A 72089-nucleotide genomic window follows, 5' to 3' on the forward strand; every position below is an offset into this window, starting at 1 on the left:
CTCCCTAACAACCACTTTATATATAACTTTAAATTGGTATATCATGAGTTATATCAATGAGAAAACACTTTTTTTTTTTTTATGCTGTACTTCAGAAATTGTTACTTTACTATTTCTTGCCTTTAGACATTTCTCTAAGAAATTCTTTGTAATTATCAGATTTATGTCTTGTATTATTAGACAGTGTCAGGGTAAATATACAACAAATTATATCTTTTCAAGCTTCTAAGAATTAAATCATTATTATTTCTAACCTTGATAGCCATCTTCACTGAATGAGACAAAGCAGTGCTAATTCATATTTATTCTTTCTATGGCTATGTGTCTTGCATTCATTTGGTACCAGGATCAGCTTTAAGATTAATGATGAGAGTGACCCAATTAAACTTCCTGTTCTTTTGAGTACTTTCCTCCGGCTTTGCTTATAAAGGAAAATATTGGAAATTAGGAATCCCAGAATCACAGATTGAATGTGTAGTTGACGTGGGAATGCCTGTAGTCCAGGTCCCCCGTTAAAGCAGGTTGCTCAGGGTCCTGTGCAGTCTTGTTTTGAATATCTCCAAGGACAGGGTCCACAACCACCTGAGCAGCCTATTCCCAGGGAAGGTAAAACTCCCTCTAGCATGCTGCCAGTAGTTCTCCAAATGCATCCCAAGAGTCTGTTGGCTTTCTTTGTTGAAAGGGTACCATTCTGGCTTATGTTCAATTTACTGTCCCTTGGCACCCCCGGGGCCTTTTCTGCAAAGCTGCTTTCCAGATAATCTACCTCCATCCCATTCAGATGTATGTTTTTTTTTTCCTACTCAGCTGCAGAACTTTGTACTTTCTCTTATTACAAACCCCTGGGGTATGTGAGTAGTCACTGGGTGATCCCAGCAGTAGATCTATTTTGCAGTCTGTTTCACTGTCCACTCTGTAGGCTGGACTATGAGGCTATCATGGAAGGAAGTGTCAAGGGCCTAATTAAAGTCAGGATAAATGGTATTCGTTGCAGTCATCTCGTTCACAATGCTGATCTACTCAGTATAGATTGACTATCTGGTTCTGATGACTAGGGACCCATCTGTCCATCAGAAAAGATGAAGACAGTGATTTCTCCCCATCTCACCAACTGTCCTGCATACAAAGAAATCATTTAGAGAGAAATGTAGAATCAAATGAAAAAATATAGGGAAAGTATAAAATTAATTATAAAAACTATAATAATTATGTAGTGCACAGGTATGCAAAGGCACTCTTATGCTATATTCTTCCCTATATTCTCTTTTTGTTTAAAAACAGTATATGTACTTGAAATTGTCTGATTATACAAAATATGCAATGATTTTTATTAGTGTGTGGGTAAAATGAATGATGCTAGAAGTTGGAACAGCCTTTCTCCACTGTCAGGAGTGATATTCACTACTAAATAAAAAATATCTAGGGCAGTAAAGTGTTCATATTGCATGTATGAATTGAAGATTCATATTCCCTTACCTGCCAGGTTACTCACACAGACGATTTCTGTCTTGAAAATATAAAGGTTTTTTTTTGTAAGATTGTATGCTGTATCTTACACAAGTCTCATATGAGTTAGAGGGCTGGAGTTGTGTCCTCTCTGTATCCTCCATCTTCAGGCATATTATCAATGCTCAAGAGAAGATAGAATCATTCCTTATGTCCAGTGAATTCTTAAACTTTATTTGTCCATTTGATTTGAATTGTAAAGCAAATGTTTAAATTCCCTGTAGACAACAACAGCTCTTTTCAGCTTAAGTTAACTGTTCCACTTACTGATGTATCATTACTTTACTACTGAAAGTAGGCACCATCGTTTTCTGTGTAATATAAAAGAAGTCTTTTATCCCATAGGGAGTGTGCAGCAGCTTGATCTACTTTTCCACAGTATATTACCTTTCTTAAGATATTTCTACTCATATATTAAGTAACCATTTACCAGACTGAAGCAATACACTGTCCCTCATAGCAGAAGGAAAGGTGAAATGATAGCAGAAAATGTAGAGAAAACAATTAACTTTTTTACTGTTGGGATTTGGGGAGAATATCATTTGTACCAAAAAAATTAATGAATATGGGCTTAAGTCATTAGAAATGACAGAAAAGTCAAGGGTGAATGTTATCTTCTCAATGAGATACTGTGTTATTTTGGTGGAGGAAGAGAAGAGAGCTGTAAGGAAGAGATAATGAGCTTATTCCGAATGCTTTTCTTCTAATTTTGCAGAACCAAGTTAAAAAAAATTAAAATGATGGATGTTTACCTTCTTATCTGACCTTAAAACCATCCATCCTGCTCCTTAAGGCCTGCAATGTTTATTGTTAAGAATTATCTCTTTTCTCCTTTTTTTTTGTTGGAGTTTTTTTTTTTTTTTTTTTTTTGTACTTTTTTTTTGTATTTTTTTCATGAACATCATGCTAAGAGCAGTTGAGGTCCCTTGGTTTGTTTATCCTGGAGAAGCAGAGGATGCAGGGAAGCCTCATGGCAGCCTACAGCTCCTCACGGGGAGTGAAGGGGTAGCGTTGATCACTGTGCTCTGGTGATTGCACAGGGCCCAAGAGAATGACATGGTACTATGATAGGGGAGGTTCTCATATCTTCATAATAATCTCAAATAATTACATTATATGTTAATGGTATAGCTTTTCCTATTATTTTCCCTTATTTAAAGTCGTTGAAATCAGAATAAAATTGGACAGAAAGTTGTTTTACCAAAAACACACATCTGATATGTTAAATATCAAGTACTAACATTATATATGTCCATTTCATTGTGTTGCTAATAATACAATAATTACCATAATTCCAAATGAGATAGATCTACTTAAACCTTGTTGGAATCTAGTGATTCCAAACAAGAAAAATTAATTCTACTTGAGCTTAAATTTTGTCATTACTTTAGCACCTGATCCAAACCTTCCTGATATCTCTTATTTCGTTACCGAACCCGAAGATAAAATTTCTGTGTAATTATTCATTTGTAAGTGTGTTAGAAATAAAACAAAGAAATAAAGAAGAGAGGCACAAAAAAATATTTAATTGGGATATTATGTGAATTTTCATCGCTTTTCATTTCATCTGGTCCCTCTCGATAATTATTAGATTTCCTCTTGATTCTCTACCTTCTGCACAGATTGGTAGATGTGATGTCATCTGACATTACTGCAGTGAAAATTTTATTATATTTACTGGTATTTACATTCCATATAAATATTAAAGAGCCTTCTCTCCAGGGTGCAATATTGAGATAATCCCTAAAAAATGCATCAACTTGGATGAACTCAGAAATATTTACACTGCCACAAATCTGTGTTTGCCTTGCACATAAACCTATAATTTGAGGTTGTTGCTTAGAAGTCATTGACTATTACTAAATATTCAAGTTTTTAAAAAGTATGCTTCTTCCTTCCACTTTAGAAAGAAAAAAAAAAAGTGATTGCATTTCTTCTGACACAGCATTTGTGCTATTCTGGATTACAGTCAGGGGTGAGTGCTTGTTTCATAGCCTTATTCCACTTAGTTTACACTATTGATTAATGTCTTTTGGTGCCTTTTCCCCCAGGCTTACCAGGTCATCTGAGCTAATGGGTGATGTTATTTTTTTGTCCCATGCAGAAAGAACAGCTTTTTGATTGGTGCTGTTTAAAGAACACTCAGCTTGTGACAGATAATTATACTTGAGGTAGCGTGAATTTTCATTAAATAGAGGTAGTGATCAGCACATCTGCACATTCAGCGTACAAGGCTTTTCTTCTCCCTACAGCAGAGAGTGATCTCTAGGAATTGCTGCTCAATTAATGCAGTTCTGTCCTCTTCTCATCTATGGAAGCTGAAGGGGATTTCCAGTGCAGGCCAGCTAATCAGTCAGTCAAGTGGAGCTTTCTCAGCAGGCATCAGTCCCTGGTCTTACATCAGTAATATGTTACAGTGAAACTCATCTTGCATGTGATATAAAATGTCCTGCATGAGGGTCCTCAACGTACTGCACGACAGCATGAGGATGCACAGTCATGTATTGCCTATTTCTGTCTACCAAAATGCATGAGGTCAGTAAAGTGTAACAAAAAGAAATATGCATCATGGATCTTAAATAAACTTACAGTGGTTCCTGAAGGCTGTCCTGGCCTGTATAATATAAGGAGGCTGTATCAATTCAGAATGGACTGCGCAGATTTCCACAACTGTGTCCACAAACTATGAGGAAAAGTGTTTGTCTACCTTTCTCATATAAAAGGAAAGAACTAATCAGTCTGAAAGGGTAAATTCACTCCCTCTGTATAGAGTGAATCCTTCCAGAGCACCACTGTGAACAACAAACTTAAATGACTTATTTATCAGCTTTGGTTTTTATATTTTCCTCACAGGAAATGTGAACATTAATTCAATTGCAATCTAGTCTCAGTAAGATTTTTGGCTTCTAATTAGAAGAGAGATTTAAATGGGGTTTGATAGTTACTGTTTTGCTTCATGAGTATTAATTGATCTTTTGTTGTATGTGTGACCACAAGACACACAAATATGAAGACTGTGAAAATTGCACTTGAATATATTAAGTTCTTTCAGAAGCAAATCCTGTTTGTAAACAGGGGGGTGGAAAGAAGCAGTAGCTTACTATTGTAAACTCTATTATTTTTGTGATGTAATATAGCGTCATTATTAATATCTCCATATTAGAAAATATTGACTCCATTCAAGTAACACTTAATCTCTGTTACCTGGAGGTTAAAAGTCAAAAAGCAGTCATCCATGTCAGTGATTCCTGCAGCAAACTGTTACTGAACCATGTAAGCTTGTTTAGTGGGGAAATTTTGCTTCCAGCAGCTTTATATGTCAGAGATATTCAGAGAGTGCAGCTCTACTCCAGCTCTTCCCCGCCGTAAAACGATGATGACTCTATGGGCTTTGTTTAGAAGGATGTCCTGTGGAAAGAAAAGAACTGCATACCTTGGACAGACATTTCTGAAAGTAGCAAATGTGACAAAGAATATTTTCCTGACTACCAAACAAGTGTGGATGAAAGACAATCAATTGCCATTATAACAACTAAAATACTGGGAAGACACATCCTGTATTTTTGTAGTCAAGACACATTTTAAATAATTGTTGGTTTATGCGTATAGATTGAAAACTTTCTTTGGTGACCGCCTGGGAGATCAGGAAAGTTTGGGAAAGCATCAGAAATGGGCCATTGACCTAGACATATTGGTAACTTCTGTATTAGTTTAATTTGAATGTTATCAGTAGTGATATGGGCGCAATTCAATTTACTTCTTGAAACACATATAAGTGTAATTCATTTTATCTTTTGAAATACAGAAGGTTTAAAAGCTATAATCCATCCAGGCAGTGAAGGATCTGTTTGTGTTGTTGAGAAGAGTACAGCAGAAAACTTGAAAAAGAAAAAAAAGGAAGAGAAGTCCAAGCTCCTGAAGTAGCTGTGGCCATGTTACAGAAAGACAGCTGTAGTGTAAGAAAAGTGGCTGGAAGGAGCCAGAAAGGCTGAAGTACATAATGAAAGGGAGAAAACTCCTGGTGTGTGTGTACAATATGTTATAATATTGTCCTTACTACAAGTACCATAAAAGAAAGCTGAACTGATCTGATTATCCTGCTTGCATCTCCTCTTCCACCAAATCAAAAGCCAAGTCAAATGAAACATTGTGAGAAGATTTTTTTTTTCTGCTATCTTATTTCGTGTGTGATTTCATTTACTTATTTATTGTAAGTGCTTTAGAAATAAAAAGTCGCTTTTACCTCTCTGTTCCCAATGGGCAAAAAGCATCAATTCCAGTTGCTTTCCTTTTTATTTGGAAGACTGAAGAAATCAAGGTAAGTGGAACTTCCCAATCATTCTTATGAAGTAATTGCTTGCTTTTTGTGTTTCCTGAGACCGTGTCCATAGAAAAAAATCTGAAGAAGTTACAGACAGTTCACATTCTCACCTTCCTGTTTTGGTTGTTTACTTCAAGCTGGGAGTGTAAAGGATAATTTGTCAAAGTCACAGGTTAGGGAAGCAATTGAACTGTTTCATGAACGAGACAAATTCTTCTTTTTTAAAAATCTGCATATAATTCCAGAACAGCGCAAAGGGTAAAAAGTTATTCTCTACACAATGCAGTCAGAAACTTCATCACCCATTACTCATACACCCAATGAATGTATTTTTTAAAAAATAATTATCAGAAAGGACCAAATTATAATTACTCTCATAAGTGTTGAAAGATACTTCCTCTTTAGTGGAATGCAACCAACATTCCTTATGAGGCAGTTCTTCATGTCATCCAAAAATTTACTCATCCAAAGCACACACAATTATTTGTCAAATACACAGTCACTGCCTACCTTGAATACCTACCATTTCATCATCATCATAGCAACAATAATGGCAGACTAACAATTTGTATTCAAAGTAGTATCCTCACACAGATATTTTGCAAATGGAAGAATGTGTCAAAATTACGTAATGCAAAATTATAGAAGACTTGAATCTTGAAGGCCAGAGAAGAAGATAAGATCATACAGTTTCTTTTAATGCCTAGTCTTGAATTTCAGCCAGATACATTTGTGCATAATAGAATTTACAACCTTCAAGAACTTTATATTGAAAATTTCTAGAATATCTCAAAATTCAGAAGATTCCTTTTTCAGTAGGTAACTATCTTCAATAGTTAATGACCTTAGTAGTTGGCAATGTTCTTCTAGATAGAAGAATCAAGCCCACAGGAATTCATATGAGCTCTTCTATTAAAAGTCAACTTTTGAAGTAGATCTAAAAACACTTTTTGTTGTTGTTGTTGTTTTGCTCCACAAAGCTAAATTTCTTATATTTGACAAACAATATCCTGTGCTTTATATGGCATAGAGTTTCACTGACATTGAGGAGATGCAGATGAATATTTAGTCTTTGTTTCAAGATATGTTCTATGTAGAAAAACACATTGTATTCTGTTATAGCACTCTGTCACTGAAGCGGTCAAAACGAGTGAAACACAGAAAATGATGGCATGAAAATAAAAAGCCAGATATTCAAAGATAAATAACAATTAAGATGATTGCCCTGTGACTTTTTAAAATTCCTCTACATCCTTTATGAATCTGATTATCTGGGAAATGTGAAGTTTGTTGATCTAGATCATAGTGTTAGAGTTCTTTATATGAAATGCGCAACATATTAATTTTTACAAGCTTTTGTCTTTCAGTGTGCTCATTTCACAAAGAGATTCATGATCATAACAGTCTTTTAATATTTCTCTAAAATTATTTTCGCCATACATTAACACTGAGGATTTGAGTTTTGAGAGGAACAGTTTGGACTAGGTTGGTCTTTTTGTCTTTTTTCTATACTTCCTTTTTTTTTTTTTTTTTTTTTCCTAGCCTCCCACACCCCCAGAACAATAACATGGCATGTTAGGAAGAAATGAATGATCTTCCACATTCCCAGCAGTTTCTCAAGATGCAACTAGTATGATGTGTACTTGCTATCAGAGAATCAGAGTAGATTTCCATCACTGATCATTACATCATCTCAATGACGTGCTATATGACAAAGAGTGTAAGACAGCAATAGTATTTTGTGTTGAATTACCATTTTCCTTCCCCCCATATTGTCAAAACATTTTTTAGACACTGCTTCTCAGTCACTTTCTCAAGAAAATGTAGGAATATCTTATTTCCCTCTACCTCTTCCCTGATAAACACTTTATCTCTTCTTCCTCCACCTTTCTGCTTTGCATCTCCAGTTGTAATTCAAAGAGCAGGGCAAAATAGGACTAACCTCAATTTCCTGTATTGAATATGTAGCTACTTGATTGACGGCATTATGAATTATTAATGATAGTACCTCATGTTCATACTCATGGAAGTGTCTCTTTATTAATTCATAACGCAGCTGATGCAAAGGCAGAGAGTGGAGGATTCGGTCTCCTTCCGTCGTGTAAAGACATAAACAATGTTTCTTCCTCAGATTCTCTCCAGATCCTACTCCTTCGCCAGTGTGCCTTCTATTATGCAATAACATCAACCATTTCTTTCCTAGTTTTATTCCAGTGTTTTGTGCACTGTTTTTGTGCTAGCTTTAAAAATGATGAACCAGTAGGGTTGGCATCAAATTCTCTAGTAACATTTCTTATGAAAAATAAGCTTTAATGAGAGTAACAAATCTTTACATATCATTTCAATTATTTTTATTTGTTCTCAGGTGCTGCAACACATGCTTCATTTAATTCTACAATGAATACTTTACACAACATGGTAGTGTTTGTCACTGGAGACTAAAAAGATGCAGAAACATCCCAGAGGAAACAATGAAAAACAACAAAGTTGTTACCTGTACAGCTATATTTTCCAGGAATATGAAAAAGAAAACCCAAGAGACTTAGAGCAAACTTAGAGCTCTCAATGAGACAGTTTTCTACAAAAAAATACCAAAAGAACAAAAGCTCTGTGAATTTGCTGGGATTGGGAAGAACACAGGGCTGTGATTCAGTGTGAGTAGTTACCTTTTTCTCTCCAGAATGGTTTTGGATATTTCATAGCATGATCTGACCTTTGGTAGGATTTGTCTTGATATAAAAATGAAATTGAAACAAAAAAAAAAACACTTTGCATTGAATAACTCAGTCACTGAATTCAGCATTCTGAATGGGGGAAGGCGATGAAGAAGGAGTAATTTCTAGTATATTGAAAAAAAAGAAGAGTTCTTCGAAGTTTCATATGGTTCCTATCAATGCATAAGTGGTTTTCAACAAATCGCTTAAATAAACAGCTTCAGTTTCTAGTTGAAGGCAGAGTACAACTGAGTAATGAGAAAGTTTGCATGCCTGAACATAAAGTCCAAAAGGGGAAGGAAAAAGGAAGATATAAAAACACAGCATGGCCACGCTTGAGAATCTCTTCTCAGAGGGATAAAGGGGATGCTGATGGTTGCTACTGTTAAGAATGAAATAAGAGTTTTTGAGTAGACACGGGCCTAGAACCTGTTAACATTTTGCACATTGAATTTTATACACACAGAGAAATGGTCCCATTGCAGTCTAGTTTAGATTCCTGTTCCAAGAATTTAAAGCCAGAGGAGACTATTAGATCATCTCTTCTGACCTTCTGAGTAGTACAGTCATAAAATATCATGCAGACAATGTTGCACTGAGCCCAATAACCTGTGCAGAGTCGTAAGTCATAGGAGTTTCACTGTCAGGTTTTGTCTTCAATATTTCATCTTAAAAACAAGATATACTGTTGAAAGAGATCTGGCTTCAGATAAATAGAAATCCTTACCTCATTTTCTGTAGTACTGCTCCCACTTGTTTCAGCAAAAATTAAGGAACATGATTATTTGAAATAATACAATTCAGTGTAGAGCTCTGTGTTAAGTTCATCTAGTAGAGCTTCAGTTTGCTGATATTAACACAACTGTTAACAGGTAGGGTTACTAAATACTATATAAGGAACAATTAAGACACAGGTTGGGGCAGTAACAACATCCTAACATTCAAGTAGAACTACGAGCTATCATAGATGCTTCAGGGGTGATTGTGTCTGTCAGTCCCAGCTTCCCATCTGGACATCACAGCACTGACAATCAGATGCTGTAGAGTGTAAAGGCACCCTGTTTTCTCCTCAAATTTTTATATTATCTGTATTTTCTTTTTCATGTTCAGTTGCAAGTTTTACCCATCTTAGTGCTTATTATTAAGGACATAATCAGGTGGCTGTAGAACAGCAGGTTCAATGTTAGTATGCTTATTTAAAGCATAAAAAGCTCTTTCCTCAAAGAAAGCTTGTTCCTTCTTCAGACCCTGCAGAAATCTGCCAAAGTTATTAGCCAGTTGTGCAAATTACTTTCTCATCTCTCCCCATGAAGCATGCAAACATTTCTTCAGATCTGGGAGGAACTATTCTGAGTAGGAAACCCCTGCAGGCTGGAAGTGAATGTGTGTATCAGTTTTTATCACCTGTATCTGCTTCTGATAGAGAAAGAGAAATATAGGTCAGTGTCAATTCATTCCACAAAATAAAAGAGGGAGGTTCAGCTGCATAGTGGAAATGAGAAAATTTAATGTGGGCTTCAAAAGATTATCATTTTTTTTCCCCTGAAGTACCCATGTAAGTGAATGCTTTCAATAAAATTTCCATCCTCCTAACACACTTACCAAAAGCTTTCATTCGATACTGTTACTTGGTACCCTCCAGGACTTTAAAAGCCTCTGACAGAGTCAAGACTCATGCTGTTTGTACAGAAGAGGTTAAGTTCCTTTTGGAGAAGCTTTTTTTTAAAAAAAATTATGGTGCTGTTTTTTTGTTTTGTTTTGTTTTGTTTTTCTGTTTGTTTTTGTGTGGGTTTTTTTTTTTCTTTTTTTTTTTTCTTTTTTTTTTTTGTGGATTGATGACTCTAGGTAGATCAGATATAGAGGAGAGACTCTGATCCAAAATTCCCTATGTGTGACTTATTTTAGATAAAATGTTTTAAATATAATGATGAATCTGAATACATTAGAGAATGTTGGATCCGAACACAGTAGAGCAAAAGTGATCTGCACATGGGATTTTTATATACTGTGGGATGATACACTGGGTAATTAAAAATAAGAAAGTTACCTCTATGTGAATAAACTCATAGAAAATAAGCACTGATTCAGTCATTCATTAAAATTTGATTAGAATTCAAATTTTCAGTCTGAAAGTGGTTGGGAGTTTACATTTCCTAGTTATTCATCCTTTCCAGATACATAAATCAAATTAGTACAGAATATTGTTCTGTACAATCTCAGGCTGAGAGAGCAGACTTAGGCATAGAGGTACACAGAGGAATGAAAAAGGGGCACTCATGAAAGAAACAGATAAAAACAGGTTTAAAATTCCTAATAAAATATCCAAATTGCTATTGTCATACAGATATTTGAAGACAGGTGAAGAAACGTATTCTTCTTTTACATCTACCTTCATATACAATGAATGATTTCAGACAACACAATCCTAAAGTGCAACAATATAAATGAGAAGAGAGCTTTGTAATTTTAGTTATCTGTTTCTTGTCATAAAGTGAAGTAATGAAGTGTCATATCGCTGAGAAAGAAAAGTAATAGCTTGAACCCAGTTTTTCATATTTCCTTTTCATTGTTTAATAATTAGTGGATGAGAAGGATAACTGTACTTTTTCAGTTGGCTTTGAAACTAGAACATGTCAGGTATCAAGTTCAAGTAAAAACAACAGCAATGAAAAAAAAGGAATACTAAGGTGACAATTATATTTCTTGATTCAAATAAAAAATATTCCTACTGGAAACTAGTGTGTTTTTTTTTCTGTTGTAAATAGTAACATAATATTCCATCTGAGCAATTAGTTATACTTATGAATAATTGCAAGCAAGTTCAATTCTAAGTGAATAAGAGTAAGGAAAAAGGTATTTGCTGCATTCCTCAGGGGTGCAGGAGTAAAATAATTGTTTTGTAGAATATTTTTCTACCCCATTCAGAATTTAAGAATTTTCTTTGATTGTACCTAATTTATAATCAATATTTTGGGAAACTGCAGAAGACTTGGTATTTCAGCCTGATAGAGCAGTGTGTATTCATATAGTTATTAAATGTACAAGCTTGACTTTTCCCAATTAGATTTTTTCTGCCTGCTGTATTTTAGTTTTGTGGTCTTTGCAAAGAGAAAACATGTTCAGTGTAAAAATGGTGCTTCTGAACTAGTGAATCTGCTGATGAAAAAGTCAGTTCTATTGGCTCAAAAAAGGAGACTTGTAGCTGCATGATCTGTAACTAACATTTTGAGAATAGGACAGCAAGACCCAGTGAATGGAAGCAACAACAGCAAAGAGGAGACACATGAAGAGAACTGCAAATTTCTAATCTGAAATCTCAAACTCCCCATTAATTATAGTTAAAGCGAGATTAGACAATAAAGTAGTATTGATTTAAAGCATAATCCTCAGAAGAAATGGCAGGCTTAGTGCTTCCAAAATATGAATGACCAGAGAACTGTTGAGGTAGAAAAGCAATCTGTCTGGATCACATATTGAATCGCTTATTTCCCCACTCTTTCTGCCATTGTGCACCCCACTTACTCCATCTTCTGCTCAAGAACACCAGCTGGTGGATGCTATTGCCCTCTCCTGGCTAGAAACTGTGCAGTGCAGCTGTGCAATAACTGCATGCTCTGCATGCAGGTTGAGCAGAATCACCTAGCAAGATCTCAGTTCAGGACAAGTATGTGCTGTGGTTTAACATTAAGATTCTAGAAAACCTCAGTGCATTGCAGAATACAGCTGAACAATAACTGTTTCAGAGAGAAAGATAACAAAATTATATACTGTCGAAAGAGAGGTTAAATATAATTTATTTAGGAAAAAAAAAATTACAAAAATTCATCCAAAGAAGTTACTCCTGGTTCTCTCATCACTCAAAAAATCCATGTGGGAGACAGGTCCAGTCAGGTGTGGCACATCTACACAGACTCATGGATATCCATCCTCCTTTAGTTATACCCACTTAAAGAAGCAAAGAAACAGCTGACAGTGGAATCACATTTGTTGCTAGTCCAGGTTTGTTCTTTACTCTGCTTCCTGCAGTGGGACCCTCCTGATCTCTCTGCTGTGGCAGCAGCTTTAAGGATTTAACAACACATTGCCTTTTGATCTCATTTCGGCAGCTGTGATTAAATAGACACACACCACTTGCTGTGCCACTATGTGAGCAGCTCATGGTTCACCTTCACTGAATTAGTACCCGCTGAGCACCACAAATATTTGAAATGTCAATCCATTTGATAATGTCAAAGACGGCTGCAAATACCACAGAATGGCACCAAGGAAACGTTCAACACATGCCGTGGCATATATAATATCTTTCTTCAGGACAAAAATCATGGTTAAATAGAAATAGGAAACCATCATAAGAAGATGTTAAGGTCAATGGATCTAGGAACCTGAAGAGGGACATGCTTTTGCAACTTATCACCTAAAATTTTCAAGCAGTCCTCATACCCTCTCAAGTAATTCAATTCAGCCACATTCCCTCATTCCAGAAAATTGTTTTCTATTAGTAAAAATTTGAATGTTCACAGCATAACTGCCCATGTGTTTTACATGCAGATTCTGTTGCACAAATCAGGATGGAAAATAGAGCCTTGTTATTACCTTTACTGTGTTTTCCCACTCAAGGATCCTAAAGCAGAGAGAAATGTGTTACCTGAAAAGAATACAATAATGAGGCTATATTTTCGGTCACAGAAGCTTGGATCAGCAAAGAAATACGCAAAAGGAGAGGAGATAAGCTGACTAGTAGGTTGCACTTTGCCCTGCAGGAAGATTTACCTTTACAAAAGACAGCAAGAAATAAAACATTAGACTTGTTGCCGGGATTTGAAGGAGAAAGTTAAAAACCCAAAGTGCAACAAAGAACTGAAATCTGGCAATTGTACTGAAGGAATGGTTTTTTGGTGTTTCAATAAGTAGCATGAGTTACAGCTTTGCTTTTCTTTTCTTTTTTTTTCTTTTCTTTTTTTTTTTTTTTTTTGTTCCTTAGACTTTTCTTTACACATTGCAGGTTTTTAACCAATTCCCAGAATTTTAGCAACTAGTACACAAGAAATTAGTGATGCAGAATAAGCTTCCCTTTTCATTAAAAAAGAAAAAAGTAAAGTTCATGTTACTGACTGGCACAGCAGGCAAATACCACATGCCTTATTTGTGACAGAGGAGAATCAAGAGATGCTTTTTTCTCTTTGTATGCTGATGAAGACCAACACTGCACTGAGCACAAATACATCTGCTTGTAATTAGCAGTGCTACCTTAGCAATAGAAAGCTATAGCAAGTCTTATAGTTTGTTTTATACCACTGTCCAATTATCCCGATAGAGATACTTTTCTGCATCTCACAAGCATTTATCCAGTTAAACTAAAGAGCTATCTTTTAAATAAGATGACTAAAATGGCGAACTGCATTATATTCATCAAGAACAATGTTCATTAGCCTAAGAACCCCAATAATGCCCCTTTTGAAGGCTATGAGTTACTTTCAAATTTATCTATCACTTCAATACCTTCATTGGCAGATGTTTTTTTTTTCCCTGATTACTGAGAAAAAAGATTTACATTATCATTTTGCCTGTTACTCTCATTTACCCCACCAATTTTAAAGCCTACTGGTCTACTTCTCTGTCAAATTTAGGTAAGGGTCCACATACAATTAATCTCTTCCAAACTCTGTATCTGTCTGTGAGAACTTGCTTAATATTACCAGCATATCCATCTGTTTTCCTATTCACATACATTTAAAACTACTTTTTAAAGAAGTTGCAGCATGTCTAAGACCATTTAGCTAACATGAGTAAAATACAGGCAGTAAGATTTATTAACAGTAAAAGTGATTGATCAATCTAAGAATCAATGTGAATGGAAACAAGTGAACTCCAATAAATCTCTCAGAAATACTAGCTTCTAACGGAAGTTTGTGAACTTTACTTGCTGCTGTGCCTTGTGTCTTTGTTAATAACAAGAAGCATGCCACTGTAAATGCCTCAAGCAGGAGAAGTTATTACTCATTCTCCTACCTCCTGTTCTGAGGAATTTCAAGATACAGTTCCCCTTACTGCCATTTAAGTTAAGAAACTACAATTGTAATTATATTTCTATGAATATGTTGGATGTTAGCTATATTTCAAAATATGCAGATACAAATATACAAACTATTACACTGACTTCAATAGGATTTAGATAGAAGTACGGCCAAAAATTCTTTCACTGATCTTTCCATTTTACATATGTTTAATTAAATGTGAACTGTTGATCACTGCTAAACATGTGCTTCAAAAACAGGCTGATCAATTACTGCTCTTCCACCTGCTTTTCATCTGAGAGCAGGAGGGCAGAAGACTGCAGTCAAAAGAAGGCAGGCTCTACAAAGCCTTTGAGTTTTGCTCACCTCAGCTAATACTTTCTTTAATCATATTACTAGACAACAATTTCAGATATTCCTTTTCATCTGTGTTGTTTACCTCAGATCTGTGCCTTCTTATCCACTAATCAGGAGGGGACTAAAATTCTAATCAACGTCTCTGTTATAGAGGTGTTCATCAGAGTAATTCTTTCCTTTCCCTTCAATCACCTTTGAAGTGATTCAGTTGTACAACTAAAGCACAAAATATGAATATATTTTAACAACATAGTAGTTTCAGTACATATCTCATCTGACTTTGGGACATGCTTTATCCTGAGGCAGAGGTTAAATATCTTCAGATGCTCTTCCCGAGTGACATGAAGAAAACACCCTTTCAGATGTTTGTTTCCCAGATTAAAGCACAGCAACTTTCTTAGTGAGTCCCTGATTAGCTCATTCCCCTTTTATTTTTTTCTTTTATTTCCGAAACGTCCATTAGCCTTTCTCTGGCATCAACAAAGCTGTTACATGAACTGAAAATGGAAGAAAACCTGATTAGAGGAATAGGCCCCTGGCTGATAATTAAAATGTGCACCTTGATCCTTGTACAGGGTTCCGGCTTTGAAGAGTATCAGCTTATTTATCCTCTTGAAAGAAATAAATCTAGGTCTCCCTTTCCATGGTGAGACCTACCGTAATTTTGTGCTTCTTTACTGTTCCTTATTCTATTCATAGCAACACTCATGCTGCAGTTGCTCAACTTGAATGTTTTCCATGTAATTATACCTACTCTTCAACTCTAACTTACCAAACATTTACACTTGCACATGCAACCTATACATGTTACTTTTCAGTTTTTTTTTCCCCGAGGTTCACAAGGACAAGGAGACAGGCTTTCATTGGCATTCATAGGAACACAATTTTATTGTGCTATTTTACTCAAACTAGTAATATTAAGAAGACTACCCGTTGCTTCAAAGCAAAAGATAGACACTAGTCTCACGGAATCAGCAGAAACCCAAGGAATAACAGGAATATGTCTGTTCAGAAAAAAAGAAATATAGCCCAGAAGCTGAAATAACACTATCGATCATGCCTGCACTGTTCTTTCTCTCTCCCTGACAGGAGAGTTCCTGTTTTATTCCCCTTGATTAAAAAAGGAAGGCTTGTGAGAACTCAGCTGACCTTTATTTTTAATCAGGAGAAACAAACGAACAAGGAAACAAACAAAGAAATAAACAATGCTTCACATCCCGGCAGCACGGGTTCTCCTAGACTTGAGTAGTATAACTGGTCAGACTCGGGTACAAACCCAGCAGAGCTCAGGAGCAGCTAACCTGAATAAAAGGAGGCAGTAGATCCCAGAGAAAGTTAGTTAGCCCTTTCACAAAGGCTATTAGTGCAGTGTAACTGAATCCCAGGACACAGCTTGAGACAGGGTGAAAAGTTACAAGAATGAACAGAATACTTCACTGTCTATTCAATATAAGTAGCATAAAATAATATGAAATTATACAGATAAACTATCAGTTTCAGACCATTAATCTGCTAGAAGACGATATACTGAAGAAAAAGACTTCAGTAAAAGAATAAACGAATCTAGATTTACCAGTGCAATGAATTACTGGGTTTGCTCTGAAAGATAACTGAGAGGAACAAGAATTTCTGGTAACATCTCTAAGCTGAATCTGATCTTGTAGGTACCTCTCATCCATTTGGGAACAAAAATCTAACAAGTGAGCACGAAGACTTTCATACTTCAGATTTATTGGCCACACTCTCTCCTGAATTAAACAGTCACAACAGCACACTGAATCCTATCTAAGGGACTGCGCTTTGCAGCTGTGCAGGCTCAAGCATGTGTTCAGCTTTCTGGTAAGAGCCCTTTTCCCCCCACCCTGCTCTGCTCTGCTCCATGTTTTTCAAGCTTCAAAGCACACCAGAGTTCACATATAAATATAACAAGGTCTTAAATACCTGCATGGACATTCTCTTGGAGCACAGATAAACTTGAATGCTAATAAAACAGAGGTGCTATGAATGAATGAATAGAGGAGTAATCGGAGGCTACACAGATGCATCAGGAGAGATGAGAGCCCTTCTGAGACTGAAGATATTCAAGAAGCTTGCCTGTCACAGACCAGGGCACTGGGAGGTGCTGTCACATCAGAGTGCTAAGTATCACATGGTACAGCTGTGTCTTGCTGTTGGTCCATAATGGCAATGCTTGCAGAAGCTCCTACAGGTGAGGATATTGTTCAAATTGGGAGTTACTGGTGGATATCTGCACATGCTGTGGCACAAGTTGGGAGTTATGCCTTAATAAAGGCAATTACTTAGGCAGTTGATTACATCATAGCCTTGATATTGTGCAGGTATCTAGCTGCCCTGTGCAAGAAACAGGAGCTGCTAAGTGATAGTGAATAGTTGAATTCCCGGAGACAAGGCAGGCACCATCATGCAAAGGAATGTGTTATCTAGTTCCTGCCTATTATTTTACATCATCCAAGTTTGCAGACATTGAAGGTTATACAGCCACATCAGATTCAAAAACAAACAGCAGCTGATTCACCACTGTGCTTGTATCCATTGCGCAATAAAGGCATCGAAACTCTATTATGTGTTTCTTTTGTAATCAAATGACTGGAATCCATACAGCTGTGAGGACCCACAATATCAAAGATGATAATCCTATATGTAGCCTTTAGGTAAGCTTCTTACACCACATCTCTATAATATTAATTTATGAGTGGTAAATTATAATGGCAATCTACTGTTAATTTCTACTGTTTTAATAATCTTAGGAACTAAATTAATATTTGAATGGATATGGAAATTAAGGTAAAGAGTGAAATTAAAGAAGTCACATTGTTATAATTGTATCTGTCACACTTCTGGCCCAGTTGGGTCTAGTTCTGTGACTAATGGAACAGAGGGACACAGGGACCCATGCACTGGGAAAGGGGGAAGGGGGAAAGGAAAGGCAGGGAGATGGGACTGAAAAAAAACCCAGCAGCAATGAGCTAAAGAAGAAAACTAAATTTAAAATTATATTAAACTAATGTAAACTAATTTACTAAATATGATAACAGAATGTGAGATAACACAATTAATACAATTGAGACTGAAGCTAATAAACCAAATAAATAAGAAAGAGTGTATTTGAAAACTGAATGCTGAAGGCGAGATGATCAGTGAGTGTCCAGAGCCAAGGCATACAAGAGACATATCATGACTCCCAGTCAGTTTTATCTTTCTCTCTGAACAGAAAACAGAAACAGAATAATGAAGTATTCTGGGAGTTGTAGTTTATTCTGTCGCTTCTGAGGCAGGTACTCAGAACTATCAACAGCTCAGTTTGTTCCCTTAAGTTACTCCACACTGCCGCCAAAATATTCTGCTTGTGTTACATTCAAAGAATGGAAGGGAAGAATTGACTGTATACTTGAACTCGATCCTATAAAGAGTAGCAGCCCACAAGTTATAAGAATTACAGCTGCAGCCAAGAGTGAACACCAGGAAAGAATAGAGGCGGCTTGGCAGCCTTGCTGTTTTAGCTAAATGCTTCTAGCTGGAAGGTTATCAACCAAAAAAAAATCTGGTATATATTTTATTGATAAAAAGAGAGATGCAGATGGCACTCTGGGAAGCAGTTAAATTACTAAATGTGTAACACTCTCATTAGTTATAATCATCTAATTCCACTTATTTTAACAAGAAGATCTGTACACAAACATATGCACATTTTGCAATCACTCATCATAGAACTGTAGCAACATTATTTATTGATTATTAATATTTTTTCTGAGGAAAGCACACACATAGAAAAAAGGACAAATAGAAAGAGCATTTTGATCTGCTAAGGCTGCATGACAAAATGCCCAGGCATTCTGATCAGCTAGTAGCAGGCCTTTGTCTCAGATTCTTTTCCACTCTGCCAATTTTTTAAAGGAGAAAAAAAAAAAAAAAAATACAAAAAAAAAAAAAAAAAAGAAAAGAAAAGAAAAAAGAAGTTAGATGAGTATAAAATGCAAAGAGAAAGTAATAAATGTAATGGATGATACATCAGGTTATGGTGCCCAATTCAAGAAGTATTTCAACAGTACTCTCAGACATAAGATTTGATTTTTGGGTGCTGCTGTGTGGAGCCAGGAGTTGAACTAGGTGATTCTTGTATGTCCCTTGCAATTCAGGATATTCCATAATTTGTTATAGCATTTACTGCAACATATACCCTGAGTTCCAAGTCTAGAGGAGAAGTTTTGAAGTGGTGCAAATCAAGAATTCTGCTGCGGAAAATTAATCGCTCATTCTGAATAACTTTTGTGTATAAAATCCATTCTGTACAGCTGTAATGACTGCATAAGTGAGACTATTTCTTGTTTCATTTTGTTAGGAGGCAAAGTATCAGAATTGCTTAGTATAAGTCAGTAGCTTTAACAAAATACAATTTTTTCCCTAGGGTATGAAAGTAGACTGATCATCGGTATAGCAGCTCATTTATTGAGAATGATAACAAAAAATGTGACTCATAGCAGAGGTTAAACAATTATTCAACCTCTATTCCAACAAATGAGTAAAATGGATATTTGCCAATATCAATTTTATAGCATGAGGAAGTAGGAAGTCTACAGAGTAAAGCAGGAATGATCATTCAAAATGCTAGAAGCAGCTAATTGATGAGGACCCCACAACATACTTCCAAGCAGGATGAAGTGTTGTAAAAAAGCTATACAAGCTTCCACTGATTCAATGAGATCTACAAGGACTAGAAAACAGCAAGAATAAATCTATTATTTAATAAAGGGAATGAAGGGGATTTCTTTTCTTTTCTTTTTTTTTTTTTTTCCAAGTTGCAGTTTACCAAAGGTTGTACAAATAGTTCAAAGTGTTTGAAAGAATATGCCCATTTGCTCATCATTTTTAATAAAGAAAATTGATTGCTTTTTTGAATCTGTGAACTCATCTTTTAGGTGACAGTGAAACACCAGTTTCCAGACAACTACACAGTACTGCTGATCTACCCAAAAATAACAAAGGCATGGAGTTCAACAAAATAAAATCATTAGTATTACAAGCATATTACATAGAAATATCTTCCCAATATATATTTTTTTGAAGTTATGCTCCTAAAAGGCTGACATAAATGTTGAAGTCTGACATTAAAATATTCACATTACTAATACAGTGAACTGTTTGTAATGTGAGGTCATAATCAAGGACAGAGGTTGCCAAGGGAGGTGGTCTTGTGGGAGCAATCTGTCTCAACTGCCTACAGCATTTATTTTAGAATGGAATGAATCACTTTCTGGAGAAGTATGTAAGACAAGTGAATACAGATGCAGAGAGGACCTCACATGACTAATCTAGATTATTTGCCTAATTTTTAAGCAATTGTAGCTAGATGAAGTAAATCTCACATTCAAAGTACAAAGTCATCACTAGACATCTACCCAAATATGTATTATAACTCAAAAAAATTGTTTTGTTTTGCAGAAATGAGATGGCAGTGCACTTTGCCATTTCTTTACAGGAAGTCATCTTAGTTACTGCAAAACTTTTGTATTTCTAGAACTCTGTAATGGTGGTTCTGTAGTTGTCCAGTGCATAATACTGATCAATATACTTTTACCAAAGAGCAGGTAATAAACGTCTGAGATGAATGGGGGAAATAAGAGGTAGTACACCTAAAAAAAGCCACACATGAAATATGACATAATAGTTAAAAGGGATTTGATCTTCTATTTTAATAAGTATCATTTACATGTTTTCAAAGATAAAAGAAGACAAATGTGTAAGTTAATAATATGTTATATAGAACAAACCAAGCATTTGGGCATGCACTTCCTGTGGGGGAAGATGTAACTGTGAGAAAGTCACCAAAGAGCTTATCAGACTCTTTGGAAGACTTTATCGCTATGAAACCTTGGGAGACTGTAGTGTAAGACAGAGAGCAAACGGCATCTGTGTCTAAGGGTAAACAGGAGGTTCTTCTGTGTGCGTTGTTAATCTTGTCACAGGTCTCCAAGGTGCCTCTGGCATGTTGGACCAATGTAGGTAAGGGAAGTTGGCAAGCCAGATCCGTAATTTCGGGATAAGGTTTGGCTTTCATCCTTTATCACTGTTGTTTGGGAGAAGCTAGGGCCAATTAACTGATTAGAGGAACTGTTAGAGGGACAGGAACTTCTTGTTTGTAAGTGAATGGTGTATAACATATATGTTGAACACAATAAAGTAGAACTATTCTGATGCTTCAAGACACTGTGAGAGCTCCCTAACTTGACTGAGCACTGACAACTTTCTAGGTCTGAAGCAGAAGAAGCAGACTTGAAAGTCCGGACGCTATCTCCAAGCAATTGGAAGACAAGGAGGTTATCAGGAGTAGTCAAAGTAGATTCACCGAGGGGAAATCATGCTTGACCAACCTGGTAGCCTTCTATGATGTCATCAGTGGCTGGGTAGATGGGGGGAAAGCAGTAGATGTTGTGTACCTTGACTTCAGCAAGACATTTTAGACTGTCTCCTACAACATCCTTGTTATGAAACTCACATTTTCTAAGATAGGTAAGTGGATGGTGAGATGGATTGAGAATTGGATGACTGACAAAGTTCAGAAGGTTGTCATTAGTAGTACAGAGTCTGGCTGGAGGCCACTAGCAGTGTTCCCCATGGGTTGGTGCTGGGTCTGATCTTGTTCAACATCTTCATCAATGACCTGGATGAAGGCATAGAGTCGACCCTCAGCAAGTTTGTTGATGATACATAGCTGAGAAGAGTGGCTGACACACCTGAAGGCTGTGCAACCATTCAGTGAGACCTGGACAGGCTGGAGAGTTGGGCAGAGAGGAACCTGATGAGGTTTAACAAGAGCAAGAGTCTTGCACCTGGAGAGGAATAGCAGCATGCATCAGTACAGGTTAGGGGATGACCTACTGGAGAAAAGCTCTACCGAGAAAGACCTGGGGATCCCGGTAAACAACAGGTTGTCCATGAGCCAGCAGTGTGACTTTGTGGCCAAGAAAGCCACTGGTATCCTGGGATGCATTAAGAAGAGCATGGCCAGCAGGTCAAGGGAGGTTATCCTGCCCCCTCTACTCTGCCCGGGTGAGTCCACATTTGGACTATTGCATTCAATTCTGGACAGAATTCTGGACAGTTCAAAAAAGACTCCTAGAAGGTGGGCCACGAATATAATTAAGGGCCAGAGCATCTTCCATATGAGAAAAGGCTGAATAACCTGTGTCTGTCCAGCCTTGGGAAAAGAAGACTGAGAGGGGATCTGATAAATGTTTATACACATTTGAAGAGGGGTGGGAAGAAAATGGATGAAGCCAGGCACTTCTTGCTGGTGTGTAGTGATAGAACAAGGAGTAATGGCCTAAAACTTGAACAGAGGAAGCTGCATGCTAACTTGCAGAAGAACTTCTTTACAGTAAGGGTAATGGACTATTGGAACAGGTTGCCCAGAGAGGTTGTGGGATCTCCTTCTATGGAGATATTCAAGACTTCTCTGAACACCTGCCTGTGTGACCTACTGTAGAGTACCTGCTTTAGCAGGAGGGTTAGACTTGATGATTGTAGAATCATAGAATCATGATCTCTTGAGATCCAACAACTTCCAACATCTGTAATTCTGTGATTCTGTGATTCCATGATACCAAGTCTACATGATGATCTACTAATAAATTTATGAGTCCTAACCTAAAATCTAACCATCACCAAACCTCAGAATATCCAGATATTCTAGATTCTGCACTGAAATTATAATGGTATTTTTTAAAAACTATTATAGTTCGTACAATTATTTCATAAATTTCATAAAATTAATAAATACTCAGACACAAAATTAAATTCTCTGTATCTTGTTCATACAGTTCAATTTGGTGGTGAATGGAGTTAAATCCATCTGGCTATTTAACTATGGAGTTAAATCCAATGCTGTTCTCTAGGGGTTGATACTGGTGCCTGTCTAGTTCAATGTCTTTATTGATGACCTGGATGAGGGGATTGAGTGCATTCTCAGTAAGTTTGCAGATGACACCATGATGGGAGGAAGTGTCAATCTGCCTGGAGATAGGAAGGCCCTAAAGAGGGATCTGGACAAGCTGGATAGATGGGCTGAGGCCAATGAGATGAAGTTCAACAAGACCAAAGTCCTGTACTTTGGCCACAGCATCTCCAAGTAACACTACAGGCTGAGCGGCTGGAAGACTGTGTGGAAGAAACATACATGCGAGCTGTTGCTTGACATTGATCTCAAGCAAAGCCAGCACTGTGTCCTGATGGCCAAGAAGGCCAATGGCATCTTGGCTTGTATCAGAAATAGTGTTGCCATCAGGAGCAGGGAGGTGGTTGTCCCCCTGTACTCAGCTCTGGTGAGGCTGTGCATCAACTATTGTGTTCAGTTTTGGGCTAAAGAGACACTGAGGCCCTGGAGTGTGTCCAGAGAAGGGCAACAAAGTTGTTAAGGGATCTGGAACACAAGTCTTATGAGGAATGGCTGAGGGAATTGGGAGAACTGAAGACTCAGGGGAGATCTTATCGCTCTCCAGAACTACCTGAAAGGAGGTTGTGGTGAGGTTGGGGAAATATTGGTCGTGGGTGGGTGGTTAGACTGGATTATCTTGGAGGTCTTTTCCAACCTTGGCAATTCTACAATTCTGTAATTCTAATTCAGGCTGTTTTTTTTACTGGGCTTTGTACTAAAAAAAACCTAATCCTTAAATTTCTTTCTTCCATGTGACTTATTTTAAAACCACTTGTAACTGTTTTCATTTCGTATTATCATGCCTAAACTAAACTTGCTAATCATCTCAGTGATGCTTCATGAATGGACACAGATGCAATACATGCTTTAATTTATGAGTCCGAGAGATACTGAGATTCTTATACTATTGTGTGATTAGGCAATCCAAGCAGCTGCTCCATCCTGCAAATATGTATGCTGTCAGAATCTTCTGTCAGAATTGCTGGGAGATAGCACAGTTTAGCTGAGTTGAATGTTTGGAGCTGTCTTGGAAATGCTGAAGCACTGTTTGGATCACCTTTCTGCCTTCTTTTTATTATTATTATTTTTTTTCATTTCAAATTTTCCTCTGCCTCAAATGTGGTTGTTTAACTGCTACAGTATTTCCTTTTCTCTCACAGTCTCTACCACTATTTTTTTTTTTCCTGCAGCATACTCTATCTCTGTATCTGTGCTCTGTCATATCTGTAGTGGTCACTCTCACTTCACCTCCTTCTTTTTCCCTCCTCTGTTAGGCCTCTCAGTACTAAGTGTGATTCTTCTCCTTGGACCACATGCCAATCCTAACATAAATTTTGAATAGTGGAGAACCAGGATGTGAAGGCACCCCTCATGCTTAGCCCCTGCTTTCCCACATACTGTGAAAAGCAGCAGATCAGAGCATTATATTCTATATGACTCCTGATTCTCCTTTCATCATCCGGGAAAGATCATCTCCTGCAACTGGTGGAAAGTACTAGAATATTTTGATATCCAAAGGGTTTGGGATGGAAAAGTTCTGACAAAAGTCAGTTATCTCATATCCTATAAATAGCAATTCTAAGTGAGACCCTTTGAGCTCTTCTGGATCATAGTGGCCTTTGACAATCATCTCTTCTATGTTACTGATCTCTTTGTAGGTGTTGTAGTTTCCACAGAAATAAATAGGAGACATTATTTTCAGAGTGACCTTTGTGAATATCTTGCATCTTGACCGAGGGCATATGCAATGGTAGTTAACCACTTTATAGAACACTGATCACAAGCCTCTTTATTCTAAACAGTGAAGTTAGGCTCAGTCATTCCCTTCTTTTTCTTACTGCATGGCACAGAAGTAGATTTCAAAAGAAAAGAACTATCTTCAAGCAAACAAAAGATAATAATAATTCAGAATAATTATAAGCTCTATTTTAGAACTTTATTAAACCAAATACTGATTTTCTTAACTTGCTTTGAGTAGATATTTTTAGAAGGTGGAGGAGTATAATCTTCATTTATCTTTGAAGTCATTTTACAGTGCTTAAGTTTCTCTCTGCAGCTATGAAGACTGTGTCTTGACAGTGACATATCACTTTGTTTGTAAAATCAATCAACAATGTAGATGATGTTTAGAGATTATATCTAACTACTGCCCCAAATTCATAATGGAAAATAAGATAAGAAGCTTAAAAAATGGCAGTAGTATTTCAAATTTCAATATAAATAGTCCAAGAAACAGCATTTACCCCTTCTTGACAAGATATCATCAACACAAATCTTATTTCAGATTTCTTCTCCTGTGTAATCAATACACATTGCAGAACAATTATACTAGCTTACCCTCCAGAAAATCTTCATAAATATTCTTCAAACGCCTCTTGCACAAATTGCCCCATCTGTAGCGTGCATCTATTTGCTTCAATTTAATTTACTTATGTTGGTTGCTTACTGTTTCTTAGCAGAATTTATGGTCACCAGAACTCAGTAGCTATGTTTCCTCCACTCGTTGTGCTCAGGTTCTTTTGTGTTGTTGTTTTTTCAGGGTTCATGAAATCCTTTTGTTTTTTCCATGTTCCACCATAAAATCTGCTGTCAAGGTTGCAAGCCTAGCACTGCAACTTCTGCTTACACTAGTTCAACTTCTCCTTTCATTCCTAGCAACATAACAACTCTTCCATGGACCTAGGATTTGTTACTTCTCTACTTCAAAGAATTTTAGAGGCTGGAAATGACCTCTAGAGATTATCTACTCCAACCCCCCTGCAAAGCAGGCTCCCTAAACCAGGATGCAAAGGTAGGCGTCCAGGTAGGTCTTGAACCTATCCAGAGAAGGAGGCTCCTCAGTCTCTCTTGGCAGCCTGTTTCAGTGCTCCATCACCCTTACTGTGAAGAAGTTTTTATGCACATTTGTGTGGAAATTCCTAGGCTTCATTTTATGGCTGTTTCCCCCTCACTGCACACCTCTGAAAAGAATCTGGCCTTGTCCCTTTGCCTCCCACACCATAGATATTTATAGATATCGATCAGATCCCCTCTAAATCTTCTTTTCTCAAGGCTGAACCAAACCAGATCACTCAGCCTTTCCTCATCATAGAGGTGCTCCAAGCCCTTTATTATCTTTTTGTCCCTCTGCTACATTCTTGGAGATTCCGGTCTTTTTTTGTACCAGGGAGCCCAAAAATTGACACAATATACCAAGTGAGGCCTCATCAGGGCAAAGTAGAGGGGGAGGATCACCTCCCTTGACCTGCTGGCCATGCTTTTTTTAGTGCACCCCAGAATGCCATTGGCCTTGGCCACAAGGGCACACTGCTGGCTCATGGCTGAACTGCTGTCCACCAGGACACCCAGGTCCCTCTTTGCAGAGCTCCTCTCCAGTAGGTCATCCCCCAACTTTTACTGGCGCATGCAGTTATTCCTCCCTAGGAAGGGGAGATTCTACACTTGCATTTGTTGAACCTCATCTGGTTCCTCTCTGCCCAACTCTCAACCCTGTTCAGGTCTCACTGAATGGCAGCACAGCCTTCTGGTGCGTCAGCCATTCCTCCCAGCTTTGTATCATCAGCAAACTTGCTGAGAGTGGAAATCTGAAAGTATTCAAATCCCATTCTTCTCTGGAGATAAAACATTGCAGCTGGCTTGTATGACATGGGCAATGTGCTTTTACATCCCATGTGATTATTTTCCTCTCAAATAGAGCAGTGCTTTAGAGCAACACACAATTCCTCTTAATAGCTCTTTTTAAAAGGACTGAGAGAACAGCAATATGATTCCTCTCTTAAACCACAGGGCTAAAATCACACCGCCCAAATATTTTAATTTGGGAGTGGAAAGAGGACAAAACAATTTGGTTGCACATAATAGTTCAGTAGGACTGAGAGCAAAGATATACATGAGTTGATGATGTAACAAGTTATTGAGGTTGGTCATTTCATAAATGATGATCTACGTGTATCACAGCAATATTTGGCCATGGTGAGGATGACAATATGTGGCACTCAGATATATTAGCTATCCTCAAGGAGAGTCAAGAGCATGGCACTTTAGTTATTTTTAAATGAAGAAACATGCTACGACACTAGGGTAGACTGTAAGTTATTTCTAATCATCAGGTTATCAATTTTCCTAGTTTTTGTGTTCAGCCTGCTAGTTTTATGTTTTCATTGCCTTCCTTTTTTTTTTTTTTTTTTTTTTTTATGTATTAATGAAAAATATATTTAAAAAGGTTTTGTTATTTATATACATTAACTATATTATATATTATATGCATCCCAAGACAATTTCTGTTCACTCAGTGTGGCCCAGGCAATCCTGCAATACTGACTAGCTTAAAGTCATAAGTGATGCATTAAGTGTATCCAAAGGCAGGAGAAAATAGCTGCCTTTTTTCTTTTCTGGTCAGTTCCCTGTGACAAGTATCTTAAAAGTTTTGGCAGGTTAAAACAAGTAATAGTGAGACCCAATTTGAATGACAGAGATCCTCAAGTAGTTCATGTATCACGACTGATATCTTGGCACATATTTGTGCATGTAGGGGTGATAAATTAAAGAAATTAAAAATATATCATTAAAATAAAATATTAAAATATTAAATATATAATAAAATAAATAATTTCTTTTTTTTTTATGTTCCAAAATTTTTTTATCTAATCATTTTATATCACCTCTGTGAGAAGTCACACACAGACAAAATTCTGAGTGTAAATTATAAACCTCTTCAAAACAATGTTTAGCAAATAATGGCCAACTAAATATTTACTGATGAGTAAAACAGGTAAAAAAATAATATGTTAAAACAGCTCTTCAATATTAGATTATGAAGTGATTACAAGTGTTTCAAATCTATAGTTGATGACAATTTTTTTCCAATGGAAAATGTTTTATAAATATGTTACTGTAAAATTTCAGACTGATGTGATTAACTATTCATTTTCCAGCAATCAAATAATATATGTTATTTTGATGTAATAAAGGATCTCACGATTCTAATATAATGTAAAGCTTTAACAAGATGAATATTTTTATATTGAAACCTAAATAATTTTGAGTTTTCTAAATCAGACAGATTTTGATCCAAATTCCAAGTGATTATTAATTAGAAATCATATTTGTTATTTTTTTTTTTCTAGCAAATGGAGAGGATTTATCCACATGGTCTATAATCTTGCAAAGAACATCTGTGTCATAACTTTGAAATGCCTTTTGTGCTATAATAACTTTGTCTCCTGAAGTCTGAATTATTTCCAAAGACTGTGAAGAAAACTTGCTATGAAAATAAATATCAATCAGATAGGAAAAATTCTTGTACTTCCATGCTGAATGCATATATGAAAGAAAAATATAAGTGCATCAAAATGAATCTTTTTGAATATTGTAACAAAGCTTCTGTTTTTCAACCTGTCTAAGGAGAAAATATTTTAGCACAAATCTTCCTGGGCTGTTCTTACATTGAGAGGAACACTGCCAGGAAATTGAAGATGATCCTTGTCCTCTTCTAAACACTGGTGAAACAAATATACAGTGGCCAATCCAGTTCTATTTCCATTTACACAGGAAAGACATGGACATATTCAAGCACGTCCAGTGAAGGGTCATGAAGATGATTAAGGTTCTGGGACATCTGGCATATAAACTGAGACTGAGAGAGCCTGAACTATTTAGCCTCAAGGTGAAAAAGTTGTGAGGTATTGATAGAATCATATTCATATACATAAGTATCTGATAGAAGGGAGTGAAGAAGACAAAGCCAGACTTCTGAGTGAAGTGTGTACAAACTGAAAAGCAGAGAATTTCCTTTAAAGACAGGGACAGGCTTTTTAACTGTAAGGGTAATCAAGTACTCCAATTGGTTCTCCAGAGAGGTTGTAGAGTCTTTGGAGTTTTTCATAGATTACCCAGTTCTAAGCAGAGGGGTTGAATTAGTCTCCAGAGATGCATTTCAGCCTCAGCTACTCCTTGACTCTGTGGGGTTTTAAATTGAAAATAATACAGAAAACTTGTTTTCAAGCTATTTTGGTATAGACGCTTTTTAGTTCATCTCTTGTGATGGATTATGAGTATTTTTATTACTAATACTCTTTGAAGCACACAGTTTTATGTGTACACTTTGACAGAACATGGTACAGAGCTTTGGCAGAGGGATGGTTAAAAGAAAGAAAGAAAAAGAATTGCAGCCATTATCATAAGGCATAAATCATACTGAGGAAAAGATGAGGGAGAAATACATTCCAGAGAATATAGTTCAGTACCCATATGTTATTCACGTAAACATATTTGTGTATTGAGATATTGGGAATCAAGTATGGCAGAAAAAAAGCCCTGAGTACATGCTATAAAAAAAAAAATATTCAAAGAAAAGTGGTTTCATACTGGATCAGACGAATAAAGTAGAAAAAAGAGCAAACATTCGGTGGCATTCTGAGGTTTTTAAAGACATGATTTAAAAACAACATAAAATGATTCAAGTGATTTAATACAAGAAGCAGAGTTGACATTACATTTGCTTATACTATGGCCTAATTTGTGATATAACTTCATAGAATCATAGAACACTTGGAGTTGAGAGGGACCTTTAAAGGTCATATAGTTCAACTCACCTGCAATGAACAGGGTCATGCACAGCTATAACTGGTTGCCCAGGGCCTTATCTAGCCTTGCCTTGAAAGCCTCCAGGGACAGGCCTTCCAACACCTCTTGGCAACCTGTTCCAGTGCTTCACTACCGTCACTGCAAAGGACTTTTTCCTTATATCTAACCCAAATCTACCCTCTTTAAGATCGAAGCCATTTCCCCTTGTTCTATCACCACATCCCTGATAAAAAGTCTGTCTCCTTCTTTCCTGTAACTCCTCTTTCGATACTGAAAGGCTGCTGTCAGGTGACCTTGCAGCCTTCTCTTCTCCAGGCTGAACACCTGAGCTCTCTCATCCTGTCCTCATTGCAGAGGTGTTTCATCCCTTGGATCATTTTTGTGGCCCTCCTCTGGATGCACACCATCAGGTCTATGTCTCTCCTGTACTGAACAGTCCACATCTGGACGTAGTACCCCAGGTGAGGCCTCACCAGAGCAGAGCAGGCAGGATCACCTCCCTCAACCTGCTGGCCATGCTTCTTTTGATGCAGCCCAGGATACAGTTGGCTTTCTGGGCCAGGAACACACACTGCTGGCTCACATACAGCTTCCCATCCACCAGTACTCCCAAGTCTTTTTCAGCAGGGCTGCACTGAATCCTTTCATTTCCCAGCTTGTATTGGTAGTGAGAGTTGCCTTGACCCAGATGCAGGAATTTGCATTTGGATTTGTTGAATCTCATGAGGTTCTCCTAGGCCGACTGCTCAGGCCTGTCAAGGTCCCTCTGGATGGCATCCCATCCCTCTAGTATGTCAACTACATTGCACAGCTTGGCGTCATCAGCAAACTTGCTTGACTCCCACACTGACCCCACTGTCAATTGATTAAGTTATTAAAGAGTATTGGTCCCAGCCCTGACCCCTGTGGGTGACTGCTTGTCACTGATGTCTATCCAGACATTGAGCCATTGACCACCACTCAGTGGACTCAATCCTGCAGCCAGTTCTTCATCCACTGAACAGTCTACCCATCAAATCCATATCTTTCCTATCTGAAGAGAAGGATGTAGTGGGGTACCCTGTCAAATGCTTTACTGAAGTCAAGATAGATGACATCAGTGACTCTTCCCTTGTCCATTGATGCAGTGACACCATCATAAAATGCCACTGGGTATGTCAAGCAGGATTTGCCCTTGGCAAAGCCATACTGGCTCTATTGTATCACCTCCCTGTCTTCCATGTGCCAAGATGATCTGCTCCATGATCTTTCCCAACACAGAGGTGAGGCCAATAGCTCAGTAGTTCCTGGGGTCATCCTTTTCACACTTCTTCAAAATGGTTGTGATGTTGCCTTTTTTCTAGTCACCAGGGACTTTACCTGATTGCCACAGCTTTTCAAGTATTATTGAGAGTGGCTTACCAACCACATCAGCTAATTCCCTCAGGACTCTGGGATACATCTCATCAGAATCCATAGACTAGTGGATATGAGGTTTCATGGGTGGTCACAAACTTCATCAGCACTTGTAGTGGGAGGGATGTTCCTTCCCCAGTCCCCTCCCAACCAAACCAAACATTTGAGGTCTGTGGAAGGAATATTTGTCTGAGAAGATCGAGGCAAAAATCTTGTGGAGTACTTCAGCCTTTTCCTTATCTATTGTTACCAGCTTGCCTGTGTCACTCACTAGGGAGGAGTTTGCCCCCTAGGATTTTCCTTTTCTAGTTGAGGGACCTATAGAAACCTTTCTTGTTCTTGGCATCCCCTGCCAAGCTTAGTTCAAGCTGGGCCTTGGCTTTCCTGACCCCATCCCTACACAGCCCAGCAGTCTTCATAATCCTTTAATTTTCCAATATTCCTTGAAAGATCATGTGGAAGTTGCAGTTATCTTAAAGTCGGGTCTTCTTGATGTTAGTATTTGTTCTTCAAGGCACATTTCAATGTCAAGTCTACCGATACATCTCACGTGGGCAAATATTCATGCATATTTTCTGTTCCTTCCTACCAAAACTGTGGTAGGTTTTAAAGCCAGAGTAAGGGAGAAGTGAACAATAGTGTGAATACAATATATTCAACATATTTCTAGGAATAATATTTACAGTACACACAGTTCATAAATTCTGTATTTAGTAATTGTAAACATGTTTTCCACTTCCACATCTAAGGTTTGCATGTATTTATTTATGATAGAACAAAATTTATGATTTCATTTCCACTCCATAGAGTATGAAATGAAAAGTTGAGACTCAGAATGGCTCTAGAAATCATTTAAAAAAGTTAAGATTGTTTTCAGTAGTTATGAAAAATCCTGTTCAATAATAAATGCATAAGCACGTGCATCCATTATTGTGCATACAAGTAACCACTAGACAACTGAGAAAAAAAAAAAAAAAGAGAGAGAAATTTTAGGTAAGTTCTTGCTACTTAATTGCCTTTTTTAAAACTGTATGAAAATTGAACATAGTCTAAGAATAAACGTCTCCATATTCCATATTCTAAATATTCCATATTCTAAATATCATGTTTGTGATCAACAATATTCTTTTAGCTAACAAGTGTGATCACATTAATTTTAAAAAGACATTTATTCTCAGAGGACCTGACAAAAAATAATAAATGCCTCTTGAAATTCTAACCATTTAGTGATTATACAGAGAACTAACTGCTGTTGAAAAAGAGGAAAAATGAAGAAGAGGATATATTATAACTTTGGCATTTCTATGGTCACTTTATTTCCATGCCCTAATTTAAAACATTTAAATCTGTCTGGTTAGAAGTCTTGGACAAGCAATAGTATTGAAAAGTTTGTTAGGATTTCCTTTCAAGCTACTCAAGGGAGCTTGATAAAATAATACAAATGTATTTAGAAGTCCACTATGAGAATTCACAAACTTCATAGCAAGGTTTGTATTCTGGAAACCTTTTGGAAAAGTCTGGAAATCTATTTTCTGAAATATATTCTCAGAGTAGACAGGATGAATACAAGTACACAGGTAGGGGCAGAACTGACTATCCATAAAATTATTTCAGGAAAGTTTAGAGGAATAGTAAGATTGAATATGCAATACTTTTGGTCATAGACATTATCACTGTCAAAAATATGAGACAACTCAGGAACAACTCTCTTGCAACCTTATAACTGCAGCTGTATCTACGGTAGAATCTAGGATTGCCTCCTGAGAGCCTTTCTTATCTAGTAGGTCTTTGTCAGCAAAACAGGATTGAGGGGAAAGAAGCGACAGATGCTTTAACAGGCATAGCACAACTTCAGCACTTGGAAATTCTTGAAAATTGTGGAATGGAATGAAAATAAAATGTTTGAGATTGCAATCAGAATTAATACCAGGATAAATTAATGGGCAGTACTAATGAGCAGACAGTCCAGAACAGTAAAAGAAAAGCTGAATTCACTAACAGTAGTACTGAAGCAAAAACTGGGAACTCAGAAACTTGTTTCTGATGGAGGAATAACAAAGGTTCTTGGTATCTCTGAGATGGTCAGGAAAGTACCAAGATGAAACTACGTGACTCCACTACCTGACAAGGAGGCAGCAGTCAAGAACACCTCTTTCTTTGCGCAGTCAGCAGTCTCCTGAATTGTCTACTCACACAGTTCAACTCATGAGATAAATTATGTCATTTACCACTGTGAGATTCTTTTCTCAGAGTTCGTAAACTAGATGATTTAAAGCTCTTACAGCGTTTATGATTTTATGGAAACAGAAAAGAATTCTTTCTACAGCTTGTAAGAGGAAGTCTAAAGTGCACAAAGGTTCAAGCTCTGAGGACTTAAGCAGAGATGAAGATATCAGTAAAACTCTTCAGGAGACATCCCTTCAAGGTCCTTTTGAGCATGATCTGCTATTCCCATTGCTGCACTCTATTATAACAGCAATGAGCCAAGTAGGCATAGTGATCTCACAGAAGGAAAAAATCTTGTAATCAAGAGACATTTACATTTTCACCTGTGGCTAAAAACTTAGTTTCAAACAGGTAAAAGGCCATATGGCAACCCTCCCTCTCTCAAAATTTAAATTTATCTGAGTCCATTTATTTGTTTGTTTATCACAGTGTAATATTACAGAATGAAAGACAATAATTGGCAGTGCTGAAAATAAATGTCTGTGGGTTGCTACGGATGTTAGCTGAGAGCACTGATAAGGAACTGAAGAGGAGTTACGAAAGCTTTGTTGTCTAAATATTCAGCTGACAAAGAGACTTGAGACAAACATTCATGTCCTAAATTCTTCCACTGGGGGATAAGAGTTCTGTTTATAACAAATGCAGCAGAAGTCAAGATAGTGCATTTTAACTGTATTTAGCTGCAAAAGTTTGATAAAGTATTTTAACTTTGTAAAAAGTAGGAAAACCTGAGAACATTATATTTTTATTATCCATGTCCTTGTGTAACTTCAATCTCTACTAATGTGTCCATGTCTGGATGATGAACTGGAAAGCTAGCAATCAACTATCACAAAGGGAGTAATAATTATGCATAAATCTAAGAACTCATTAAAAAATGCTGCTACATATTTTCCAAAAAAAGTAGTTTTAACAAAAGAAAAACAAACTTAAAAGAAATCCAAACATGGAAACAAAAAAGTACTAACATTGCAGTCCTCAACAGATGAAAAGCTGAAGATGCTGTATATAAATATTTATGTTTACACAGAAAAAAATATAGCAATTCTTGTTTATGAAAAAATGTCTTGGTTTTGATTTTTATCTTATACTCAAAACCCAAGTTTACTAATTATTGAGATAGATTCTTCGACATGTAAAAATTTTTTAAGATCCTTTTGTACTTTTCTAGATGAAATCCTAGGTGTTTCAGAGATGGATTATTATTTCTTGTTCCTTAGATTTCATTAATTTCTTACTCTTTTAAGAAGGTCTCAATACAAGGATCTGTTCTTTATTTTCTTCTTTTTTTTTTTTTTTTTTTTTTTTCCCCCCAGGAACCAGGTAGAACTCCGGCTCCATTAGCACAAACAATAACAAGGTTTCCTTACTGTCCTGATATGAACATTATAAACATTTATATTTTGCTAATGTGTGTATATACACAAACAAGTTTATGGTAAAGAACTGTGTAATTTGAGATTGTTTCAATTAAAGTTCAGAGCTCATTGGTATATGTGATTTCGCAAAGTGATCATTTAAACTAGTAAATTATCACTCTGTTCCTCACTGAAAGTGATACTTATGACCACATAATAAAATGCTTTATGGCCTGTTGTTCAGAGCCATAATCCCCCTTTGCTCTTGTAGGAGGAAACCACAAGTCTTTCCACTTAGCTGCCATTAGGATATAGATTGCATTTTCAGTCTTTATGCTGCGATTAAAAAACCTGACAGCCTCTCATCCACAGATGGCAGAAGCCTCTAAAGCTGTTGAACTGGCACTCTCTCAGTTGGCTTTTGATCTGGTTGTTCAGACATAAGAGTCTTTTTAAGCAGAAAACAAAATAGGCTGTTCATGTTCAGTTAGTATAAAACTCTTTTTTGATAGGACTTCGTGGCTTTATATATTTCTTCAGCTGCTTTTAATTAATGCTCTGAAGATACCGTGTATTTTGTATTTAAGGGCTAAAATAACTTTTAAACTCAACTCCATATTAAACGTCTTGATTGCAAGCAAAAGCCATATTTTTTCCCAGTTGACTTGCCACACATTAATTTATTAATAAATTTCTTGAAATAGATACAGATTTTCTCATTTAGCAAGGAATAGAATTCCAATCTATTCACAATTGTATGGAGAGCCATTTTAAAGCAGACTAAATGTATAAATAAATATAAAGCTTTTTTCGTGGGATTGTATTGAGGAACCATAAAACTTAAGGAGATATGGGAAAGCACAGCAACACAAAGCCTATAATTTGCAGAGAACTTTGTCATTCAGGATGAATCCCTGTGTAGTAAATATTTGCATTACTATTTTTATATCAGTTATTCAATGCGTGGAGAGCAAAGCAGCAGTTAACACAGTGGTCTTCAGCGGTGAGGCAAATGAGCTCCCTGACTAGGGAAAATATGTAAACAGGATAAAAGAACTCCTGCCTAGCACACACAAAGAGCACACACTTCTTACTTCTCAAAAAGAAAGTGCTAAATGAAATGGAGAGCGCATCCAACAGCAAGACATGCAGGTATAAATAATAAATGTGCACAGTAAGCAGGCTAAGGCAGCAGTGATGCTGCCATATTGCCTGCTTTGCTGATTACTGTAGTATTTTTGGTTCAAATAAGATAAAAGGAGACACACAAAGGAGTTACATTCAAAATATAGAAAGGTGAAATCACCAGAGAAAGTAGTAGTTTCTAGGGAGTAGGAGGGCATCTAGAGCATGGGGGCAGTAGGGATACCTAGGACAGGGTCCAGCAGCAAGGGCCTGTCCCACCACCCCTTCCACGAGAGGCCAGGGCCATTGATGCAGCCCCAGCCCAGGCACCTCCTTGGGAAAAAGGGCTGAGGCTGGGACAGAAAGCCACAGGAAGGGGTAATGCAGAACAGTGGGGAGATACCCAGCCCTGGTGTGGCCTCATTGGAGCAGAGAAAGACAGGTGGTATGGATTGCTAAAGCCTGAATAAAGTTGGTAGCTCCAAGGGGACAGGCAGGGACAGACATACCTAGGAGTACTACCTGACCTTAAAACAAATACTTGGTCTTTGCTACTTGGCAAAGGTGTTGATATAAGGGAGCTGTTATATCATGGCCTGATGATAGAGAACCTGGTGAACAGGATGGCTGGCCCAGGAAGCAAAGGTACGAGCAGTTCACCTGTTCTTCCCATGTAACCAGAAGAGGTGGATCCAGGGGTGGACCCTGGCTCATTTAAAGGCTAGAGAACCTATCACCAGCTGAGTGTGTCAACTTTTTCCTATTTATGATTATTGGTATTCCTAATGATATTTTGCCTGGCATTTCAAAGAATTTACAGGCAATTTCACTTCCTCTGAGAACCAAGAGCTGGTTTCAGGATTATTTTGTATTAGTGGCAAGAGTTTCTTCCCATTTTTATTGACAACAGAAGTTACAGAAAAAAGTATACCTGCTATTCACTTTGCTGGGAAGTGAGACCTTAAGGGGACATGCCTCAAGATGAATATGAGGGTCTTCAGGACAGTAAGTAGCACACGTAATCAAGAGAGGAGTCTGAACTTCTGTACCTTGAAAAATCTCCTCCAAAGGAATATAGCTTGAAAACAACTTTGCAATCATCATACAGAAATGAACAGTGAACAACAAAATAAAGTAGCTGAGAGGAAACTGTTAAAGGCTGAAAGACGTATTCCTTCCCACTGCATATCCAAAATTAGCATTTAATGAAAAAAATAATGGAATAAGTATCGTTGAGTAGTGCACTATCATGTCCTTGAATGAAGCACTCAACTATGAAAGAAGTATGTAGCCAACAGAGAGTAAACTTAGAAAAAGAAATAATTTGGAGACTAATCAAATAATTAACTTTTTTAAAAAAGAAATTTTGTGCAAAGATCATTTCATTGTGGGAAAATGCATTAATACCTGGCTTAATAAACATCCAATATATGCAAGCAGATATCTTGCTGTTATGATTGCAATCCAAAAATTTTAAATAATCTCTGAGTTGTTTAAAAATTTGATAAAGTATTTATAAAGACCAGTTAGGAGAATTGAAATGGCTAGCAATTACCAAAACTTGCCGTAGCATAAATATTTGGAAATGTTTTTTAGTTTAAATTACCTAGAAGATATTTACCTTTCATATGAAATCTTATCTCAAGCTGCTTTTCAAATGTGATACCCTCCTAAAGATAACAGATGTTTTAGTATTCTGATCGCAAAGCAGTTTTGGAGTCATACAGAGGCTGACAAGTCCATGCTGTACTTCATTGTGCTGCAGTAGAATAGAATGGATTCACAAAGAACCGAGAGGACTGATGTATGCACAGAGCTGGTAGCCTGCTGAGAAATGAATGAGGGTAGAAGCAGAAAAGAGCTATCTGGTGGATGAGCTAAGTACCTTTTCCCCCATCTTCCCCTAAGGGCTTATATATATTTGGAGACTTTGTTTACAAATTTATTACCTAATCTTAATAACATGGCTGCTTCTGACAAGTATATGCTCACAGTGCTCACCTTATCATACATTCATAGAATCATAGAATTACTTGAGTTGGAAAAGACCTTAAAGATCATCGAGTTCAACCGCAACCTAACCATACTACCCTAACTCTAACAACCCACCGCTAAATCATGTCCCTGAGCACCACATCCAAACAGTTTTTAAACACATCCAGGGATGGTGGTTCAACCACCTCTCTGGGGAGCCTATTCCAGTGCTTAAAAATCCCAGTAAAGAAGTTTTTCCCGATGTCCAGCCTAAACCTACCCTGGTGCAACTTAAGGCTGTTTCCCCTCACCTGTCACTTTTCACCAGTGAGAAGAGACCAACCCTGCTCTCGCTGGAAGCACCTTTCAGATATTGGAAGAGAGCAGTAAAGTCTCCTCTCAGACTCCTTTTCCACAGACTAAACAGCCCCAGTTCCTTCAGTTGCTCCTCATATGGCATATTCTCCAAGCCCTTCCCCAGCCTTGTTGCCCTTCTCTGGACCTGCTCCAGCATCTCAATGTCCTTTCTGTACTGAAGTGCCCAAAACTGAACACAGTACTCGAGGTGGGGCCTCACCAGTGCTGAACACAGGGGCTTCTCTAGTTCTGCTTACCATACCATTCTTGATATGAGCCAGGATGCCATTCGCCTTCTTGGCCACCTGGACACACTGCTGGCTCATATTCAGCCAACTGTCTATCAGTACACCAAGGTCCCTTTCTGTCAGGCAGCTTTCCAGTCACTCCTCCCCAAGCCTGTAGGGTTGCCTGAAGTTGTGACCAAAATGCAGGACCTGACACTTGGCCCTACTGAATTTCAGACAGTTAACTTTGGCCCATTGATACAGTCTATCCAGGTCCCTCTGTAGTGCCTTTGTCCCCTCAGGCAAACCTCTCTCCCAACTTGGTGTCATCTGCAAACAACATACTGAGGGTGCACTCAATTCCCTTGTCAAGATAGTTAATAAAGATGTTAAATAGAAGTGGTCTGAGGGACACCACTCGTGACCAGCTGCCAACTTCTTCGACCACAACTCTTTGGGCCCTGCCATCCAGCCAGTGTTTCACCCAGTGGAGCATTCACCCATCCAAAACTGTGGGCAGCCAGCTTCTCCACGAGGATGTTGTGGGGAACATGTGTCCTTTCAACCTGCACTGGACTTTTGCATTGTGAAGATTCTGATTTTGTTAGCATTTTCCTATCAAATTTCAGCAACTTGTAAAGCAAACAAAGAAAAATGGAACTGACTTTGAATGAGGTTGAACTTGAGAAAATGACATTTCTGAGGAGACAATCACCAACAAATGCAAATTAGGTCACTGTATTTCTCATATTTAGCCTAGCCTTAGTTTTCAGAAAGGAATAACCTGGAAGCTGTGCTTTGCCATTCTCTCTCATACCAATCAGATATATTGGTATTTGCCTTCTATTTAAAATTCTATTGCCTGTTAGTATGCTGACTGTTGTTGCTGATCTTACAGAAATGCTTTAAAAGCCACGGTTAAACTTTTTTCCCCTTTGCTGTCCATAGTAGGACTTGTTTTTCAGCAATTACATTGCTGTGAAACCAAGAAAAACAGTTTATAGCTTTAGCAGGTCTGGTTCTGCAAATTTATATTTTAAAAATACTGCTTTCCTATACTCTGTCCTTAGAATTTTTTTTATTTCCCTCCAACTTACAGAATCACACAGAATCACAGAATGACCTGGGTTGGAGGGGACCTCAAGGATCATGTAGTTCCAACCCCCCTGCCTAGCAGGGCCACCAAACATACACCTTTACTAGATCAGGTTGCCCAGAGCCTCGTCCAACCTGGTCTTGAACACCTCCAAGGACGGGGCATCCACAACATCCCTGGGCAGCCTGTTCCAGGACCTAACCACCCTCCTAGTAAAAAACTTCCCCCTAACATCCAACCTAAATCTTCCCTCTTTTAACTTAAAACCATTTCCCCGTGTCCTGCTATTATCAGCCCTTATGAAGAGTTTACTCCCCCTGAAGTGATTCCAGTAAAATGGAATTCTGTGGTTGTTTTCAAAGCTTATCTCCTACGTTGTTGTCTTTTATCTAATGTTTTTAATTCATAAGAATGGCTTGAGATGGAAGGGACATCGAGTATCATCAAGTTGCAATTCCCCTGCCACTGTCAGCATTGCCATCTACTAGATCAAGTATACGAGATTGCATTGCTCAGGGCCCCATACAGTCTGACTTTAAATATCTCACTTATGGGGCATCCACAACCTCTCTTGGCAGCCTGTGCCAGTACCTCCCCCTGACGTCCAATCTAATCTAAATCTCCCTTCCTTTAGCTTAAAACCATTCTTGCTTGTCCTATCACCATATACCCATGTAAAAAGTTGATTTCCCTCATGTTTACAAACTTCCTTTAAATACTGGAATGCTGCAATGATGTCTCCCTGGAGTCTTCTCTTTTCCAGGCTGAACAACCCAGCTCCCTCGGCTTGTCTTCATGGAATAAGTGCTCCAGCCCTGGGATAATCTTTGTGGCACCCCTCTGGACCCTCTCCAAAAGCCTTCTCCATCCTTCCTGTATTGGTGGCTCCAGACTTGGACACGGTACGGGCAGAGGGCAGAGAAGAGGAGGATAATCGCTTCCCTGTCCCTGTTGACCACCCTGCTTCTGGTGGAACCCAGGATACAAGAAAGACGGGGAGCTATTGGAGAGGGTCCAGAGGAGGGCCACAAAGATGATCAGAGGGCTGGAGCACCTTCTATAGGAAGACAGGCTGAGGGAGCTGGGCTTGTTCAGTCTGGAGAAGAGAAGACTGCGGGGTCACCTCATTGCAACCTAAAAACAGGAGGGGAGTCAACTCTTTACAAGGCTAGATAATGGCAGAAGAAGGGGAAATGGTTTTAAGTTGAGGGAGGGAAGATTTGGTTGGATTTCAGGGAAACATTCTTCACCAAGAGAGTGGTGAGATGCTGGAACAGGCTGCCCAGAGAGGTTGTGGATGCCCCATCCCTGGAGGCGTTCAAGGCCACATTGAATGGGGCCTTGGGCAGCATGGCCTAGTATTGGATATGGAGGTTGGTGGCCCTGCACCGGGGGGTTGGAACTTCATGTTCCTTGAAGTCCTTTCCAACCCAAGCCATTCTATGACTGTGATTCAATGATTCTATGATATGGTTGGCCTTCTGGGCTGCAAATGCACACTGATGTCTCATGTTCAGTTGTTCATCAGCCAGGACCTCTGAGTCCTCCTCAGCTTACTCTCAAGGATTTCTTCTCCCAGTCTGTGTACATATCTAGGATTAATTTGACTCAAGTGCAAAACCTTGCACTTTGCTATGTTGAACTTCATTATGTTCACAATTCTCAATTAGGATTTTTTATTGATTTTTTCGGGGTGATTTTGGGTTTTTTGGTGTTTTCTTTGGTGCGTTTTCTTTTGAGAGAGAGAGAAACAAGGAAGGGGATGCAATAGAAAAATAATGCTGGCAATTTTCAGACATTTTCATTTTTTATATTTTTCTTTTACTACTCTGTAAGTATTTCTTAGAGAAATGAACATAGCAGGAGGGATATGAAAAACAGTTATAATGAAACCCCAAACGACTTGTAAAGCCAGACTTCTGTTCAGAATGTTGCTTATGCAGAATATACATTGGGAAAAGGTTTAGTAGCTTTTGGAACAAGTGACATAATTCACTCATTGCTTGATCTGATCAAAGGAGTAAAAATCAAAACAAATTTAAAAAAAACCCTGAGCTATCCAAATTTTTTAAGGGGAAATATGTTAGCCTGATATACCAGAGCTTTTATTTCCCAATATACACAAAACTAATTAATGTTAATAAGTAACTGTAACTGATTTAATTATTTAGGATGTAGAGTTATTAAGGGATGACTGCCATTTCAATAATGCATCATTGTTTTCTCTGATTTCATCATGGTTGTCAGCTCAGAGCATCACAACTTGCCAAAATAATTGCAGATCCTTTTAGAAATCTCTTGTCCTCAAGAAGGGAATTTTCTGAATTTACTTACAGAACAAAACATCTTTGAAATTAAATTGTATCCATAAATGTTATTAATAATTATCAGCATGCCTCGCATGTTACACTGAGAATTTTCAGAATATTCTGCTGTGTGGAATGTTGGAATGTTAATAGTGATATTACAATTTTCAGTAAATCCTATAACAATTTAACAACAACATACAAAGACTCCATAATACCGCTTTCTGAGTGAGAGGAAAGGATACTGAATTCCAATAGTAATCCATCAGTAATATGGAAAAGAACATGCAGGCATATTACCTGGAAATTCTGAGAGATTATCTTGGTCTGTTTCAAGGAACTGTTTTCTGTTACAGGTGATCTTCATACACGAATACAGCCTTTCCTCAAATTTTTTATACGTGCCATCAAGTGCTTCATGAAGCATTACTCAAACATGAAAATAATCAACTAAAAGATAAATAAAATGGGTAGATCTTAAGCAAATATTTCAAATGGCTGTGAGTGTGAGCTCTGAAGCAGTCAGCATGTGTTTTGAGGGTAAGACTAGCAAGATGGATTAGGAAGTATTATATATGAACACTTTTCTTTCTAAAATGTAGTTAGATTTTGAAGCAGAAGAACTGAACAGTGAAACATTCCAGAGACCCCTCAATTGGACTAGAGCAACAGAAAGGAGGAAAAAAAAAAAAAGGCAGAAAAGTAACTTACTACCTTTTGGAGGTACATGGAGCATAAAGCATTTCAGTAATAGCCTTGCCTTGATAGTTGGTAAATACGTGTCTAACAAAGGATATTAAAAAAAAACACTTCTGTTCAAAGAAAATGTGAGCATATGCCCCATTATTTCATAAAATGAATAGCAAGTGTGAGCCCTATTTGGGAGTTTTATTAGCTTTGGCGCATTGCACGTGGCACTGCAATATGTGTTTTGTGTTCTATTGAGATTCATTTTGAAAATAGCAAAAGCAAAACTAATCAAACAGTCTTTATTTCCTAGTTCCTATAAGCAGCTGATTGCAAGTGGACAACAGTGTGGGAACACTGTTGGGCAATGGGGCACAGAATGTGAAATTTTGATTTAATTATACTCTTTTCATTTGTTTAAAGATTAAAAAATAGCTCCAGATTTTTTAGCCCTGGGGGACAGGCCACACTATTTGTATTCATGCAAGCTTTGGGGGGACTAGAAAATTCTGAACTAAACTGAAAGAGTGGCATTGTTTTACATAGATACACTAAACAGAGCTACACTCATTACTGTTTCAGTTGATGTTGGTAATGATTTCTACTACCGGTATGCCAAACTGTCAAGCTGAAATACATATAGCATCACAGGCTGTCCAATATACGGTAAATTGCACAGGGTTATTTGCCATTTTCAGAATATGCTACGAAAAAATGAGACAACAAAGAAATTATGCTTGTTCTCATCCAATCACCAACATATACATATATGAAAATATATAGTATAGTTTCATATTCTCTGCAGGCGATCTATACATACATATATTTCTTATTATCTTATAACATATAACATATAATAAATCTGCAGTATATATGTTGCATATATATATACTGGTGTAGATATATGGGTACATATATAGACACCTATAACTTCTATCTGTTTTGCCTAGCAATTCTAGGAATGTTCTGTGTCTCATAGAAAAATATGTGTTCCCAGAATGTTATGTACAGGAATGAATTTCCAAATACTGCTCTGTTTGAATACAAGTTTTCATTGTGTCTCTCTCACTACTGAGAAATTAAATGAAGCTGAAAATTCAACAAACTGGGAAAGAGAGAAAGGATGTTATTTAAACTATAAATACTAATCTGACACACTGTAATGGAAAGTTTTTGTTCTCATTTTTTTGACCTTGAAATAGTCACTGCTCTCATCTGTAGTTCAATTCTTCATCTGGCAAAAACAATGCCTCTGCCATGAGCAGGTTTACCACCCACGAGTCAGGTTGCCCATGGCCTCATCCAACCTGGCCTTGAATATGACCTTGACCTTGGGAAACCTTATTTAGTGAGAGATGTTGGTATCTATGGTGGAGGTTAGAAGTATGTGATCTTTAAGGTCCCTACCAACCCAACTCATTCTGTCATTCTATTTTTAGACTAAATATTTTCATTATGCCATTATTCCTAAAGCTCTTTAAATATATTTGGGGTATACAACAAAGAATGTCATCACAACTCTGACCTGTTGATCTGAAGAGTACTGTTCTGCAGCATCTCCTTAAATTCACTTACATAAACATCAGGGGGTCTGGAAATCATGGTTATTTTATCTGCTTGTGTTTTTCACATTTATTTGATTTTGTTATTTTTTCCTTTTTCATCCACTGAAGAGGAAGACTGAGGTAGTTTCTGCTATGAATCAGCAATTTAAATTCTAAATAAAGCATCCAAATCAGAAGATTGGGATTTGAGCAACCAATCAATTTTGATATATGTACTTTGTCACACAGCAGCTGCTGAAAAGTTATATGTTTGTTGCCATGCTTCACACCTGGGCAAATAATTCCTAGGAGAAAACTTTAGTACATATTATGCAACTATTGTGAAAGAATAATAACAATTATGCAGGATAGTTTGAACGCCTTGAGTGTGCAGAAGACATAAAAATAGCAAGGAGGTAGGATGCTTCTATTTTTGTTTGTTTGATTATTTTTTCAGAAATTGCACTGCAGACTAAATGGAAGAGGAAGTTTCTCATACATATATCATTCTGATATATATATTGATATGTTGTAGACATTTGGTATGGATATAACTCTCATTTATTTATTCACTTCAGTGTTAAGCACTTAAATAAGTAAAACAAGTGAGATATCTCAGTGCTATCAATTTAGCCACTGACAAATACTTAATATATATGTATTTTTTTAAAATGGTAATCAGACACTTTGAGAGATATGAATTTGTTTCACTTAATGCTTTTCTTAAATCTTGTACTAAATGAAACTATCCTTGTTTACCTCATTATAAAAGAAACCATCTTTAATCCGGTACAGTCTATTATAAATAAAAAGAAAATATTAGAATCTCTACTGACTCATTGACAGAAGTAAATTCAGTTGAAAACTTGCATAAATGGAAGGTAAGATAGCAGTAAGACAGTAATGAATTCCACCCTCAGACTATAGTGTCTTTACAGGGATTGAGTGGGAAGGTAATATAATTTTGAATGCTGAAACATTATATATGTAAAACGAAGATTAATATTTGGATAAGGCAAGTTTCCCAAAGGGAATGAACAGATAATGTAATTAGAACTGATTGTGATAGGCATACTGCAAACCACAGCTGCAACAACACCATAACTGCTACCAGGTTACTGGCAAAACAAAATTACTTTTATTTAATTTTGGTATTATAAAAATGTTTTGAGTCTTCCTCAGCTATGCCCTCATTCAGTGGAAAGCTATCATGTCATTTCCCCTCTGTTGCCCTACAGTGGTAAAATCACTGCAGTTAGTATTCAGGGTAAGAAGATGATTTAGGGAAACTCATGTGGAAAGAGCTGTCTTGCAACTTGCAAATCGGGTTTGTCAGCAAGTAGAAGGCAAGAACCTATTATTAGCTCTTACAGCACGGAGGATATAAATGCCTTTTCTTTCCTTTTTCTTTTTTTTTTTTTCTTTTTTTTTTTTTCTCTCTGAAAGGTGAAATGAAACTTTTCAGTTTCACTAGAGAAGATTTCTGTCACAGTTTGAAACAGTGCTATATGTGGAAGCTACTGCTCTACCAACTGTCATAGCAAGTGATATTTTTGGGCCACATTGTAACCCAGCTGATGAATAACTCACAACCTTGACCAAAATACTTTCTGTGAATTACGTAAGCACTTGGAGCCTGAATTCATCTTATTCAGTAGAGGGAAGAGCACCTCTGGAAGATCTCTAAGGTGTTTAAGAAAGACAAACATAGAGCAGATTGTATGTGTGATATTTGCATAGGAATTAAATCGGGAAGTTAAGCCTGAGCACACTTCTAACCTTTGAGTTCTGATGCGAGACAGGAGCATACAGCTAACATTCTTGCAATGCAAGGTAATCAGCTGGACAAAATATTTTGTCCAGTGTTCTCAGCTCATCTTACAGAAAGAGATGCTGTCATTTCTCCTGCTGTATGCTGTTAAACTTATTCAACCCTTCAGAGCTGGAATTCCCAAATTCTGACGCTAATTCTTCATTGAGAAGCCATCTTTGATGTTTTTGGCAGATGATACCTTGAAAATATGAACACTTTGGAGATTATTGTTCTGAATTATGCTTAGATTATATGTATGATTTTCCCAAACGCATCAGTGCTACAAGTGTGTGTGATGTATTTTTGACTTCCTGCGTTACTAGGGGAAGGTGAAGGATACAGCAGCCTATCCTTACCACAGCCTGTGGAAACAGTTTGCTGCAGTTTAAAAGGCATCACACAAAAGTTGATGAAAGCCTACATCTGAGGCAAAGCACAGAAAGTTGGCAACACAGACTAGGGAAAAAAGGAGTTCTTTTTGCCTGTACTATGTGCATTGGATATGTAATAACTGCAAAGAGATTACTTTGTGATACACTCTTCTACTGTGTCTTTTTTCACATTTAAATAAATAACACTTTTCTGAAAGCTAGCTGATCACAGATACAAAAGAAAAAAAAAAATCTTTAAGAGTCATAGAACAAATGCTAGCATCATATTAGATCTCCAAAAGTCTAGGAGGAGGATAAGGGGTCAGTGGCCCTAAATTCAGAGCTGGAAGCAGGGAGGAGTGTGCTTCCTTACCTGAGAGAAACTCAATTATCCAGCACCTGAGCAAAATACTTTAGAGGACCTTGTGAAGGACAAAGCAGTAGTAAATGAACTTCACAGGAAACATGAAATTTGCAAAAATCATTACAAAATGTATTCTCTTTATAAAATAATCTAATTACCATTAATTTTTTGAAAAAGTCCTCCAGATTTCACAATTGCCACACCAGAGTCCTTTTGCATACTATACATAATACTGTTTTAGGAGTGCACAACAGCAAACAAATATATTGAATGTGAAGTTATATTCTTCAGAGCTTACATATCAAAGTATATTTTCACCTTCCTTAAGCTTATTTCATGGTTATTTCAACTGCACAGCTGAAAATAACTCTCAATCTTGGAGCTATAATATCACCTTAGCAAAATGCAGTACTTTACCTGTGTAAGAGTAACAGAAGAAAACACAAACACTTATTCATAATTTTAAGATCTGCTGTTGCCTAGCAACTCTACTGAGGATGGTGGGATTTCTCTCACACAGGCCTGTAGGCAACTGGCTGGTGCTGGGCACAAGGATCTCCCTATGCTTCCATGGGACCATTACAGCAGATCCCCAACTATATGAGCACCTTTCAGAGGTCCAGTGGGGCATTCTTCACTGTATTCTTTCTAAATTACTCCTTCTTCTTTCCTGAGTTATGAGGAATTTGGCCTTCTCTGCCATTCTTGTGGCTGCAGAACATGCCTATAAGTTCATTTAAATGGTATTTATTCTGTATGAGTTTTTTCTTTCAGTTTCCAATTCTGTGGTGCTGAAGTGCAGTTATTGGAAACAAATCTAAACTCCTCTCTAAAGTACAGCCACAGAAAAAAAAAATAAAAAATTGACTGTAGTCAAATGAGCTCAACATTCAGGCATTCTTGCTTCTAACATTGGATTAAACCCCAGCCTCCAAAATCATCACACTACCACAGCTGTTCACCCACTATTCCACTTCTCCGGAATCTAGATAGAGCTTCTCTGCAAGTGCAGCGTACGAAACCCCTTTGCTAGTTAGAAATCACAGCATTTTATATATATTGTCACTGTTTTGCAGCATCTTACCAGTAAATTCTCTCCCCAGTAATATACCATTTCTCTAATAAAATTTGTGACTACCCATTAGGGAAAAACGGAGGAATGGTGTCTCCTTGTTGGCTTTTTTTTCTGTTTGAAAAGTACTCAAATTTAACTAGACTACTTCTTCATGGGAGTGAGGAGGAGGATTTGACAAGTCCGTATTCTCCTTTTTTTTTTTTTTTTTTTTTTTTACCAAGGTAATATAGAAATAGATAAGAAGAAGATGATTAATCTTTTGTCTAAGAAAAAAAGAAGCAAACGTACAGAATCCTTTCTCCTCTCAGTCAATTCAGAAAAAGCTCTGGATCCGAGACCACAGCACATACTTGGAGTTTTGTTTTATATACTCCAAAGTTCAGTTTCAGTTTGAAACTTACCTAAGTTTATCTGAAACCTCAAACAATGCTGTTTGAAAATCTTGGAAAATCTGGAACAAGTTTCAGGTCTTTCTATGACAAATTTTAATGCATGATTCTGTAGAAACCATTACACCTAAGCAGTACACAACATAGGAGTTAGTATAGCAGTATTTCAATACTTCATTTCACATACACAAGCCATTATGGGCATGATTATTTATATTTTCAGACTTCCTCTCTTCTTCCACTCTTTACTGGTCTGTGATTAAGGGATAATCTGTCAGATAAGGGATAAGCTGTCAGATTGTTACAAGCGAGAGAGCAGCTTTTGAGCTGATAGATACAGGTATCCTTATATAGATAAAAAGTATTAATATATATCAATATTGAAATTCTTAGTTTTGTATAAATATTAGTTTGTTTATTGTCAACTCAGAAACTTTATCAGTATAGAACAAGAAGACAATAAAATAAAATAAAAAATTGTTATCTATTTTTAAATTTTTTAAGTTAATTTTGTAAAATTACTTGGATTTTGCAATAAACAAAAGAATGCTATTTTTACATCAAAATATTATAATATATATTAAAATATATATTAATAGCACAGTAGACAGGATTTTATTTCCTTTCATGTATTTTACCCTGCACAAATATCAGTTATGTTAATTAAAAAATAAAGATGGACAGCAGATCTTTAGAAGATTTACCATGAAAAGCAAACATCTAATAGGAAGAAAGAAAATTATTTTTCTTTTTGTGATGCTTAAAACTTGAGAATTCCAGGCTGATTTCTTGCCTTATAACAGCAAGTTAACAGTGCAGTGCTGAGCTCATGTCTCCAACATTACTGATCAGAGACTGACACAACTGATCAGAGAATTACAGAATCTTAGAATGATTGTAGTTGGAAGGAATTGGAAGGAACCTCTGGATGTTACCTGGTCAACCTGGGCAACATTGATTCTCTTGCCCAGCATCAAGTCCAGGTGGCTTTCGAATAGCCTGATGTCTGAACCAGCTGCTTAGTTGTTTAGATGGTAATGCCCTGAATATTTCAGTGGGTTACTAAATTGAGCACTGTAAGGATACTTCTGGCTCACTTTTTCACCTTTCCTTTCTTGAGTTTCCGATACACACTTGTACATACACAGAGCACCTTACAACAGTATAGTCCATATGCTTCCTGAAGACAGTGCTGCAAGAGTATCAACTCACTGTACTTTTTTTTCCAGATTTCTGAGTCAGCTTCATTTGCAGTAATTGTTAAATTTTTGACTCAGTGCAGATATTTAACAGTATTTAGCAAACAGGTGTCAGGATTCCACTGAAACCAATTTAAGTACATTTTCATTGCAACAATGTAATCCAAACTACACTGCCAGTTTATGACAGTCAAATTATCTGTAGTTTGAAGGAAAGCCAAATTTCACTGATAGGAACAAGACCAAAGTATAATCAGATGCTCTAGAGTCTTCTCTGTACTAACCTGTAATATTAGTCATTCTCATATTTCATTTTCTAGCAGCAGTACAACTGCCCCTCATATAGGCTTATGTTACCCGTAGATGTGCTGATGCTCTAATTACACAAGTGCATTTCTAATAAAGAATTTTCTCTCTACTGAACTGCTGAGCTATCACTCTTTAGGTAGAAAACAAAACCAGTGCTCACATTGTGAATGGAAGACATTGAAGCCCCTTATTATTTTTTTGTTGTTGTTGTTCCTCATCTCACCAGGTAAAGTCCCTCTCCTCAGAGATATTTTTCTTGTCTCAGTTTGAATTTGGGCCACATTTGCTCTTTTCCATTTCTAGTTCATTGAACTTAATGCCTTAGTCGTTCCAGTTCAACCACTTCCTAAGTATTTGTGTTGTCCTTTCCTACAAATTTGTGCTCAGTTTTACTCGTAACTACTTTCTGGTCCATCTCATATCATTTAATTTTGTTTCATTTTGCTACTTTTTCACTTCCAATTTTTTTCTCAGATTGCTTGTATTCTGATCCCAGTTGGATGTAGTTTTTTTTTTTTTTTTTTTTTTTTCTAGTTTTGTCTCAGCTACATGAGAGTAAACTACAATTCATAAGATTTGAAATTGCAAAGGAATGCATTATTCATTATCAATGAAGTAGAGTGGGAGCAGAACTATTAAAGCATACATTTTAGTAGATAGCAAAGAGAAAGAAATGCATGGGAATGTAAGAAAAATTAAACTAAATTACAAAAAATGAAATCGAGAAAGTAAAAGAAAGGAAGTGTACAGAGTAATAAGTTAGTAAGAAAGAAAAAAATACAAAACCTAAAGATAAAGTGGAACATGAAAAGAGAGAATAAACTAGGCTTCATGAGAATCATTTGGAAAACACCGAGGAAAAGATTGAAGATTCATTTGAATGAGAAGTCCAAGTATAAATTCATGCAAGATTAATAGAAAGATAATGACATGAAAACAGTTATAGGGTCTAGTTCTGCTTATGTAATCATGATGGAACTTGTCCAAAAAGAAACAAAACTGTAGTATTTGTACAGGTATGTTGATCTGTGTGCTGAAACAATGTATAGTGCTTTTTCAGGCACTGTTGTGAAGCTTAGAGCACAACACTTAATTACCTGGTTGATTCTGCAACAGTGACTGTCAAAGAGGTTTACTTTTATATTTGTCTAGGAGACTGTCCCTTTTTTCTGTGAATCTAAAGTCTGTGGTTCCCTATGCCTTCATTACCTCGAGTGGAGATTATTGCAGTTTTATCTACATGGATCACACCTTCAAACTTAAAATTTGTAAGTAGGGTAGAACATGCCAGATCACTTATTAGCATTTTATGCAGAGCAGTTTGTTTTAACATTTTAAACCATGTTTAAAATAATTTATCAGGTATCAGCTAAGCTAAAAATATCGCCTCGTTTTCTGTCTCCTACATAGCTGAGGTCACCTGGAGTACTTCAGTTAAAAGCACTCTTTGTGGTAATAAACAAACAGAAGGAGACTGATGGCAAAGTTTCCATTTTGTGAAGTCCTTGACTTTGAGCCAAGCGTATTGCTGAGGTCTCTAAAAAACTAGTTCTGATCATATAAAATATTAAATACCCAGCGAAATAAAAGTGGATAAGACAGATCAGTTTGGCAATGAACTGGTAGGACACAACTTCTTGTCTGAGGGGGAAGAAAGAAGGAAAAAAAGACAAGGGTGCAGGGATGGAAGATGAGGCAGAATTAGTTGGTATTAGAATGTGAAAGGTGTGTTCACTGCTGGGTTCTGTTGCAGACTGACTGATCATAGAAGAATTCCTTGAACATATACTAGAGGGGAGGAGCTATCTTGTCTATGGTGAATTTGACATTGTCAGTTTATATTTTTCAATTTTAGTAGGGCAAAGTTTTGTGCAATGTTGTATAGGAACTCTATGTTCACTAAAAACCATTGTCTCTCTCCTGGAAATAACAAATAGGATGCACTGGGTCATATATAAATAAGTAACATAATATATTATTGTTTCTTCTACATTATCTTTCTAAACTTTATATTTCCTTCTTGTCAAGAGCTAGAAATCATGTCAGAGTTTGCTTCTGAGACATTGGCTATTGCTCAGTTATTTATTTTTTCCCAGTGTCTGTGAAGCGGATGGACTGACTGAAGGTTTGCATTGTTCAGTTAGACCTTTATACATGAGAAGAGCAAGATTCTGCATGCATGATGATAACATGTCAAGCAGTGGCTGTCAATGGAAGGAAGAAGTAAAGGCAGCCCAAGCTTAGGTGATCACCCCTATGACAGTGGAGTACACAGAGAGGGATCAAACATCTTCTTGATGTCCCTGTGGAATAAAGGCAGAGAAATGTTCTTGACAGTGGCAACCATGGGATTTTTCTCTTTGTCAGTGAAAGGAAAGTGCAGCTGACAGTCTCAGCCTGGACTACAGCAGCATGAATGGAAATAGCACCACAGGGTAAATGAACCATAGGAAGAAGTGCAGCCCACAGTGTGGAAAGATAATGTTTAGAGCTTTAATTTCAAATGAAATAGTACTAGTTAGTGTTCTTCCCCAAAGAAAATTAACAAACAACAAAAGTAAATAATAATAAAAATAAACAAATGAAAATTAAATGATGTCTTTCCACTGTAACTTAGGGGAAAGTTGTATATGATGCCACATGCCCCAAAACTCAATTTTCAGGTAACTGGAATGAAAGATAAATCTTTTCAATTGCATTTGATTTATTGAACTTTGGTCAGACTGTTTTGGTAAAATTTACTCGTTCTGCAAATCTACTGCAGAAGTCATTGTGAAACATCTTTTACTGCTTATTTGTACATTTATTTACAATTGCTTGGTGCCAGCTCCAGCTGCAACATCAATATTTCACATACTGTAAGATATTAGCTGCTGTGACAATCACACTTCTAGCGGGATTCAAATTATTTCCTTTCTTCAGTTGAAGAAGTAACATAATTTAAATAATGAAGGATCATGTTAAAATAGAAAAATTATGTTTTTAATTTATTAGAATAAGTATCAGAAAATTCTCAGGTTAAAAAATAACAATTTGCAATTATTAGCATAATAGCATTAGCTTTAGCTCCTCTGACAAATCACAATTTTAGAAATTAAGCTGATTCAAAAAGTGTTTATAAATTCTTTGCTACCTTGAAATACCTTTTATCCTTCAAGATGAACAGATTAAGATGGTCATTAGGGTGAGGAAAAGCTGTCTTTTCATTCCCTCTGCTGTTTGTCAATCACATCTCAGTCCTTGGGTCCATTTGCTTAATGGTAAGGATGCAAGGATCATAGCCTCTTAATTCTTAGTTTCAAAATATACAGAATGAGAAATGATTCTCTTCTATTGCAACTGGAGCCATGTAAGCACCTGGGAAGTTAATACAATCCAAAGCCATTCTATTTTTATTAACTTTTCATCTTTTCAGTTAAATTGATGAGGTTTCACGGATAATTGAATATATTAAAATACACAGTAAGTCTTCTTGCCACCAGGTTCTGCTTAGGACTTTATCATCTTTCATGAATTATGCCAGAATATTTAGTTGTTCTTTTGAGTCAGATTTTTTGTCATTCTTGTCATTCTGAGGCAATTTGTCTATCAGAAAAGCCTGAAAGAGGAGAAACAGCAGAGAGCACATTTTTACTTGTCCAGCAAAGGCAGCACTATCAAAACTTAAACTGCTGTTGTTACTAATATTGCACAAAACCAATTTTTTCTTATTCAATGAAAGTGCATTCTGTAGGCCAAGAAAGTATAAAAGGATAATACGTGTTGCAAACCATAAACTAAAATTTCAAGGTAATTACTAAATACAGTTTGCACTTCCAGCCTTGATTCAGTAAGACTTTATAACTTCATGACTATGTGCTCTTTTTAGTTCTAGCGGGCTTGATTTATTTTTTTCCTCAATTACCTGACCCTGTGTTTCTGCCAGTGGGACGTCTTACTGTTTTCCACCGTTATATTTTTATGATTGCTTTGTGGTTTAAAATGTGATCTGATCTTATGTTTTATTTACTGACTATAGTTGCAGCTCTGCTTCAACTACAGTGTTTCCTTGTGGGCTTTTCTTTAACACTCACCACTAAAATTGCTTCACAGTTGTTAAATAATTTCTGCAACACCTCTGTGACACGAAGGAAGCCTGTTAGACATGCTTATTAAGACAAATCATTTTTTAAAAAATGTTATAAATATGTAGAGAAATTTTTTAGAAGCTGACTTTTTTTTTAATTGTCTGTAACAAGAATTAGAAATGCATCAGAAAACAAGGGCAAGGAGAAAACAAGATGAAAAAGGAGAGAAACATTAATAATCAACAAATATTTTGGCTTTTTTTCTCAACTTGTTGTTTTCTTTTCCTGTAGGGCTGGTGTATTAGAAATGAATATATTACAGTCACTGATGCAAACCTCCCTACTGCTTCAGGGAGCTATGTCATGATGACTGAATGATGAAGTTCAAAGAATGAAAGAATGCTTACACTGTGCTCAAGCTGTGGACAAGGTTCATTTCATCTTTTTTTTTTTCCTTCTTTTTTTTTTTAGTCTGGTTCTTAAATCTCCCTACTTTGTTGCTGGTAGTTTCTATGACAAGAAATCCTAGTACTCCTGCTGAAATAATGAACATATGCTTTATATAACATGATGGTATGTTGGAATGTGACAATGCATGCCTATCTCCAAGATTCTTTGATTCCTTTTTTGTCCCTAGTCTCCAAAACTGCACAAATAACCTTAAATCACAAACCACGTTTCTCTCTTTTAGCTCTCAATTTTATAAATGTTAGTAGACAAACCTGAAAGTTTCACTACGCTGTCCTGAAAATGGTTCGGAGCATTTTCTGTATTGATGATAGATCACATTCTTGCTCTTGTCTTAAATCATTGTAGCACTTTTTTTCTCATAGTCTGTCTTCATTTACTAAATATTTTCCTTCCAATCTGAGGCCTAAGGAACTCTAGAAAAGATGTACACTTCAGTCTATATTGCACACAATGGTAGGTCTGAAGTAACCAGTTAGAGCAAATAAAAACTTCATTTAGTTGCCTAAAAACTGCAGTAATTGTTTTGTTGTTATTACTAGGGAAGAGATTCAAAACTTAACAATGCGCTTGTATATACATCACAGTGTATAAGTACAGGAAGGAAGAGCATAGAAATAAAAGTTTGTTAAAACAAACATCTATGAAATTCTACTTCTGTACTATGGAGTATTTTCTGCTGAAGGAAACTGCCATCAAACACCACAGACAAATAAAGAAATAGTATTTCATCAGCGCAAAGCTATTTGAATGCACACTTGAAGAGAACAAGAGTGTGGATTAAATTTTTTTAATTACATTTTCCAGTTGGTATCACTTTGCACCAATATTAACTTTTCCTGAATGCATTTCTGAGTGCACTGTTATCCAAAATCCGGGAAGAAAACTCTCTGACTCCAATGTGGTGTTACAAAGTGGCATTCCTTTATTCCTCATGATGTGCATCAGGCAACTTGACAAGCAACCCATGCTCTCAGAGTACAGGTTCTACATATATATAGTTAAGACATACATATGCAGTATTTTGCATACATATCCACTTTTCTTCCAGATCTCATAGATATGTGCTAATGTCTCTTTGGGCATGCTCAGCGGTATTTAGGGTGGTTAAGTGCTCACTTACAACTTCCCTTTTTTTCACCATCAGCTTCATCACTGAACCCTTTGACTCACTTTCATTCACTTTTCCCCAGTTTGGAAGATTTCCATTGCTTATTAGGCCATAGTGAATCACTTTTTAAAACAACGTATGTGGAACCCAAGGAAAACGTCCTTGCACTTCTTGAGATAAAAGATAAAAGCATTCTACTGTGACTCCAGTACTTCTCATGAGGCAAAATCATTGAGGCAGAAGATAAAAGCATTCTAATATGTTCCCAATGCAAAATTACTGAGGAAAAACAAGACTGTTCACCCACTAAAGCTGAAATGGAAAGTTTTAGAACTATCACTTATGAATTCCTTTTGCTAAACTAATGTATTTTTTCTTAAACTCATATACTAATTCCTATTGCTAAGCAAACCAACCTGTATCAGTTAATGTTTCCATGATCCATTTGAAGTGCATTCAAATATTATTGTTTCCAAGCACAATACCCCAGGTATTTCTAAATTTTCATACTATGTTAAAAAAAAAGAAAAAAGAAAAAAGAGAGCCCTCTAAAAAATATTCTTTCTTTGTGACTGTTGCCTTAGTCAGTTATATTCTCTAAATTTGTATGATGTGGATTGCTGGCAAATAAGATTGTAGAACAAAAAGCTAAAACATATATATACACACATACATATTCTTTCTTTACTTATTGTGGTAAACTATCGCCTATATCTCCTTCTTCCCCTTCAGCATTCATTCAATCAGATGAACTGATCTACCTGAAGCAAGGCTAAGCTCCAACCTGAAATTTACTGCAGTGGTACATTAGGCCACCAAAAACAAGAGTAGTCTCAAAGGTGAAAAGCTGAAATATCTGTTGTTGCTGTATAACACTAAGCAGTAGATAGAAAGAGCAAGAATGTAAGGTGTAAGAAAGAGCAACAAAGGTAAAAAATTCCACTTGCAAACATCTTCATACACTCCTTCAACAGCACATTCTGGTATCCTTCCTGGTTCATAATCACAGAATCACAGAATGGCCCGGGTTGGTAGGGACCTCAAGGATCATGAACCTCCAACTCCCCTGCCATATGCAGGGCCACCAACCTCCCCATTTAATAGTAGATCAGGTTGCCCAGGACCCCATCCAACCTGGCCTTGAACACCTCCAGGGATGGGGCATCCACAGCCTCTCTGGGCTGTTCCAGCACCTCACCACTCTCACAGTAAATAACTTCCCCCTGACATCCAACCTAAATCTTCCCTCCCTCAGCTTCAAACCATTTCCCCTTGTCCTGTCATTATCTACCCTTTCAAAGAGTTGACTCCCCTCCTGTTTATAGACTACCTTTAGGTACTGAAAGGCTACTATTAGGGCACACCACAGCCTTCTTTTCTCCAGGCTGAACAAGCTCAGTTCCTCAGCTTGTCTTCATAGGGGAGGAGCTCCAGCCCCCCTGATCATCTTCGTGGCTCTCCTCTGGATCCTCTCCAGCAGCTCTCTGTCTTTCTTGTACTGGGGTCTCCAGACCTGGATACAATACTCCAGATGGGGCCTCACAAGAGCAGAGTAGAGAGGGACAATCATGTTCCTGTCCCTCCTGGCCACCCCTCTTCTGATAGAGCCCAGGATACCATTTGTTTTCTGAGCCACAAGGGCACACTGTTGGCTCATGTTAAATTTTTCATCCATCAGGACCCCCAGGTCCAGTTGATTTAAAGAAATTGAATCGATGAGTAGAAACATAAAAGCGAAGTTTTGTTACTGTTAAACAAGGTATACTTTATTGGAAACTCTAGGGGAGCATCGAGATAACTTTCCATGAATGCTTTTCCAGATAATCATCCATGAACAGGTTGTATTTTCACATATATTACACATTCATTACATTCCTAAATTCATTATACTATTCACCCCCAATGATTGCCCAAAAGATGCTGCCTTATTTGGCAATCTTCAATGTCATACAGCCTTTGAGCGCTGTGATGGTCCATAGTCGGTCCATCCTTAGTCCTTGGGGTGGTCGTTTACTTCCTCCCAACACTCCTTTTGTGCCAAAGATTGTGGAATGCACACACAGATAAAGAATACAAAGGAGAACATCTTGATGTTGTCTGTCACATTCTAGACATTCCGTCATATTTTCTTTTGCCTTGATAAAGCAGACCAACCTTACAACACGTTTTCTCATCTCTAGTACTGCATCACAATTATCACCCACAATATCTAAAAACTACTGTGATGTTGCAAGCAAATATTAACAGAACATTTTCTGTAGTTCTTCAAATCACAGCAAAAACAGATCAATATAATTCCCACCAATGCCCTGGACAGCCACCCGGCTCTAGAGTTAAAGAATGTCAGCTGAAATGTTGAATAGCTTCTCTCTGCCTTCAAAAATGCAATACTTGCTCAAAATTTTCAGTGCCTTCTAAAAAGTTGCATTTAACATTTAAGTTACAAAATGAAAGATGGAATATGTGGGATGCCATGCTGTATTTTCTAAGAAGAAAGAGCAAAACTGCTCAAAGGTAAAAATATTTGAGCTTACTGCAAGCTGATATTCTGTTTTTGTTCATAGATTTATGTGCCTATATTTTACTTTTTATTGTTGTGCTCCTGGAGTATTGCAGAGTGAAGTCAAAGCTTCTGCAATGCCGCAGTACTCAGTGAGATTCCCTGACTCTACACATAGTAAAGTCTGAAGATGTGCTGCATTTTTTTTTTTTTATCATTCCCTGTATATGAGAAAGAAGAGGTACTTCATTTTATGATTGCTTGGTAAAGAAGAAAAATTGGATTTTTAGAAACAAAAAGGTGAAAAGATGACTATCCAATGAAAAGCTATCTTTTTTCTCTATTACACTGAAATGCCCAAGGGTTAAGAACAGATAGTCCTTTGCAGAGCTTAGCAGATGTGTTTTGCTGACTGACTTCACATTTCGTTTAATGCATCAGTTACCCATCATTACTTACTCTGAATTTCAGGAGCATGTCCTCTACAGCAGAGTGAATGTTTTTCATTGTTGTTGATTTTTTTTTTTTTTTTTTTTGTCTGTTTTGTGTGCAGGGTGGAAGTTTCTCAGTGTTATTTTATTTTCTAACATTCCTTGTTCTGTATAAACCATGCTAGACCATGCAGACAGTGGAAAGAAAAAACAGTTACTGCAGCTGCTTTGATGTTAAGTACAGGTTGAGTCAAAACGAATAAGTGGATTTAATCATTTTGAAAGTGTACCATGAGTGCTGTTGTCTCTAGTATGTCAGAAAAGTGGACAAAGCCCTAAACTCTACACTCTGTGGTCCTAAAATTAGGCACTGAAAACTCAGTTAACATTTAAGGTAAGTGGATATAGAAGAACACAGTAAGCCTCTGTCTGTTATGTACAGTAAAATAAGTGGCAAACAGGATTGGAAAGAATTGAGGCAAACAGGAAATGACAACTGGAGAAAAAAGTGCATTTTTCCTTTTATGGGAAAGGAAAACTCAATGATCTTACCAAGAATATCTTTTTAATCTCAGCTGCTAGCAATAAGATACTTCAGGTCAGAAAGTTGATGAGATTCTGATTTTAAATTTTGCATCTTTCCAATCTAAATGAACACAAGATACTTTAACACAGCTTCTTAAGGACTTAGAACGCACCAAGCTTTCACTTGACTTTATTTTGACTGAAAGCTTTGTCATTACCACCTCCTTCACCGGAAGCTGTTTGTGCACCATCTCATCTAATAGCTATTTGTTAACAAAATTCTACTCTGTTTCCTACTTGTTAGTATAAATCCAGGAGCGAACTCCAAGGAAATGCCACTGAACAACAAATATACTTTGAAATCAAGCCATGCTACATGACTCTGTGGTTCAGTGAGAACTCTTGAAAAGAATTAAACAAGGTAAAACCACAGAGACTTGTGAATGCATCAGAACTCAACATGAATTTGTTTCTGCCTGGTAACACAACAGCAATAAAAAACAATTATGTTTCATTCATCCCACTTTTTTGGTGACCATCAGCTTTCTACTACTGACTTCATTATACTATGTGTAACCTGATAATTAATCATTATAAGAGATTTTCCTTTCTTTTTAAACATCCTCAGGCAAAATCATATTTATACTGATATCCAGAAGACCTTGCTCCAATGAAAGGATCTCATTTTACAAAAGCTTGTTCTTCAGATATTAATTACAATAAATATAATATTTTTCAATATAAGCAGTCTTTTACCTGTGACAGTGTAAGCAGTGTTCAAACAAATAAGTATAGAGGTCACTCCTAGTGATACCAAAAAATGTCAAAATATTTCCTATAAAAATCACTGAAATCTCAGAACATACAGGTAGAGAAAGATGGAGGGAAAGGTGATACATTTTTCCCAGAGAATTTAATTATGTTTCTTGAGGATTCAAATCCTTAAATCTCATTGAGAGACCAATTTCCAAGGTGCTTCTACAAAGCCTCAACCTTGCTTTCAGCTCAATTATCTGCTTATGTGACAAAACAGCAAATATTTTAAAAAGCCTATTACTCCTCACTTAATGCTCACAGTCTGATATACTTGTACAGTGTAAAAAGACTATCTTCAAAACTGTGGAGAGCAACACACAAAATGAAAACCTGTACATTGTGCACACTGGTGGCATTTCCATGCTTGTAGAAATATTCAGTAGAGTGCAGTTTTACATTTATTTCCTTATTTGTGTTCCCATGAATACATATATCACATATTTTTAAAATATATACTTCAGTGCTAGGATTTAGGATGCATTTTTTCATATATTAAACATGACTTTTTTTTAATGTCTTTATGTAAGACTTTTAGAGAGCAAACCTTTTGTTTCACAAATAAAATTGTATTCTATCTTGACACAGTCCAGAGATGACATGAACAGTGCTGCACGAGGATATCTCTGTAATAAGGTTAACCTGTAATTCTCATTGCTCTGGGATATCTCCTTCAGAGCCGTGATGGACACACTGAGTGTTTACTTCAGATGTGACTGAAGCAACTGTTGTGTTAGCTAGTGGCCACTCAAGTGAAAAAATATACAGTACAAAAATTCCTATATACATGAACTCAATCTGTAACATAGGTAAATACCCTGTTTTGAGCTATGTTTTGGCTCTTAAAGAACATCACCTGCTGCTTGCCACCTCTAGGAGGAAAGATATGACCTTAAGTGCTCTCTAGCTATCTGCCCTCAGGAGAGAGCATAATTACTTGTGTGGAAAAAAACAGTCAGTAAGACTAAATTTTCATTTCTTCTTTTCACTAAATGAAGGCATGAGTAGGAATAAAACAAACAAACAAACAAAAAAAAATGTAATGTTCAATCTTACAGAAAATATCTTCTTCCTCTCCCTGTTTCACTGCATATATTAATTTTTATCCCACGTACTTTTTGTAGGAGAATAGCACTTGTTGGGAACTGGATAACTTGTTTTAATCTTTCTTTTCCCCCTTTTTACTGTATGTCGCTAATGCCTTAAAAAGACCAAACTTATAGACAATCTAATTTTCTTCTTCCATATTTCTTTCCTAAATTGTTTTCTGTTTTTTTTTTTCTGCTACTCTTGAACTTGCAAATGAGAGGATGTGGTCTCAAATTATCACTGAAAGGCATAGTGTTTACAGATATGGTGATGTACAGCCTTAATTCTATCCATCAGAGTGTAAACTAATGCTAAAGCAAATGGATACTGAAAAAACAGCCAAAACTAGATAATGAACATTCCTGTGAGTAGCTTGAGAACCAACATAAATCTTTGTTTTCTGTCTAAAATAATCCATCTGCATTGATCCTTTGAGCTAATTATCTCTGACTATGATTCAATTTCCAAACTAGCAAAGCACAACTTTCTTTGATATTATTAGGTCTCATTCAGTCCCTCACAGAATCAAGATATTTAGCTTACTCCCAATGCATATATACTTTAACTCTCTAGACTTGTCAACACTGATTGCAATCTAAACACTAGGCAAACTGAATGAGATCTGTTTTGCTGTGTATTGTGCATAGATCAGATTTGGAGATGGCAGAGAAAATTAAACAATGATTATGCTGCTCCCCCATCCTGGGTACTTCTATATTGCCATCAGGAAAAGGAATGGTCCTTTGGTCCAATGAATTGCTCTGCCAGGGCCATTCTCTCTGGAAGGTGAAGAGTAATTTGCACATTTATTAGTTCAGCTGTCTACACGTTTAGATCTACATGTTTTTCCCTAAGATCTATTCAAGATCACATTTGCCACTTAAATGCTTTATGATTTAAAATGTCCTTTAAAGAACAAATCTTGACAGCACAAATATTCTATGACGAAGCATATGAAATTTATCATTATTTCAGTATTACTGATTTAAAGAAATTGATAAATAGAAACTTACCAGTAAAGTTTTGTTACTGCTAAGCAAGGTATATTTTATTGGCAGCTCTGGGGGAGCATAGAGACAACTCTCCACAAATGCTCCACCAGATGATTGTCCGTTATATATAACGGACATATAACAGGTTATATTTTCACATGTACATTCAATTCACATGTAACTCCCAACGCTCCTTCTGTCCCATAGATTGCTGTGGAATGCAAGGACAATCTAGAAGTCTCTGCACACACAGGTAAGGAAGACAATGGAGAACATCTTGATGCTGTCTGTCACATTCTAGGCATTCTGTTGTAGTTTCTTTTGCCAACCTTACAACATGCCTCCTCATCTACAATACTACATCACAATTATCATCTGCAATATCTAAAGACTACTGTGGTGTTGCAAGCAAATATTAACAGAATATTTTGTGTAATTACTTCTTCAAATCATTACCATGTAAGAAGGCAGTAATTGACTAAATAGATTGTCCTGATAGAAAACATAAACATAAAAAATAATGTTATCTTGATAGGTCTTACCTCAACCTTCTTATTTTAAAACCCTCTTCATTCCACCAGCAAATCTTCAGCTTGGTGGACCTTCACATATTTTATACAGCTGGCACATACTGTGTCTTCATATTTGGATCCTATTTTCTTCTAGGAAACAATCATGTTTTTTGTCTACCAAATGGCAGGGTTTGAATTTGCAAAAAGGAGCATCCTACTGGTAAGCTCCTCTCCGCAACACAGAGCCATGCTAGTACAGAGGTGCTGAAGCTTCCCAGATGTTCAGGTAAGAGATTAAATGTAGATCCAAACCTAACCTAGTGGGACAGGACAGTTAGCACTACTGTGGTAGACGTGACCTTTGAATGGGAACCCGGTGTGCTGGGGATGCTGCGAGAGGAGAACAGAGCATTTTTCTCTGAAGATGAGTTTAGATCTTTAAAGACTGCAAAAACAAACATACATTTTTTAAAAATTAAAATAAAGAAGATGTGAAATGTTTGGTTGCTACAGATGCTCAAGCCTGGAGAGCAGTTAAATAAAACAACCAAATTTCTGAAGAAGGATTATCACAAAAATGGTCTATGAAAAAAATGTCAACAAAACAATTGGATCATGGTAGTAAAAACTTGTTAAGAGTGAAGACACAGATATTCCATGTTTCAAAACTATCTCTCTTGAAATACAAAACTTTGCAAATCTGCAGTACACTTTTTATACTGAAAATTCTTGTCAGCAAAATATATTGCATTAAAAAAAATCATCTGGAATTAAAATGTTCTCCAGTAAATTTAAAAATCTGAAACAAGCAAACTTTGCTTTAGTTGTTGCACTATATATTAAGGATAAATTTTGGGATGTCATCCTTGTGACAAAATTAGATAGTAGATCATTGCAGCGTAATAATACATAAAGCAAACATCTTTGAAATATAAATAATCATTTTCAACTAATACTAGCCAGAAGCTGTATTTCTATACAACAAGTGAACAACAGGATCCCTCCATTACTACTTATTATCATTGCAAATGTTTAAAATTGTGATAAGCCATTACTATGGCACTGCCATAGGAATCAGGCAACAACTTTCCTTATGGCTGTGTTTTATTCAATGTGTATTATTCAAACTTTCACAAACTGGAGATTTTTACTGGCTCCAGCCCTCTATCTTGTCTCGTAGAAGCCTACTAATGTTTGAATATAATAATATAATCTTGCAGCCCTAATGGCATAGTAGACAGATTCATCAATCCCCTTTCTCACAAAAACATTCTGTAATGGTATAAATAATTTAGTGGACAGAATTTTAGTCAACTAGTTACAGAAAGTGACATAAACAGGATAAGCTACTGAAAGTAAATGTAACAATGCAAAATACCTCATGAATACATATATTAAAAAAAAGTTATTTGAAGTGAGTATGATGGCAATTTGCTTTTCCCTTACCAAAATCTCTTATAACAGTTCATATATTTTTTCATAAAGAGACAGAAAAGCTGAAACAATGGGATGAAATGTAAGTGGAAAACACTCAGCCACTACAAAAGTTTCAAAGAAAGCACAACCAGTGGAGAAACAGTAATTTAGTGGAAGAAATATACAGAGGGAAAGCTTTGTGTCCTTGTAGATAACACCGAAACTATAACAAAGACCTAGCAAGAAGTACTATCTGGAACATCAGTACATACTATCTGTTTTTCATCAAACATATTTTTCATCAAAAAGATGTGGATTACTACATATGGGATGCAAGCAATAAAATGCCAGTTAAAGTTTTCTCTTAAAGCAAAACTCTGTTGAACATTATGTTTCTCAGTAAAGGATTGAATTAGAAGAAAAAAAGTGTACATATTTGCCAAAATACAAGCATGTTCCTTGGTCCCCCAAGGAGGTCTCTGTGGACAGCTGTGATGGCAAAACAGATGGCAAAAACAGGCATACAAGATAAATAGTCAATAGCAGTAATACAGATGGTTAATTCCAACCTTGCTAACACTGATTTGGACTTGTGCTTCAGAATCCAGGTCAAAAAGAGACTCCACATCCTCTAACTGGTCAGTTGCTCTTTCTGCCTGACATAATTCCACACAAACAGTATATATTTTTTATCCTCAGTATCAGTGGGCTCTACCTAAAAGCGGCCTGTCCCACAGTAGGGTACTGGTTCCCATCTCTTGATGATTTATGCCATTGTATTTGTTTTTGCTGAAATACAAGCACATAAAGCTGGTAATCAAGCCATTACAGCCACTACGAGACATACTCTGAGAACGCATCCCAATTAAATAACAGTGGCTGTTTTTTTAACAGGATCTTTTTCCTGCCCCCTTCTTCAGATTGACAGCATTTTGTTCCTTAGAAGAGTCATGCTAATTAACTTTCTTACAATAATAATTAAATACAATTTGAAATGTCATTATTCATATGCAAATAATTAGTACTAACACATACTCATTGAAATAGATATAGAGTCCAGAAGTTTTGATAAATACAAATAAAGCAGACTTACTATCTTTTGACTAAATCTTGATTCCTTGAAGCTCTTCTGTATTAATAAGTATACTGCAATTAATCTATATTGTCCATAATTTCTCCTAGCATACAGTAAAAATATATATTACAAAACAATATATTCAGTGATTTTACAAACAAAAAGAAACAAAACCATGCTATCTTATTGTTTATTGCACTAATGACAGTATTTTCATGATTCTCTGCTTATTCTACAATTGGAGTGCATTAGAAAGTTGTAAATAAGTTTCCACCTGGCTTGAAAATAAAACACATATAGGAAATTTGATCTTGTATTCTCAGTGTAAACAAAAGTGTGAACACCAGCTCCCTCCCTGATGTCCTTGACCCAATTTTTCCTTCCATTTTTCAGAAGGAATCTTCTACTTTTTTTTAGTTAGCAGTGGGAAGCATCTTGACACCATATTTTTTTCTCTCTCTTGGTTGTAGCATCTGATGAAGAGTAACTTTAAGGTTCTGAAGATTACTGTTAGCATAAGTCCTGTCTCTTCTGAGACGGTTAATAACGAAGCTCACCTGCTTAACCTTGGTTATCTTTACTAAGAATGTCCAAGTTAAAGACCTGTAAGGCTTGAAAATCCCAATTGTGGACAATGAAATTCCCATTTAAAAATTTAATTTCCTGACCCAACACACTTGTGCTGAAAGTTCCCAAGCAAAAGTGGTTGACAAAAGGTGTGAAACTGTTTTATTTTTCCACAGATTTTTCAAGAGAAATTACAAGGTCTTGATAGAAAATACTACACTGTGTTAAAAATTAATGTAAATGGGATTATAGCCTCAGCTGACACATTAACTTGTTATATAATACATGGAGTTACATTACATGGAGGGAACAAATTGTGGTTTACTTCAGTAAACTTCTTGACCCATACATTTAAAATTTAAAATAATCTGACATTATGATTTATGCCATTTTCTCATAGACTAAAGTCACATAATCTACACTAAGATGATAATATGCTTTTGTGTTACTTTTCCATAAGTACAACCAAGTTCTAGCTTCCGTGATTTTCGTTTAGATATAGAGAAGAATCTCAATTTCTTTGTTATATTCATATCACTCTGTGAGTAGAACTACTCAACAGTTAAAAGAACCTGCACTGAAGTGTGATGACATCACTAAAAATCTTAGTCTTCTTTGCTGGCACCTTGCATTTTAATGTTTTTCTTGGTAAAATTCCATTCCTCAAATCCCATTAGTAGAAATTTTGTACCCTAAATGCCTTTCAGGAGAAAAGACTAGCTCTAATAATACTACTATAATTAGGTAATATAAACTTTGTGTATCAGAATTTGGAGTTTTAAAGGACAGCTTTTTCATCCCATGTAATACAGAGACTTACCTAAACAGCTCAAATATCTTAAAAATATAATCAGAGTTAAAAAACAATTTTATATTAAAATATAAATTTTGCATTAAATTTAATAATTCTATATTAAATTTAGAAATATATGAGAAATTATAAGCCTTTAAAGTAATGTAATGAGAATGAAACTAACTTTTCAAAGTGGATTCTAGAAACAACATCAAAAAGATACTCTATTTGAAGTCCAATGGTAACACCACATATTAAAGCTAATTCTGCCCCTCATGATATACATGAACAAGAGAACTTTGAATGCCCTATCTTTTTCTCATCTCTTAAATAAGTAGCAATAACTACTTATTTAAAGCAAAGCAGAAACATTCTGACATCTAAGCAGCAATATTTAATGCATTATGGCCAAACTGCTAGAATATAAAAGTTTGTAACAATATAATGTAAAACTTTCTGCAATACACAATAATTAATATTATTGCAAAGCTTATTTGAACATACCCATTAATTGGATACAATTACAATTGCTGCTTGAAATATCTTTTAATAAATACTACTGGATTTTTAAGCCCAATGGACAAAAGGTATCTTGTAAGTTGGCAGGGATAGTATAGGCTTTGGGAGTCAAGAAATGAGCAGGTTTTGAGTTCTCAAGAAAAAGAAATAAAGTTATAAGATTACTTTAGACTATAATTTCCCCTGATTCTAGTTTCTTTAATTAGATACCGGGACAAATTTCAATTTCCTATATCTTGCTTCTAAAAATAGAATTATTTCCATCTTCTTTCCAACTTCTGTAAGAAAAGTAATGTTCCTTGTCTCATGGTTGCCAAGGCTGAATCTCCAGCATTTCCACTTATAGAAAAGAAAAAACTTTCCCACAATCTAACCAGGGCAAGTCAGGTCATTTTAGACAGAATATCAGTCTCCTTCATTGCCAAGAGTCTGGAAATACCTGTGTTTGAGTGGGAGCAAAATGGACAGTAGCTGCCTGCCTCCCTGAAAATTGCTTAAGCGTGAGCTGGATCTTTCTGGAAAATCATGTAGCTGGGGGAAACATGAGATTGTGCCCAGGCTAATGTGTTCTTCTCAATACAACAAAAATTATCACAAGCACAACCTCCTGACCAAAATGTATAACAAAAACAAAGTTTAGGAACCTTAGGGCAGCATGCACCCAATATGCTATAATGGCTAGCAATCTTCCTATACTTTAATTTCTCATTGATACATTTAAAATCAGGGGAGGTCAAGGAACATATCATCCTGAGTGCTATCACGCATGTGCAGGACAAGCAGGGGATCAGGCCCAGACAGCATGGATTCTTGAAAAGCAGGTCCTGCTTGACCAACCTGATCTCCTTCTATGACTAGGCAACCCACCTAATAGATGAGGGAAAGGCTGTGGATGTAGTCTGTCTAGACTTCAGCAAAGCCTTTGACTCTGTCTCTCACAGTATTATCCTGGAGAAGCTGACAGCCCACAGTTTAGATAGGTACACTCTGCTGGATGAAGAACTGTCTGGACGGCCAGGCCCAGAGAGTGCTTATGAACATTTGTCAAAAATCTTTTGTGACAACAAATTTATTGCCGTTTAATGAGTTTCATCTGAATAATCTGGTAATTTTTTTCCCAAGTACCCACTGAATTTCACTGGAACTTACAAGAAACCTTACTCTGATACATCTGTAGAGCTAAACCAGACCTTTGATGCTGGCCACTTTAGTTGCAAAATCAAAACCATCATTTCAGCTTAAGATACGGTTTGTGTTAGATTTCATATAGAAAATAGTCTCCAGCAATGTTTCTTACATTATTAGCTTTAAATTGTTCACCTAGAAAGTCAAAAAGTATTAGCATAGAGTAGTTTTAATGTTATGGATTACGCTTAGTCCTTCTCAGTTCTTTTAGGTAAACCCAGACAGATGCATTTTCAGATACTTCTCCAATTCAAACTGTATTTATAATCACAACTACTACTGAGGAACACCCATATTAGGAATGGGTGAAATGAAACAGGAGTTAGAGCTGTCAAAAACAGGAGGAGGTAATGCAGACCCTTCTTAAAAATATTCTACTGAAATAGGCTCTAAAAAGAACTTTAAAGTTTTGAAGATTTTGTCTACTGAGAAAAGGAAATCATTCCGTTATCTTTAGCAAACCAGAGATTAAACACCATTTAGATACTGTGCAAAACAGAAGAGACCTTCAAAGCTTTATTTGAATATTATTTTTCTGAATGTTTAAGACTTCACTGGAATGTGTCAGGTACAAACTCAGTAAGTCCCCAAACTAGAAAATGTCTGAACTGCTAGTTATAAAATAAATAGAGATGCAGCAAAAACAATCACTAGAGAAAACACTGACAAGAAAGTAAAAGGTATTCTGTTAACATGTGATAAGAAATCTACTGAAGAGAATAGGTGAGCCTATTCCTTCACAACAGTGTTTTGAAAGTACAGAATTGTTGTGCTGTTGCTATTTCATACTCCAGTCTTCAATATGATAAAGATACTAAACAAGAAATTACATCACTATACTTTTTGGAAGCCTCAGATTAAGAGGTAATGTAAAATAAATAAATAGATAAATAAAAATAAAGTAAAAAACAAAACAAAACAAAACAAAACAAAATGTAGAATCATAGAATAATTAAGGTTGGAAAAGACCTCCAAGATCATCTAGTCTAACTGTCCACCTACCACCACCATGCCCACTAAGCCATGTCCCTAAGTACAACACCTACACTTTCCTTAAATGCCTCCAGGGACACTGACTCCGGCATCACCCTGGGCATCCCATTCCAGTGCCTGATCACTATATTGGAGAATTAATTCTTCCTAATATCCAGTCTGAACCTTCCCTGGTACTACTTAAGGCCATTCCTTCTCATACTATTGCTAGTTACACTGTAGCAGAGGCCAATCTTTACCTCCGGACAACCTCTTTTTAGGCAATCATAGAGATCAGTGTCTCCCCTGAGCCTTTGGTTCTCCAGACTTAGCAATCCCAGTTCCCTCAACCATTCCTCATAAGACCTGTGCTCCGGACAATTCACAGCTTCATTGCACTTCTCTGTGCACGCTCCAAGGCCTTGACATCTTTCTTGTAGTGAGGGGTCCCAGACTGAACACAGTAGTCGAGGTGTACTCACCAAAGCTGAGTACAGAGGGGCAATCACCTCCCTGCTCCTGCTGGCTACACTATTTCTGATGCAAGCCAAGATGCTGTTTTCTTTCTTGACCACACTGCTCACTCATATTCAGCCAAGTTTTGTCCAACACTCCCATATACTTTTCCTCAATTCATCTTTCCAGCCACTCTGCTCCAAGCCTGTAGCACTGCCTGGAGTTCTTGTGGCCATAGCATTGGACCTTTTTCTTGTTGAACTTCAATCCATTTTCTATTGGACATAAGACAACATGAAGAGATCTGCTGTTGAACATATGTGAAAACAAAGCAGACTCCTCTTTCATTATTGTATTTCAATATTGTCTTAGAAAAGAATAACATAAAGATACCATAATGTCCAATTCTCTAATTTACGACATCTTTCTTTCTTTAGAGTAGACAGACACACACTAAGGCACCATTTTCCTGAAGTCACAGCAGTTAATTTAATGGAAATATATAACCAATGAAATTTACACTTTATTTAGATGGTGTGTTCTCACTCATAGATCTGAAAATAACTTGCAAAGGTGTCATTTTCACTTTAAATGTGAGCTACTCAAGGTGCGCAAGGACTTCCTGATTAATTCATTTAGATGCAGCAAAATGAAGGCTGCTTTTCTATGTAACAGAGCTCTTCTGAGTCCATCTGGAGCTCATATTCCCGATGCTCACTCCTTTTTGCGCCTTAAATGGCTAAGTGATCTCCCTAAACAACAGTCCACAAGAAAAGAGTTATGAGTGTTCCCTTTCATACTTCACAACAGAAATATACAAAATGCATATTAGCTTTGTATGTTTTACTAGTGAAGAACTAATGGTGGGAAATACTCAGTCTTATTTTGGAAAGATTAATTCAATATTTATAATGAAAGAATTTAAATTCTAATTTCAGTGACTTATTCTGAATAAAAGTTCATGGTCACATGTTTTTTGTGACAATACAGAATTCTGAAAGACATATGTATTTATGAGAATATTCATATAAATCTTCAAAAGAGCACAGGTCTTCAATTATTAAAAAAAAAGAAAAGAAAAGAAAAGAAAAAAGGCAGTAATGCAGGCTAGGAGCAAAGGCATTTACACAATACTTTCAACTTTACATTGCTAGATAGTCATATAACACTCCAACACATCAAAGAAGACAATGAGTTTTTAGCTTTTTCCAGAATTTTGTCATCTTAAATCAGGCTTTAGTTCCTTTACCTTTATCTTAGCCTTCCACTGTGAGCAAAGAAAATTGCTTCAAGACAGATAAGAAATAGCCATTATGTAATGTTTATAAAATATATACATCACACGTGGTTGAAAACACTCTAACAATGTCCATGATCAGTGGTTAGCAGGGAGGAAAACCAAAATTATGAAGAACTAGTGCACTTTGTGTGGGAAAGTGTTGCTATTAATGTATTAGTGTGTGTATTTACTAAATTCCTTAAAGTTACTATAATTTATTCATTTATTTATTTATTTTAAGTAAGAAATAATATATGAAGAACAGTTCCATTTCCATTTTCACTCAGAGACAGGAAATAGAACTTGTGCTCCTTTTCCTTTTCTGAAAGCTTGTATTTCTTCTTCCTGTATTTGTAATGAGTTGAGAAATTAAGACTGTGCTTTAATCCAAATGGACAGTAACTGTGCCCCAGGCTGACTGAGGAGACAAAGTGATAGAAGTTTTCTATGTAGTTGTAGGAATGTTTTCTTGAAGTTTTGATAGGAAAGGGATCAAAGCACATCTATGTGTTCTTGTCTTCTCACAAAGAAATATTTTAAATTATTATTATATGACTAATGGATCGACCAGTATTACTTTCTCATTCAATGTCTTTATTCTTTCATAAAGGAGGCTGATTAAATATTTAAAGGCAGAGTAATCTGGTGCAGTTCACTTCCTTCCCTTGCAACAAAGTATGCGATTTTGAATAAACTGCAAAAGCCAAGTTTTCAAAAGCATCTCAAACTTTTTTCAGAAGTTGTTGAGACCCAAATAAACTAGTGCTTAACTTTTACATTTCCTTGTAATACTTAAGCTACTTAGGAGCATGGCTGCTCATAGATGTCCTCTGGCTAATCTAGTTCTGGAGTTTTACACATATTTACTCTTCTCATTCAGGCCCTATGCAAGTTACATTCCCGTCTAAGTGACAAAAGCAGATGTTCTCTTGAGTTCTCATTTGTAATCCACTAAAGATCATCACAAGATGAGGGTTGATTTGTGCCAGTAAGTCCACTGTGATTCGAAAAATGCATTTTGTAGCTCTTGTTAAAGTTCTGCCGTGTCTGCTACAGTTGGTAACATGCATTTCCTTTTGTCATTTTAGCAAAATACTGTCTTCTTCAGCAAAAGTCTGAAGTGGCGTTTAAGTCAAATGAAAATGCCTGCCTGCTTCAGAGCATAGATATCTTATGGACAGGCTGACCAGAAAATTTATTCTGCACAAAAGATCAGTCTTATGTGCCGACAAGACGACTGAAGAAAGCACACAAAAGGACTCTAAAAAAAAAAACAAAAAACATTACCTACGGAATATAACCACAGCTGTCAACACTAACCTGGCGCTGTTTGATGTGTTGGATATGCAAAAAATAGAACAGTTGATGAATTCATGTCACTCTAACAGAGAAATGAAAACAGACGGGAGAGCAAATGTAAGGCATAAAAATGGATGTCCCAGAATCTTAGGAGAAACAACTACCGTCCGTTACAGGTGTATTATCTTTCTAAACAGAAACATACCATGAGATTATCTACAGTCAGTTATGCAAAGTTCTAGTATGTGTTAGACCATTCTTATGGTCTGAGACACTTTTAGACCTCAAGGTTATACTAAAGGATGGGAAGAAACCTGATGTATCACAAAATACATTAAATATCTAGTTATAAAACAGTTAAACCATACGTATTTATTAGTATGAAATACCATACTTTTCATAATACTAAGTGATCATCTGAGATCTGAACCATGGAATGGATAATAACATAAATTTGCATTTGTAGTTTGATAGTTTTCACTCCTCCATTTAATCTGCTCATGCTAGCAATAGTTAAAATTTATCACTGTAAAATATTAGAAAACAGTCCAGAACACAGAACAACAACTCCACATTTTTACAGCTGGGTACACTGTACTGTTGTTTCAGATGTATCATTAAGAAAAGTCAATATGCAGTTCAGGTAAGCTCATCTGTAGAAAAACAGTGAGCCATCTGGACAGATTTTTAAATTCATTGGAGCACAAGACACAAATCAGATATCCACAACCAAAGGAAGCTGGCCTTCAAATCCACA

At 36.6% G+C, this 72089-nt stretch overlaps 1 long non-coding RNA gene across 4 annotated transcripts; it reads left to right on the forward strand.

Annotated features, from left to right (window-relative positions):
• Positions 1-20111: 20111 nt before the first annotated feature.
• LOC116240574 (uncharacterized) lies at positions 20112-34544 on the forward strand. Of its 4 annotated transcripts, none has more exons than XR_004169333.2 (4): positions 20112-20192; positions 21182-21440; positions 28414-28544; positions 34386-34544. It is a non-coding gene; the product is annotated as an uncharacterized LOC116240574 (long non-coding RNA). The 4 variants fall into 4 exon arrangements; XR_016464753.1 differs by having other exon boundaries at positions 28414-28528; XR_016464752.1 differs by lacking the exon at positions 34386-34544 and adding an exon at positions 32625-32707.
• The last annotated feature ends 37545 nt before the right edge of the window (positions 34545-72089 follow it).

The sequence above is a fragment of the Phasianus colchicus genome, chromosome 2 (genome assembly GCF_987193195.1).
Source record: "Phasianus colchicus chromosome 2, bPhaCol1.hap1.1, whole genome shotgun sequence".
Taxonomy (NCBI): Eukaryota; Metazoa; Chordata; class Aves; order Galliformes; family Phasianidae; genus Phasianus; species Phasianus colchicus.